The sequence below is a fragment of the Carassius gibelio genome, chromosome B12 (genome assembly GCF_023724105.1).
Source record: "Carassius gibelio isolate Cgi1373 ecotype wild population from Czech Republic chromosome B12, carGib1.2-hapl.c, whole genome shotgun sequence".
Classification (NCBI taxonomy): Eukaryota; Metazoa; Chordata; class Actinopteri; order Cypriniformes; family Cyprinidae; genus Carassius; species Carassius gibelio.
This window is the reverse complement of record NC_068407.1, coordinates 23,435,297-23,507,385: the sequence shown is the minus strand read 5'-3', so window position 1 is coordinate 23,507,385 and position 72,089 is coordinate 23,435,297. Positions and strand designations below refer to the sequence as shown.

The 72,089-nt window shown below is 34.8% G+C and overlaps 3 long non-coding RNA genes across 7 annotated transcripts; 2 read left to right on the top strand and 1 right to left on the bottom strand.

The window, feature by feature from the left end:
• Positions 1 to 18,982: 18,982 nt before the first annotated feature.
• On the top strand, positions 18,983 to 31,469 carry LOC127968962 (uncharacterized). The gene is made up of 3 exons (XR_008156189.1): positions 18,983 to 19,097; positions 26,684 to 26,857; positions 31,383 to 31,469. It is a non-coding gene; the product is annotated as an uncharacterized LOC127968962 (long non-coding RNA).
• An 11,818-nt stretch (positions 31,470 to 43,287) lies between these two features.
• LOC127968959 (uncharacterized) lies at positions 43,288 to 47,324 on the top strand. Of its 5 annotated transcripts, XR_008156185.1 has the most exons (9): positions 43,288 to 43,308; positions 43,403 to 43,455; positions 43,921 to 44,263; positions 44,448 to 44,560; positions 45,492 to 45,600; positions 45,746 to 45,835; positions 45,950 to 46,013; positions 46,311 to 46,548; positions 46,616 to 47,324. It is a non-coding gene; the product is annotated as an uncharacterized LOC127968959 (long non-coding RNA). The 5 variants fall into 5 exon arrangements; XR_008156184.1 differs by having other exon boundaries at positions 43,294 to 43,308; positions 43,403 to 44,263; XR_008156183.1 differs by lacking the exon at positions 43,288 to 43,308 and having other exon boundaries at positions 43,313 to 43,455.
• Positions 47,325 to 49,535: 2,211 nt separating this feature from the next.
• LOC127968960 (uncharacterized) lies at positions 49,536 to 52,339 on the bottom strand. The gene is made up of 4 exons (XR_008156187.1): positions 52,115 to 52,339; positions 51,469 to 51,807; positions 51,172 to 51,284; positions 49,536 to 50,215 (listed from the first exon to the last, which is right to left on the bottom strand). It is a non-coding gene; the product is annotated as an uncharacterized LOC127968960 (long non-coding RNA).
• Positions 52,340 to 72,089: the final 19,750 nt, after the last annotated feature.

Sequence of the window (72,089 nt, the reverse complement as noted above, 5' to 3'; positions counted from 1 at the left end):
TAATAAGATGCTGAATTCAAATCATTTTGAAAATGACACACTTCCTTCTGCCAGTTGGTGGCGCTATAACTTTGACTCCTAATAGTCACATATATGCGATCGACATCATACAACGAATAATCTGATGAAGTTTGATTAAAATCAGGAACTGTATGTGGATGGTATTAGACACTTCCTGTTTCTCATTTCTCGCCATAATTTCAACGCCTCGCCACGAGCAAACCGTTCGAGATATCAAAAATCCCCTGGCAATTTTTCATCCCCAGTGTCTTGAGATCATGTTGACCGAGTTTGGCGGCAATCGAGAAAAAAACCTATGACAAGTATTTCAAATTCCAGAGCATGCGCTTTTTACATAACTCTAAATAGCTGACTTCCTGTTGGGTGGAGCCTATGACATGCAATATGAAAGTTGTTCGGCACGATGAGATCTATATGTGTACTGAGTTTCATATGAATATGTGCAAGTATGTGTGAGCTATACATCAACATTTATGACTGTGTTCCAGGGGGCGCCGTAGAGCCCCTGTGCCACGCCCGGGTCCCAGCCTCTGCAGGCTCCTAAAGGCCACAGATTCCAAAGTGTGCGCAAATTTTCAAGAGTTTTTGAGTATGTTAAGGACCCCCAAAGCCCCCACAACTTTGACGAAAAATTTGAATACTAAACCCTAAATAGCCAACTTCCTGTTGGGCGGAGCCTATGATATGCAATACAAAAGTTGTTTGGATTGATGAGATTTATATGTGTACCGAGTTTCATACGTCTACGAGCAAGAATGTATGATATATGGCATATTCCAGGGGGCGCTGTAGAGCCCCTGTGCCACGCCCGTGTATCAGTCTCTGCCCGGCCCTAATGGCCGCAGGTTCCAATCTGTGTGCCAATTTTCAAGACTTTTTAAGCACGTTAAGGGCCCCAAAAGCCCCCGAGACGTTGGAAAAAAATAATAATAATAATAATAATAATAATAATAATAAATATTCCTAAGGAAAACAATAGGCCTCTCGCCCTTTGGGCTTGAGCCCTAAATATAGCTGCAAGCAGCGATGGCGGGCTCAAGCCGTCAGTGCAACGCCACCCCGGTGGCATCGGGAAAACTGTGCCCAGCGGGCATAAGCATTTACAGTAACCCTCTGGCAATCAAGTTTTAAGGGATACGGCAGTTAAAGGGTTAATCCGACCCATCTAGACTTTAAAATCACATACACAGAACAATATATATAACTTTAGTAACACTTTATTTTAATATATATATAAATGTGTAAGGTGTGCATTGTAGCTGACACCTAAATTAACACATTAAAATTGTTTTATGACTGCAAGTCTTTCTCCTCAAATGCTATTGAGTCCATGTGAAAAAGTAGCATAATTTATATATGACTTACAGTTTGTTTTAATAAATATCAAACATTCAATTTAATTGTGCATTATAGCTGTCACGTAGATGAACAATTACAGTTGTTTTTATGACTGTAAGTAATTCTCTTCAAATGCTACTGATGTTAGAAAAGTGTATAACAATATCACATGTAACTTTAGAGAAGGTCCCTAAATTTGAGACTCGTGAATGTCCAATGTCAAGCCAAATTTATGCCTGTTTTTGTTTTGTTTTTTACTTTATTTTTCTTTTCTCTGTGCCGGATTGCTGATGTCTTTTACCTGGGCATAGATGTCCATCCATCAATTACGAACATTCATCCGCAAATGTCCGAGCGGTCACGAGCGCGGATGGGAGAATGGCGCATGTTTTATTTTTTTTGAGCTACTGGGATGGTGCCCCCTCTGGGAGTTGGTGCCCTACGAAGATTGCGTATTCTGCATATAGGGAGCGGCGGTACTATCTGGAAGATATATTCCTCAAACCGTCGTACAAGAGGAGGTGATGCTAGTACTTCAAGAATCTCTCAAAACCTATCTGTTCATAAAGCCTATATATAAAGTCTTAATATAGTATTCCACAATATGTTGTGCTATTCTAATATTATTGCGTTTTTTTTATTGACATTGTTATTTGCTGTTATTTTTTGTTTTAATATTGTTACTGTTGTTACTTGTTGTACGGTGACCTTGAGTGGTTTGAAAGGCTCCTTAAATAAAATGCATTATTATTATTATTATTATAAGTATTATTATTATTATTATTATTATTATTAGCTGTACACTTGATAAAAAATTAATATAAACTTATGCAATTGTATATATATATATATATATATATATATATATATGTATATATATATATATATATATATATATATATATATATATATATATATATATATATATATATATATATATATATATAGATAGATATATATAGATATATAGATATATGTATTGTACAGTTTTCTTTTATTGCATCTTGAAATAAATGTTTCTGAGTTCTGTGTTTGTTTATTTTTTTTTGTATTATTATTATTTTTTTAGTTAGATTACAGCCTTTAATCTCCTCAAAATAAATGTGCATATAAACCATGAACAATTTAATTATAGCTGTATTTATAAAATGCTTACTAATGACTATTAATTTTGGGAGAAGGCTATATAAAGCAGCAACAGTTGATGTTGAGGCCTAAGATATTTCTTAAGCTGTAATGATGAAAAAACAACAACAACAACAACACAAAATTGCTTATTTTTTTTCTGCTGGTAAAGAGATGATTAAGTCTCCCTCCCTCTCTCTCTCTCTCTCTCTCTCTCTCTGACACCAAGCCCATCCCCTCTCCCACACATTCACACAAACTCAGCACACACACTTAACACACAAACACTTAACACACAAACACACACACACACACATTACCCACAGTGACAGAGGGACAGAGTGACATCAGATGTATGGTAGTTTTTTAATTTTCTCTCATCCATATAGTGTTGTATAGTCATGAAACTATGCATATTTCCTCAGCATGACTTGTCTTCTATGTGTACATTTTGTTGAAGTGTTTAGATGCTGCACTTAAAAAAATAAAAGACATTTACTGGTTCCTTTTTTACTGTTATTTCAAAAAGTCACCATCCAAAATTCATTCACACCTGTTCTGTAAGATAAATTCTTTAAACAGTGGTAAAAGAGGATGTGGTACTGATCCTTCAAGAGTCACTCCAAACTTATCTGTCCATAAAGCCTATAAAGAATTATTCTTAATACAAAGTATTTTTACAATACTTCAGCATATTATTCTAATTAAGTGAGGGTAATTTTATCAATTTTATCAAATACATATTTTTGTTTGAAAGATTTCTATAAATGATTTAAATCATATTCGTTTCTACAATAATTATTTAAAAGTAATCCTATAGCTCCATCTGGTGGCCATTATTGGTACTAAGAATTGCAAGCTTGATTTATATGTTATGATAGTTTTAATTTTATGCTGGCTCCTGGACATGATAAAGCTATGAAACTTACTGTGCTTCTTTCAAATGATGACTTCTACGTATATAAAAAATTATGAAGAGTTGGAATAAAGAATGTTAAAGATATAGTAAAATAACTATTGTATTTTTTTATGTTACTTTAATAAATCGGTATGGCCACACCATTTAAGGTATCTTAAACCCATTCGCAATTTAACATCTTCAGTATATTGGCATCATGTTGAAAAAGTTTGGTGTGAACTACTTGTGTCTTCTTGGAGGAGTATGATTCATTTACAGGCTGATTTGATCATAAATCCACAATAACATTTCTGAGTTCTGTATCAATCTGTGTTGTTGTTTGTTTATTTTCATTTTTTTATTTTTCATAGGAAGATAACTGACCCTTTACTCTCCTTTTTAATAAATGTGCTTATAAACCAAGATCAAGCTATTTATAGCTGTATTTATAAGCTGCTTATTAATGACCATTTAAGTTGGGACAAGACTTTATAAAGCATGAACTGACTATTTACTAATGAGTGCAGTTATTATAAAGTGTTACCAATGCATTTACTAATGTTAACAAATTAGACATTATTTTACAGTGTTATCAAATCCCTTAAATGATTTACAAGCATTTGTGAAAGTTCTGCTTGCATTACAGCTTAGTCTTCATCTGTGAGCTGAACAGTTTTACTGTTACATCCATGAGATTATGTAAATTAAGATAAATGTCATGTCACAGGATGGAATAGGTCAGTATCAAATGAGATTGAAATTATTATTTGCAGCACAAATAAGTATTTTTAGAATTTTGTTTTTAATTCCTGAAACTGTCAGAAAAGGATAAGGCCTAAGAGATTTCTTAAGCTGTAATGAAAACAGCAATGTTAGCAACAGCAACAAAAAATAATTTAAAATACTTTTTTTTTCTGGTGATTAAAGAGATGATTAAGTCTCTCTCTCTCTCTCTTTCTCTCTCTCATTGTGTCTGCCACTCAGCTCATGCCCATCCCCCATTCACAGACACACACACACACACACACACACACACACTCATTCAGCACACATACATTCCTCAAACAGAGGGACAGAGTGAGTTGAGATGTCTGACAGTTTTTTAATTTTCTTTTAATCATACAGTGTTGTAAAGTCATGAAACTATGCATATGTCCTCAGAATGATTTGATCTCTGTATGAAATATTTTTTTTAAGTGTTTGGAAGCTGCAATTTAAAAATACAAGACAATTAATGATTCCCTTTTTACTGGCATTTCAAAAAATCACCACGACAAAACCGTTCAAGCTAACCAAAATCCGTTCGCAATTTAAGTTCCTCAATGTTTTTCAACATGTAGACAAAGTTTGGTGAGTATAGTGAACATTTCCTGTGAGGAGTATGCATTAAATCAGAGCTCAATTTAAATATTCAAATTAAAATAGCCGACTTCCTGTTGGTCGTAGCTGATGACTGTGAATTAGAAAGTTGTCCGTCTTGAAAAGAACAATTTATGTACCAAGTTTGGCGTCTGTAGCTAAAACTAACCCCCCCACTTTTGACAAAAGGTGGCGCTATAGAGTGCCTCCTTCACGCCCTTTTAAAAGCTTTTGCCATTGTCTAGCTATCACTAATACTGATATGTGTTTTGAGTTTCATGTAAATCTGAGCTTGTTGTCTGCCTCAAACTCACCATAACAGAATATTCAAGTTTGACATGTTGCTATGGCAACACTATATTAGATATCAATATCCCCACAATAGATTTTCATCAGCCGTGTTTTGTCATTATTCTGATGAAGTTTGCAGCAAATCGAGTAAAAATAAGATGCTGAATTCAAAGCATTTGGAAAATGACACTTCCTGTTGCCAGTCGGTGGCGCTATAACGTTGACTCTTAATAGTCACATATATACGATCGGTATCATACAGCGAACAAACCGATGAAGTTTGATCAAACTCAGGCAATGTATGTGGATGTTATTAGGCATTTCCTGTTTCTCATTTATTGCTCTAATTTCAACGCCTCGCCACGAGCAAACCGTTCGAGATATCAAAAATCCCCTCGCAATTTTTCATCCCCAATGTCTTGAGATCATGTTGACCGAGTTTCGTGGCAATCAAGTAAAAAACCTATGACAAGTATATTAAATTCCAGAGCATGCTTTTTTTAAACAGCCCTGAATAGCTGACTTCCTGTTGGGCAGAGCCTATGACATAGAGCGCGAAAGTTGTTCGGCTCAATGAGATCTAGAAGTGTACTGAGTTTCATATAAATACATGCAAGTGTGTGTGAGCTATGGTTCAAGATTTCTGAAGGTGTTCCAGGGGGCGCTGTAGAGTCCCTGTGCCACGCCCGGGTCCCAGTCTCTGTGGCGTCCTGATGGCCGCAGATTCCAATGTGTGTGCCAATTTTCAAGAGTTTTTGAGCATGTTAAGGCCCCCAAAAATGCCCGGAAGGTTTTAAAAAAAAATTATATAATAAATATAGCTGCAAGCAGCGATGTCGGGCTCAAGCCTTCAGTGCAACGCCACCCCGGTGGCATCGGGAAAACTGTGCCCACCGGGCATAAGCATTTACAGTAACCCTCTGACAATCAAGTTTAAAGGGATGCGGCAGTTAAAGGGTTAATCCGACCAATCTAGACTTTGAAATCACATACACAGAACAATATATATAACTTTAGTAACACTTTATTTTTATATTTATTTATAGATGTATTACTGCTTAATAATGACTATTATTAAGGGTAAAGGCTTTATAATCATGATCTATTTACTAATGCTTAGCTAATGAGTGCAGTTATTATAAAGTGTTACCAATGCATTTACTAATGTTAACAAATTAGACATTATTTTACAGTGTTACCAAATCCTTAAATAATTTATTAGTGTTTTGTAATGATTTTAATGACCTATAAGCATTTGTGAAATAGTTTTGCTTGCATTGCAGCTTTATCTGTCAGTTGAAGAGTTTTACTGTTACATCCATGAGATTAATAAATGTCATGTCACTTCACAGGTTGTCATAGGTCAGTATCAAATGAGTTTGAAATTATTATTTGCAGCACAAATAAGGATTCTTAGGATGTTTTTAAATCCCTAAAACTGTCAGAAAAGGATAAGGCCTAAGAGATTTCTTAACCTGTAATGAAAGGAAAAAACACCACCATTAGCAACAACAAAAACAATAACAATTTAAAATACAGATTTTTTTTTTCCTGATTATTAAAGGGATGATTAGGTCTCTCTCTCTCTCTCTCTCTCTCTCTCTCTCTCTCTCTCTCTCTCTCTCTCTCTCTCTGCCAGACAGCCCCTGGCTACAATCCACACACACTGTCAGTCACCAAACATTCACAGTCACCAACCCCCTCACACTCCCCCTCCCTCTCCCCCTCCCTTTCCTCACACAGACAGAGTGGCCAGAGTGAGATCATGTCAGCTGAGAAGTCTGACAGTTTTTTAATTTTCTGTTATCCATACAGTGTTGTAAAGTCGTGAAACTATGCATATTTCCTCAGAATGATTTGATCTTTGTATGAAAAAATGCTTTGAAGTGTTTGGAAGCTGCAATTTAAACATACAAGACAATTAATGTTTCCCTTTTTACTGTCATTTCAAAAAATCACCACAACAAAACCGTTCAAGCTAACCAAAATCCGTTCGCAATTTAAGTTCCTCAATGTTTTTTCTTCATGTAGACAAAGTTTGGTGTGTATGGTGTACTTCCCCTGTGAGGAGTATGTATTAATTCACAACTGTAAAATGTCAAAAATACACATTCAAATCAAAATAGCTGACTTCCTGTTGATCGTAGCTTATGACTGTGAATTTGAAAGTTGTCCGACTTGATTAGAACAATTTATGTACCAAGTTTGGTGTCTGTAGCTAAAACTAACCCCCCCACTTTTGACAAAAGGTGGCGCTATAGAGTGCCTCCTTCACGCCCTTTTAAAAGCTTTTGCCAATGTCTAGCTATCAATAATACCAATATGTGTTTTGACTTTCATGTAAATCTGAGCTTGTTATCTGCCTCAAACTCACCATAACAGAATATTCAAGTTTGACATGTTGCCATGGCAACACTATATTAGATATCAATATCCCCACAACAGATTTTCATCGGCCGTGTTTTGTCATTATTCTGATGAAGTTTGCAGCAAATCGAGTAAAAATAAGATGCTGAATTCAAAGCATTTTGAAAATGACACACTTCCTGCTGCCAGTTGGTGGCGCTATAACGTTGACTCGTAATAGTCACATATATACGATCGGTATCATACAGCGAACAAACCAATGAAGTTTGATCAAACTCAGGCAATGTATGTGGATGTTATTAGGCATTTCCTGTTTCTCATTTATTGCTCTAATTTCAACGCCTCGCCACGAGCAAACCGTTCGAGATATCAAAAATCCCCTGGCAATTTTTCATCCCCAATGTCTTGAGATCATGTTGACCGAGTTTCGTGGCAATCAAGTAAAAAACCTATGACAAGTATATTAAATTCCAGAGCATGCTTTTTTTAAACAGCCCTGAATAGCTGACTTCCTGTTGGGCGGAGCCTATGACATAGAGCGCGAAAGTTGTTCAGCTCAATGAGATCTATAAGTGTACTGAGTTTCATATAAATACATGCAAGCGTGTGTGAGCTATGGTTCAAGAATTCTGACGGTGTTCCAGGGGGCGCTGTAGAGCCCCTGTGCCACGCCCGGGTCCCAGTCTCTGTGGCGTCCTGATGGCCGCAGATTCCAATGTGTGTGCCAATTTTCAAGAGTTTTTGAGCATGTTAAGGCCCCCAAAAATGCCCGGAAGGTTTAAAAAAAAAAAAAAAAAAAAATAATAATAAATATAGCTGCAAGCAGCGATGGCGGGCTCAAGCCGTCAGTGCAACACCACCCCGGTGGCATCGGGAAAACTGTGCCCAGCGGGCATAAGCATTTACAGTAACCCTCTGGCAATCAAATTTTAAAGGATATGGCAGTTAAAGGGTTAATCCGACCCGTCTAGACTTTGAAATCACATACACAGAACAATATATGTATAACTTTAGTAACACTTTATTTTAATATATATAAAAAATGTATAAGCTGTGCATCGTAGCTGACACCTAAATGAACACATTACAATTGGTTTATGACTGCAAGTCTTTCTCCTCAAATGCTATTGAGCTTCAAATTTGCTTTTGAGCCCATGTGAAAAAGTAGCATAATTTACATATGACTTACAGTTTGTTTTAATAAATATCAAACATTCAATTTAATGGTGCATTATAGCTGTCACCTAGATGAACAATTACAGTTGTTTTTATGACTGTAAGTCATTCTCTTCAAATGCTACTGACGTTAGAAAGGTGTATAACAATATTACATGTAACTTTAGAGACGGTCCCTAAATTTGAGACTCTCGAATGTCCAATGTCAAGCCAACTTTATGCCTGTTTTTGTTTTGTTTTTTACTTTATTTTTCTTTTCTCTGTGCCGGATTCCTGATGTCTTTTACCCGGGCATAGATGTCCATCCATCAATTACGAACATTCATCCGCAAATGTCCGAGCGGTCGCGAGCGTGGATGGGAGAATGGCGCATGTTTTATTTTTTTTGAGCTACTGGGATGGTGCCCCCTCTGGGAGTTGGTGCCCTACGAAGACTGCGTATTCTGCATATAGGGAGCGGCGGTACTATCTGGAAAATATATTCCTCAAACCGTCGTACAAGAGGAGGTGATGCTAGTACTTCAAGAATCTCTCCAAACCTATCTGTTCATAAAGCCTATATATAAAGTCTTAATATAGTATTCCACAATATGTTGTGCTATTCTAATATTATTGTGTTTTTTTACTGACATTGTTATTTGCTGTTATTTTTTGTTTTAATATTGTTACTGTTGTTACTTGTTGTACGGTGACCTTGAGTGGTTTGAAAGGCGCCTTAAATAAAATGCATTATTATTATTTTTATTATTATTATTATTATTATTAGCTGTACACTTGATAAAAAAAAATAAATATAAACTTATGCAATTGTGTATATATATATATATATATATATATATATATATATATATATATATATATATATATATATATATAGTGTACAGTTTTCCTTTATTGCATCTTGAAATAAATGTTTCTGAGTTCTGTGTTTGTTTATTTGTTTTATTTATTTATTTTATTTATTTTTTTTAGGAAGATTACAGCCTTTAATCTCCTCAAAATAAATGTGCATATAAACCATGAACAATTTAATTATAGCTGTATTTATAAAATGCTTACTAATGACTATTAATTTTGGGAGTAGGCTAGCAACAGTTGATGTTGAGGCCTAAGATATTTCTTAAGCTGTAATGATGAAAAAACAACAACAACACAAAATTGTTTTTTTTTTCTGCTGGTGATTAAAGAGATGATTAAGTCTCCCTCCCTCCCTCTCTCTCTCTCTCTCTCTCTCTGACACCAAGCCCATCCCCTCTCCCACACATTCACACAAACTCAGCACACACACTTAACACACACACACTTAACACACACACACTTAACACACACACACACACACACACACACACACACACACACACACACACACACACACATTACCCAGAGGGACAGAGTGACATCAGATGTATGGTAGTTTTTTAATTTTCTATCATCCATATAGTGTTGTATAGTCATGAAACTATGCATATTTCCTCAGCATGACTTGTCTTCTATGTGTACATTTTGTTGAAGTGTTTAGAAGCTGCACTTAAAAAAATAAAAGACATTTACTGGTTCCTTTTTTACTGTTATTTCAAAAAATCACCATGACCAAACCATTCAAGCTATCCAAAACTAATTCGCACCTGTTCTGTAAGATAAATTCTTTAAACAGTGGTAAAAGAGGATGTGGTGCTGATCCTTCAAGAGTCACTCCAAACTTATCTGTCCATAAAGCCTATAAAGAATTATTCTTAATACACAGTATTTCACAATACTTCAGCATATTATTCTAGTTAAGTGAGGGTCATTTTATCAGTAAAATACATATTATTTTTCTTTGAAAGATTTCTATAAATGATTTAAATCATACTTGTTTCTACAATAATTATTTAAAAGTAATCATATAGCGCCATCTGGTGGCCATTATTGGTACTAAGAATTGCAAGCTTGATTTATAAGTTATGATAGTTTTAATTTTAAGCTGGCTCTTGAAAATGATAAAGCTATGAAACTTACTGTGCTTCTTTCAAATGATGACTTCTACGTATATAAAAAATTATGAAGAGTTGGAATGAAGAATGTTAAAGATATAGTAAAATAACTATTGTATTTTTTTTATGTTACTTTAATAAATCGGTATGGCCACACCATTTAAGGTATCCTAAACCCATTCGCAATTTAACATCTTCAGTATATTGGCATCATGTTGAAAAAGTTTGGTGTGAACTACTTGTGTCTTCTTGGAGGAGTATGATTCATTTACAGGCTGATTTGATCATAAATCCACAATAACATTTCTGAGTTCTGTATCAATCTGTGTTGTTGTTTGTTTATTTTCATTTTTTTATTTTTCATAGGAAGATAACTGACCCTTTACTCTCCTTTTTAATAAATGTGCTTATAAACCAAGATCAAGCTATTTATAGCTGTATTTATAAGCTGCTTATTAATGACTATTTAAGTTGGGACAAGACTTTATAAAGCATGAACTGACTATTTACTAATGAGTGCAGTTATTATAAAGTGTTATCAATGCGTTTACTAATGTTAACAAATTAGACATTATTTTACAGTGTTATAAAATCCTTTAATGACTTATAAGCATTTGTGAAAGTTCTGCTTTCATTACAGCTTATTCTTCATCTGTGAGCTGAACAGTTTTACTGTTACATCCATGAGATTATGTAAATTAAGATAAATGTCATGTCACAGGATGGAATAGGTCAGTATCAAATGAGATTGAAATTATTATTTGCAGCACAAATAAGTATTTTTAGAATTTTGTTTTTAATTCCTGAAAATGTCAGAAAAGGATAAGGCCTAAGAGATTTCTTAAGCTGTAATGAAAACAGCAATGTTAGCAAAAGCAACAAAAAATAACAATTTAAAATAAAAAAAAATTCTGGTGATTAAAGAGATTATTAAGTCTCTCTCTCTCTCTCATTGTGTCTGCCACTCAGCTCATGCCCATCCCCCACTCACAGACACACACACACACACTCAGTCAGCACACATACATTCCTCAAACAGAGGGACAGAGTGAGTTGAGATGTCTGACAGTTTTTTAATTTTCTTTTAATCATACAGTGTTGTAAAGTCATGAAACTATGCATATGTCCTCAGAATGATTTGATCTCTGTATGATTTTTTTTTAAGTGTTTGGAAGCTGCAATTTAAAAATACAAGACAATTAATGATTCCCTTTTTACTGTCATTTCAAAAAATCACCACGACAAAACCGTTCAAGCTAAACAAAATCTGTTCGCAATTTAAGTTCCTCAATTTTTTTTCAACATGTAGACAAAGTTTGGTGAGTATAGTGAACATTTCCTCTGAGGAGTATGCATTAAATCAGAGCTCAATTTAAATATTCAAATCAAAATAGCCGACTTCCTGTTGGTCGTAGGTGATGACTGTGAATTAGAAAGTTGTCCGCCTTGAAAAGAACAATTTATGTACCAAGTTTGGTGTCTGTAGCTAAAACTAACCCCCCCACTTTTGACAAAAGGTGGCGCTATAGAGTGCCTCCTTCACGCCCTTTTAAAAGCTTTTGCCATTGTCTAGCTATCACTAATACTGATATGTGTTTTGAGTTTCATGTAAATCTGAGCTTGTTGTCTGCCTCAAACTCACCATAACAGAACATTCAAGTTTGACACGTTGCCATGGCAACACTATATCAGATATCAATATCCCCACAACAGATTTACATCGGCCGTGTTTTGTCATTATTCTGATGAAGTTTTAAGTAAATAGAGTAAAAATAAGATGCTGAATTCAAAGCATTTGGAAAATGACACACTTCCTGCTGCCAGTTGGTGGCGCTATAATGTTGACTCTTAATAGTCACATATACACGATCAGTATCATACAACGAACAAACCAATGAAGTTTGATCAAATTCAGGAAATGTATGTGGATGTTATTAGACATTTCCTGTTTCTCATTTCTCGCCATAAATTCAACGCCTCGCCACAAGCAAACCGTTCGAGATATCAAAAATCCCCTCGCAATTTTTCATCCCCAATGTCTTGAGATCATGTTGACCGAGTTTCGTGGCAATCAAGTAAAAAACCTATGACAAGTATATCAAATTCCAGAGCATGCTTTTTTTAAACAGCCCTGAATAGCTGACTTCCTGTTGGGCGGAGCCTATGACATAGAGCGTGAAAGTTGTTCGCCTCAATGAGATCTATAAGTGTAGTGAGTTTCATATAAATACATGCAAGCGTGTGTGAGCTATGGTTCAAGATTTCTGACGGTGTTCCAGGGGGCGCTGTAGAGCCCCTGTGCCACGCCCGGGTCCCAGTCTCTGTGGGGTCCTGATGGCCGCAGATTCCAATGAGTGTGCCAATTTTCAAGAGTTTTTGAGCATGTTAAGGCCCCCAAAACACCCCGGAAGGTTTAATAAAAAATAAAAAAAATAATAATAAGAAGAATAATCCTTAGAAGAACAATAGGGCTCTTCGCCCCTTCGGGCTTGAGCCCTAATAATAAGAATAATCCTTAGGGGAACAATAGGGCTCTTCGCCCCTTCGGGCTTGAGCCCTAATAATAAGAAATATAGCTGCAATCAGCGATGTCGGGCTCAAGCCATCAGTGCAACGCCACCCCGGTGGCATCAGGATAACTGTGCCCAGCGGGCACATGCATTCACAATATCCCTCTGGCAGTGAGGTTTTAAAGGATAAGGCAGTTAAAGGGTTAATCAGAATAATCAAGACTTTAAAATCACATTCACAGAACAATATATATATATATATATATATATATATATATATATATATATATATATATATATATAACTTTAATGACACTTTACAATAAGATTTCATTTATAAACATTATGTTAACATGAACAATATTTATATAGCATTCAGTCATGTCAGTTAATATTCCAAACTTAAACATTAAAACATTGTTTTATTGTGATTTTTTTCCAAGCACATTTTACCAATTCCAAACCATATCAATCTTAATAACTACCATTATTTTTTATTTAATCATTTATGAGTGCTATACAATAGTCCAGGAAAGCTGGAAGAGAAAAACTCCTTATATTTATGTGTGCAGAATTATTGGGCATGTTTTCTTTTACAGATGAAATGCGCTAAAAAAGAGTTTTAACTCAAACTGTAAAGCCCATGAGAAATATCAAACACAAATGCAATACAGAAATTGATAAGTTAAGACTTGGCCATTGTATAAAAATGCTGACTGGGTCATGAGGTCAGAAAAGAAGAAGAAAAAAACAGGTCAAGAAGAACTGACAAAAAGAATAGCAAAATAATTAGGAATTAATGTGAAGATTAATTTTTAGTCAATTCTGCAAGACAGACTTTCAGGAAAGGAGGTGGAATAAAAAAGAGCTCCTAAATCTTAATCCCGGATTCTGGAAGATATATTCCTCAAACCATCGGACAAGAGGAGGTGGTACTGGTCCTTCACGAGTCACTCTAATCTGTTCATAAAGCCTATATATAAAGTCTTAATATATAGTATTTCACAATACTTCATGGTATTCTAATTAAATAATTTTTTGGAATCTTTGATTTCTCAGAACCTGACACATTGTAATTCTGAGACTCCAGGAAAGTGGCAGTTCTGTAAAATGTTGGCGCTGGAGACTAAATGCTCCCTGATAGTTTCACACCTAATTCACTTAACACACACACACACATTACCCACAGTGACAGAGGGACAGAGTGACATCAGATGTATGATAGTTTTTTAATTTTCAATCATCCATATAGTGTTGTATAGTCATGAAACTATGCATATTTCCTCAGAATGACTTGTCTTCTATGTGTACATTTTTTTGAAGTGTTTAGAAGCTGCACTTAAAAAAATAAAAGACATTTACTGGTTCCTTTTTTACTGTTATTTAAAAAAATCACCACGACAAAACCATTCAAGCTATTCAAAATTCATCCACACCTGTTCTGTAAGATACATTCTTTAAACAGTGGTAAAAGAGGATGTGGTGCTAAACCTTCAAGAGTCACTCAAAACGTATCTGTCCGTAAAGCCTATAAAGAATTATTCTTAATATACAGTTCACAATACTTCAGCTTGTTATTCTAATTAAGTGAGGGTCATTTTATCAGTTAAATACATAAAATTCATATTATTTTGCTTTGAAAGATTTCTATAAATGATTTAAATCATACTTGTTTCTACAAACATTATTTAAAAGTAATCCTATAGCTCCATCTGGTGGCCATTATTGGTACTAAGAATTGCAAGCTTGATTTATATGTTATGATAGTTTTAATTTTATGCTGGCTCTTGAAAATGATAAAGCTATGAAACGTACTGTACTTCCTTCAAATGATGACTTCTACGTATATAAAAAATTAACTAAACCCATTCGAAATTTAACATCTTCAGTATATTGGCTTCATGTTAAAAAATTTGGTGTGAACTACTTGTGTCTTCTTGGAGGAGAATTAATTCATTTACAGGCTGAGTTTATCATAAATCCACAATAAAATTTCTGAGTTCTGTATCAATCTGTGTTGTTGTTTGTTTATTTTTATTTTTTTATTTTTCATAGGAAGATAACTGACCCTTTACCTTCCTTTTTAATAAATGTGCTTATAAACCAAGAACAAGCTATTTATAGCTGTATTTATAAACTGCTTACTACTGACTATTAATATTGGGACAAGGCTTTATGAAGCATGAACTGACTATTTACTAATGAGTGCAGTTATTATAAAGTGTTATCAATGCATTTGCTAATGTTAACAAATTAGACATTATTTTACAGTGTTATCAAATCCCTTAAATGATTTGTAAGTGTTTTGTAATGATTTTATTGACCTACAAGCATTTGTGAAAGTTCTGCTTGCATTAGAACTTAGTCTTGATCTGTGAGCTGAACAGTTTTACTGTTACATCCATGAGATTATGTAAATTCAAATAAATATCATGTCACAGGATGTCAGAGGTCAGTATCAAATTAATTTGAAATTATTATTTGCAGCACAAATAAGGTTTTTTAGGATTTTTAAAAATCCCTAAAACTGTCAGAAAAGGATAAGGCCTAAGATTTCTAAATTTATTTGTTTTTATAACTATAATGCATAAACTATGAAATTATACAAAATGTAAAATTTTTTTTTTTTTGGATTTACATTTAAAAAAATTAGCCTACGGCAATCATTCTAAACAGCTTGAATAAAACCTGTCAATATTTATTATAGACCACTGTAACTGTGTATAATCTAACAAACAAGTTTATTATAAAAATAAAAGTGTGTACACCAGATAAATTGGACGATAAAGAAATTGCTAACAATAGTATAATAGAGCATGTTTTAGGTTTTTAGGCGTTTAGATGCAGAAATGGACAAATCAAATGTAAAATAAAATGTAATTGATTTAATTAAATATAGATTAAGTCTTGTTAGAGCAAAATAATAAATAAATACGTACACACATTAAAAAAGCAGCCAAGATGAATGAGTTTAATTTTTTATATAGATTAAAATTGAAGACCGAAGCAGCTGATATATGCGGTTACTTAATATTAAAATCCAGTAGATCCACGTCAGATTTATTTCTCAACAGTTTATGTTCACGTGGCTGTTTTCGTTTATATTCGCCAAGCTATTATGTATTTTGAAATAATCTTGTCCGTGATGTGTTCGTTCTTACGACGAAAGGCAGAATCCTGCAGCTCGAGAGATATATGTTATTCTGCCAGTCGCGCTTTCAAATAGTCTTGCGCACACAAACGGGTCACAAACACCTGCATTTAGCTCGTGTTATAATGGATGTATTGTGTGCATTTATGGCAATAATTAATTTTAAAAAGCTCTTAAACAAGAATAAATTCGTTAGTTTTGAACTTGTGACACTGTGCGCGCTGATCAGAGGCAGTGATTTCAGATATAGGCAGCCGCGAATATTTCATTTTCACACAAACAGTTCAAAAACATCTTAATTTAGCTCTTTGTGTGCTCTAATTGGTGAATTTTGTGATATCGCTGAAATACTTTATTTTTAATAGCTATAAAACAAGAATAAACTCGTTTTTTCTGAGCTCATCATTCCACAGGCTCCTGCTCAGAGCGGTGATTCATCTCTCGTGTTTCTCACGTATCACTGACCACACATCGATTATTAATGAGCCCTGACCTGATAATAATCATATATGTTGGTTTAGCTTGTCAGTGTGAATTAAATCCAAGTATTTATTTGTATTTTAACCGATTTAAAAGTGAAACCAAAAGACAGTCTCCTCCCTTTTTTAGTCCGGTAACTGCACCTGTAGGGGCGCATTTTCTCTCAGACAATGGAAGTCTAAGCACACACACTCAAACAGATGGACAGAGTGAGATGAGATGTCTGACGGTTTTTTAATTTTCTGTTATCCATACAGTGTTGTAAAGTCATGAAACTATGCATATTTACTCAGAATAACTTTTTTTTTCTGTATGAAAAAAGGTTTTGAAGTGTTTGGAATTTAAAAATGCAGGAAAATTAATAATTCCATCTTTACTGTCATTTAAAAAAAATCACCACGACAAAACCATCCAAGCTATCCAAAACCTATTCACAATTTAAGTTCCTCAATGTTTTTTCAACATGTAGACAAAGTTTGGTGTGTATAGTGTTACTCTCCTCTGAGCAGTATGCATTAATTCACAGCTAAATGTAAAAAACAATTCACATTCAAATCAAAATAGCCGACTTCCTGTTGGTCGTAGCTGATGACTGTGAATTAGAAAGTTGTCCGTCTTGATAAGAACAATTTTTGTACTGAGTTTGGTGTCTGTAGCTAAAACTAACCCCCCCACTTTTTACAAAAGGTGGCGCTATAGAGTGCCTCTTCCACGCCCTCTTATGAACTTTTGCCAGTGTCTAGCTGTCACTAATACTGATATGTGTTCTGAGTTTGATGAAATTCTAAGCCTGTTATATGCCTCAAAATCACCTGAGAAATATTCCAGTTTGACATGTTGCCACGGCAACAATATTTTTAGATATCAATATCCCCCCAGCAGATTTATATCGGCTGTGTTTTAACATTATTCTGATGAAGTTTGAAGCAAATCGAGTAAAAATAAGATGCTGAATTCAAAGCATTTTGAAAATGACACACTTCCTGCTGCCAGTTGGTGGCGCTATAACTTTGACTCCTAATAGTCACATATATGCGATCGACATCATACAATGAATAATCTGATGAAGTTTGATTAAAATCAGGAAATGTATGTGGATGGTATTAGACACTTCCTGTTTCTCAATTCTCGCCATAAATTCAACGCCTCGCTACGAGCAAACCGTTCGAGATATCAAAAATCCCCTGGCAATTTTTCATCCCCAATGTCTTGAGATCATGTTGACCGAGTTTGGTGGCAATCGAGTAAAAAACCTATGACAAGTATATCAAATTCCAGAGCATGCGCTTTTTACATAACTCTAAATAGCTGACTTCCTGTTGGGCGGAGCCTATGACATGCAATACGCAAGTTGTTCGGCACGATGAGATCTATATGTGTACTGATTTTCATATTAATACGTGCAAGTATGTGTGAGCTATACATCAACATTTATGACTGTGTTCCAGGGGGCGCCGTAGAGCCCCTGTGCCACGCCTGGGTCCCAGCCTCTGCAGGCTCCTAAAGGCCACAGATTCCAAAGTGTGTGCAAATTTTCAAGAGTTTTTGAGTATGTTAAGGACTCCAAAAGCCCCCACAACTTTGACGACAAATATGAATAATAAACCCTAAATAGCCAAATTCCTGTTGGGCGGACCCTATGATATGCAATACGAAAGTTGTTTGTATTGATGAGTTCTATATGTGTACCGAGTTTCGTGTGTCTACGTACAAGTATGTATGATATATGGCCCTCCATATTCCAGGGGGCGCTGTAGAGCCCCTGTGCCACGCCCGTGTATCAGTCTCTGCCCGGCCCTAATGGCCGCAGGTTCCAATGTGTGTGCCAATTTTCAAGACTTTTTAAGCATGTTAAGGGCCCCAAAAGCCCCCGTAACGTTAGAAGAAAAAAAAAATAAATAAATATAGCTGCAAGCAGCGATGGCGGGCTCAAGCCACCAGTGCCATCGCCACCCCGGTGGCATCAGGTAAACTGTGCCCAGCGGGCACATGCATTCACAATATCCCTCTGGCAGTGAGGTTTTAAAGGATATGGCAGTTAAAGGGTTAATCCGAATCATCTAGACTTTAAAATCACATTCACAGAACAATATATATATATATATATATATATATATATATATATATATATATATATATATATATATATATATATATAACTTTAGTAACACTTTACAATAAGATTCCATTCATAAACATTATGTTAACATGAACAATATTTATATAGCATTCATTCATGTCAGTTAATATTCCAAACTTAAACATTAAAACATTGTTTTATTGTGATTTTTTTCCAAGCACATTTTACCAATTCCAAACCATATCAATCTTAATAACTACCATTATTTTTTATTTAATCATTTATGAGTGCTATACAATAGTCCAGGAAAGCTGGAAGAGAAAAACAGGTCAAGAAGAACTGACAAAAAGAATTGCAAAATAATTAGGAAATAATGTGAAGATTAATTTTTAGTCAATTCTGCAAGACAGACTTTCAGGAAAGGAGGTGGAATAAAAATGAGCTCCTAAATCTTAATCCCAGATTCTGGAAGATATACTCCTCAAACCATCGAACAAGAGGAGGTGGTGCTGGTCCTTCACGAGTCACTCTAATCAGTTCATAAAGCCTATATATAAAGCCTTAATATATAGTATTTCACAATACTTCATGGTATTCTAATTAAATCATTTTTTGGAATCTTAGATCTCTCAGAGCCTGACACCGAGTAATTCTGAGACTCCAGGAAAGTGGCAGTTCTGTAAAATGTTGGCGCTGGAGACTAAATGCTCTCTGATAGTTTCACACCTAATTCACTTAACACACACACACACACACACACACACACACACACACACACACACACTACCCACAGTGACAGTGGGACTGAGTGACATCAGATGTATGATAGTTTTTTAATTTTCTATCATCCATATAGTGTTGTATAGTCATGAAACTATTGTCATGAGACCAGTCATTCTGAGGAAATATGCGTACATTTTTTTTTTTTTTTAAGTGTTTAGAAGCTGCACTTTAAAAAAATAAAAAGACTGGTTCCTTTTTTACTATTATTTCAAAAAATCACCACGACAAAACCATTCAAGCTATCCAAAATTCATTCACACCTGTTCTGTAAGATTAATTCTTTAAACAGTGGTAAAAGATGATGTGGTGCTGAACCTTCAAGAGTCACTTAAAACGTATCTGTCCATAAAGCCTATTAAGAATTATTCTTAATATACAGTTCACAATACTTCAGCTTGTTATTCTAATTAAGTGAGGGTCATTTTATCAGTAAAATTCCTAAAATACATATTATTTTATTTGAAAGATTTCTATAAATTATTTAAATCATACTCGTTTCTCCAATAATTATTTAAAAGTAATCCTATAGCTCCCTCTGGTGGCCATTATAGGTACTAAGAATTGCAAGCTTGATTTATAAGTTATGATAGTTTTAATTTTATGCTGGCTCTTGAAAATGATAAAGCTATGAAACTTACTGTGCTTCCTTCAAATGAGGACTTCTACTTATATAAAAAATTATGAAGCGTTAGCATGAAAAATTTTAAAGATATAGTAAAATAACTATTGTATTTTTTATGTTACTTTAATAAATCTCTATGGCAACACCATTTAAGCTATCCTAAACCCATTCACAATTTAACATCTCAGTATATAGGCATAATGTTGAAAAAGGAGTATGGAGTAGTATGAGTAGGAGTATGAATTCATTTGCAGGCTTTATCATAAATCCACAATAAAATTTCTGAGTTCTGTATCAATCTGTGTTGTTGTTTGTTTATTTTTATCTTTTATTTTTCATAGGAAGATAACTTACTCTCATTTTTAATAAATGTGCTTATAAACCAAGGACAAGCTATTTATAGCTGTATTTATAAACTGCTTACTACTGACTATTAATATTGGGACAAGGCTTTATAAAGCATGAACTGACTATTTAATGATGAGTGCAGTTATTATAAAGTGTTATCAATGAATTTGCTAATGTTAACACATTAGACATTATTTTACAGTGTTATCAAATCCTTAAATGACTCATAAGCATTTGTGAAAGTTCTGCTTGCATTACAGCTTAGTATTGATCTGTGAGCTGAACAGATTTACTGTTACATCCATGAGATTATGTAAATTAAAATAAATATAATGTCACAGGATGTCATAGGTCAGTATCAAATGAGTTTGAAATTATTATTTGCAGCACAAATAAGGTTTTTTTTAGGATTTTTAAAAATCCCTAAAACTGTCAGAAAAAGGTTAAGGCCTAAGCTATTTCTATGTGAGTGGCTAATTTTATTTTTGTTTTTATAATTGTAATACACAAACTATGAAATTATACAAAATGTATAAAAAGATAAATAAATAAATACGCACACATTAAAAAAGCAGCCAAGTCGAATGAGTTTCCTTTTTTATATAGATTAAAATTGAAGACAGAAGCAAGTGGTAAATGTGGTCACTTTAATATTCAAATCCAGTAGATCCAGTTTATGTTCACGTGGCTGTTTTCGTTTATAGTCGCCAAGCTATTATGTGTTTTGAAATAATCTTGTCCGTGATGTGTTCGTTCGTACGACGAAAGGCAGAATCCTGCAGCTCGAGAGATATGTTATTCTGCCAGTCGCGCTTTCAAATAGTCTTGCACACTTAAACAGGTCACAAACACCTGCATTTAGCTCTTGTTGTGTTACAATGGGTTTATTGTGTGCATTTGTGGTAATATTTTATTTAAAAAATCTCTTAAACAAGAATAAATTCGTTTGTTTTGAGCTGGACACGCGCTGATCGGAGGCGGTGATTTCAGATAGGCAGCCACAAATATTTCATTTTCACACAAACAGTTCAAAAACATCTTAATTTAGCTCTTGGTGTGTTCTAATTGGTTGATTGTGTGATATCGCTGTAATAATTTATTTTTAAAAGCTTTAAAACAGGAATAAATTCGTTTTCTCTGAGCTCTTTACTCCAGACGCTCGTGATCACAGCGGTGATTCATCTCTCCTATTTCTCACGTATCTCTGGCCAGAAATAATTTATCCATGAGCCCTGAACCGGTAATAATCAGATATGTTGGTTTAGCTTGTCAGTGTGAATTAAATCTAAGTATTTGTTTGTATTTTTAACCGATTTAAAAGTGAAAGTAAAAGTTCGGGAATTGAACCTGTAGGGGCGCTATTTCTCTCAGACAATGGAAGTCTGAAGCACATATACTCAAACAGAGGGACAGAGTGAGATGAGATGTCTGACAGTTTTTTAATTTTCTGTTATCCATACAGTGTTGTAAAGTCGTGAAACTATGCATATTTCCTCAGAATGACTTTTTCATCTGTATGAAAAAATTATTTGACGTGTTTGGAAGCTGCAATTTAAAAATACAATAATGATTCCCTTTGTAAGGTCATTTAAAAAAATCACCACGGCAAAACCATTCAAGCTATCCAAAATCCATTCACAATTTAAGTTCCTATCAGAAATACTGATGTGTGTTCAGAGTTTTGTGAAATTCTAAGTATGTTATTTGCCTCAAAATCACCTGAGAAGTATTCCAGTTTGACATGTTGCCACGCCAACAATTTTTTAGATATCAATATCCCCCTTGCAGATTTATATCGGCTGTGTTTTAACATTATTCTGATGAAGTTTGAAGCAAATCGAGTAATAATAAGATGCTGAATTCAAATCATTTTGAAAATGACACACTTCCTTCTGCCAGTTGGTGGCGCTATAACTTTGACTCCTAATAGTCACATATATGCGATCGACATCATACAACGAATAATCTGATGAAGTTTGATTAAAATCAGGAAATGTATGTGGACGATATTAGACACTTCCTGTTTCTCATTTCTCGCCATAATTTCAACGCCTCGCCACGAGCAAACCGTTTGAGATATCAAAAATCCCCTGGCAATTTTTCATCCCCAGTGTCTTGAGATCATGTTGACCGAGTTTGGCGGCAATCGAGAAAAAAACCTATGACAAGTATTTCAAATTCCAGAGCATGCGCTTTTTACATAACTCTAAATAGCTGACTTCCTGTTGGGTGGAGCCTATGACATGCAATACGCAAGTTTTTCGGCACGATGAGATCTATATGTGTACTGAGTTTCTTATGAATATGTGCAAGTATGTGTGAGCTATACATCAACATTTCTGAAAGTTGTTTGGATTGATGAGATTTATATGTGTACCGAGTTTCATACGTCTACGAGCAAGAGTGTATGAAATATGGCCCTCCATATTCCAGGGGGCGCTGTAGAGCCCCTGTGCCACGCCCGTGTATCAGTCTCTGCCCAGCCCTAATGGCCGCAGGTTCCAATCTGTGTGCCAATTTTCAAGACTTTTTAAGCACGTTAAGGGCCCCAAAAGCCCCCGAGATGTTGGAAAAAAATAATAATAATAATAATAATAATAAAAAATAATCCTAAGGAAAACAATAGGCCTCTCGCCCTTTGGGCTTGAGCCCTAATAATAAATATAGCTGCAAGCAGCGATGTCGGGCTCAAGCCATCAGTGCAACGCCACCCCGGTGGCATCAGGATAACTGTGCCCAGCAGGCATAAGCATTTACAGTAACCCTCTGACAATCAGTTTTAAGGGATGCGGCAGTTAAAGGGTTAATCCGACCAATCTAGACTTTGAAATCACATACACAGAACAATATATATAACTTTAGTAACACTTTATATTTATAAAAAATGTATAAGGTGTGCATTGTAGCTGACACCTATATGAACACATTACAATTGCTTTGTGACTGCAAGTCTTTCTTCTCAAATGCTATTGAGCTTCAAATTTGCATTTGAGCCCATGTGAAAAAGTTGCATAATTTACATATGACTTACAGTTTGTTGTAATAAATATCAAACATTCAATTTAATTGTGCATTATAGCTGTCACCTAGATGAACAATTACAGTTGTTTTTATGACTGTAAGTCATTCTCTTCAAATGCTACTGACGTTAGAAAAGTGTATAACAATATCACATGTAACTTTAGAGACCGGCCCTAAATTTGAGACTCTAGAAAGTCCAATGTCAAGACAACTTTATGCCTGTTTTATTTTCTTTAGTTTTCTTTTCTCTGTGCCGGATTGCTGATGTCCTATACCCAGGCATAGATGTCCATCCATCAATTACGAACATTCAGCCGCAAACATGAGGTGTGAGCGGTCGTGAGCGCGAATGGGAGAATGGCGCATGTTTTTTTTTTTTTTTGAGCAACTGGGATCGTGCCCCCTCTGGGAGTTGGTGCCCTACGAAGACTGCATACTATGTTATACTGCATAATGTTAACAAATTAGACATTATTTTACAGTGTTACCAAATCCTTAAATAATTTATTAGTGTTTTGTAATGATTTTAATGACCTATAAGCATTTGTGAAATAGTTTTGCTTGCATTTGAAGCTTTATCTGTCAGTTGAAGAGTTTTACTGTTACATCCATGAGATTAATACATGTCATGTCACGTCACAGGTTGTCATAGGTCAGTATCAAATGAGTTTGAAATTATTATTTGCAGCACAAATTAGGGTTCTTAGGATGTTTTTAACTCCCTAAAACTGTCAGAAAAGGATAAGGCCTAAGAGATTTCTTAACCTGTAATGAAAGGAAAAAACACCACCATTAGCAACAACAAAAACAATAACAATAATAAAAATAAAAATTTTTTCCCTGATTATTAAAGGGATGATTAGGTCTCTCTCTCTCTCTCTCTGCCAGACAGCCCCTCCCTACAGTCCACACACACTGTCACAGTCACCAACCCCCTCACACTCCCCCTCCCTCTCCCCCTCCCTTCCCTCACACAGACAGGGTGGCCAGAGTGAGATCATGTCAGTTGAGAAGTCTGACAGTTTTTTAATTTTCTTTTATCCATACAGTGTTGTAAAGTTGTGAAACTATGCATATTTCCTCAGAATGATTTGATCTTTGTATAAAAAAATGCTTTGAAGTGTTTGGAAGCTGCAATTTAAACATACAAGACAATTAATGTTTCCCTTTTTACTGTCATTTCAAAAATTCACCACGACAAAACCGTTCAAGCTAACCAAAATCCGTTCGCAATTTAAGTTCCTCAATGGTTTTTCTTCATGTAGACAAAGTTTGGTGTGTATAGTGTACTTCCCCTGTGAGGAGTATGCATTAATTCACAACTGTAAAATCTCAAAAATACACATTCAAATCAAAATAGCCGACTTCCTGTTGATCGTAGCTTATGACTGTGAATTAGAAAGTTGTCCGTGTTGAAAAGAACAATTTATGTACCAAGTTTTGTGTCTGTAGCTAAAACTAACCCCCCCACTTTTGACAAAAGGTGGCGCTATAGCGTGCCTCCTTCACGCCCTTTTAAAAGCTTTTGCCATTGTCTAGCTATCAATAATACCGATATGTATTTTGAGTTTCATGTAAGTCTGAGCTTGTTGTCTGCCTCAAACTCACCATAACAGAACATTCAAGTTTGACACGTTGCCATGGCAACGCCATATTAGATATCAATATCCCCACAACAGATTTACATCGGCCGTGTTTTGTCATTATTCTGATGAAGTTTTAAGGAAATCGAGTAAAAATAAGATGCTAAATTCAAAACATTTTGAAAATGACTCGCTTCCTGCTGCCAGTTGGTGGCGCTATAACGTTGACTCTTAATAGTCACATATATACGATCTGTATCATACAACGAACAAACCAATGAAGTTTGATCAAATTCAGGAAATGTATGTGGACGTTATTAGACATTTCCTTTTTCTCATTTCTCGCCATAATTTCAACGCCTCACCACGGGCAAACCGTTCGAGATATCAAAAATCCCCTCGCAATTTTTCATCCCCAATGTCTTGAGATCATGTTCACCGAGTTTCGTGACGAACGGGTTGAAAACCTCAGAGGAGTATTTCAAATTCCAGAGCATGCTTTTTTTAAACAGCCCTGAATAGTTGACTTCCTGTTGGGCGGAGCCTAAGACATAAAGTGTGAAAGTTGTTCGGCTTAATGAGATCTATAAGTGTACCGAGTTTCATATAAATACATGCAAGTGTGTGTGAGCTATGGTTCAAGATTTCTGAAGGTGTTCCAGGGGGCGCTGTAGAGTCCCTGTGCCACGCCCGGGTCCCAGCCTCTGCAGCGTCCTGATGGCCGCAGATTCCAATGTGTGTGCCAATTTTCAAGAGTTTTTGAGCATGTTAAGGCTCCTAAAAACCCCCGGAAGGTTTAATAAAAAATAAAAAAAAAAATAATAAGAAGAAATATAGCTGCAAGCAGCGATGGCGGGCTCAAGCCACCAATGCCATCACCACCCCGGTGGCATCAGGTAAACTGTGCCCAGCGTGCACATGCATTCACAATATCCCTCTGGCAGTGAGGTTTTAAAGGATAGAGGGGAGTGTAGAGGGGAGCGTGCATTTGCAGTGGCTGGGCCCTTCCTTGTCTATTTTTAAATCTTTGCTAAAAACTTTTTTATTTTCCTTAGTGTACTGACTACTGTGTTATGCTACATTTTGAAATGGGTGGTTTTAAATTTTTTGTCTGGTCTATTTTTATGTATGTGTAATATTCTTGCTCTTATGTTAAAGCACTTTGGTCAGCCAGGAGGCTGTTGTAAATGCGCTATACAAATAAATTGAACTTGAACTTGAACTTGAACTTGATATGGCAGTTAAAGGGTTAATCCGAATCATCTAGACTTTAAAATCACATTCACAGAACAATATATATATATATATATATATATATATAACTTTAGTAACACTTTACAATAAGATTTCATTTATAAACATTATGTTAACATGAACAATATTTATATAGCATTCATTCATGTCAGTTAATATTCCAAACTTAAACATTAAAACATTGTTTTATTGTGATTTTTTTTCCAAGCACATTTTACCAATTCCAAACCATATCAATCTTAATAACTACCATTATTTTTGTGTGCTATACAATAGTCCAGGAAAGCTGGAAGAGAAAAACAGGTCAAGAAGAACTGACAAAAGAATTGCAAAAGAATTAGGAATTAATGTGAAGATTAATTTTTAGTCAATTCTGCAAGACAGACTTTCAGGAAAGGAGGTGGAATAAAAATGAGCTCCTAAATCTTAATCCCGGATTCTGGAAGATATATTCCTCAAACCATCGGACAAGAGGAGGTGGTGCTGGTCCTTCACGAGTCACTCTAATCTGTTCATTAATCCAAACTTAAACATTAAAACATTGTTTTATTGTGATTTTTTTCCAAGCACATTTTACCAATTCCAAACCATATCAATCTTAATAACTACCATTATTTTTTATTTAATCATTTATGAGTGCTATACAATAGTCCAGGAAAGCTGGAAGAGAAAAACTCCTTATATTCATGTGTGAAGAATTATTGGGCATGTTTTCTTTTACAGATGAAATGCGCTAAAAAAAGAGTTTTAACTCGGTAAAGCCTGTGAGAAATATCAAACACAAATGCAATACAGAAATTGATAAGTTAAGACTTGGCCATTGTACAAAAAATGCTGACTGGGTCATGAGGTCAGAAAAGAAGAAGAAAAAAACAGGTCAAGAAGAACTGACAAAAAGAATTGCAAAATAATTAGGAATTAATGTGAAGATTAATTTTTAGTCAATTCTGCAAGACAGACTTTCAGGAAAGGAGGTGGAATAAAAAAGAGCTCCTAAATCTTAATCCCGGATTCTGGAAGATATATTCCTCAAACCATCGGACAAGAGGAGGTGGTGCTGGTCCTTCACGAGTCACTCTAATCAGTTCATAAAGCCTATATATAAAGTCTTAATATATAGTATTTCACAATACTTCATGGTATTCTAATTAAATCATTTTTTGGAATCTTAAGTCTCTCAGAGCCTGACACCGAGTAATTCTGGAGACTCCAGGAAAGTGGCAGTTCTGTAAAATGTTGGCGCTGGAGACTAAATGCTCCCTGATAGTTTCACACCTAATTCACTTACACACACACACACACACATTACCCACAGTGACAGAGGGACAGAGTTACATCAGATGTTTGATAGTTTTTTAATTTTCTATCATCCATATAGTGTTGTATAGTCATGAAACTATGCATATTTCCTCAGAATGACTTGTCTTCTATGTGTACATTTTTTTGAAGTGTTTAGAAGCTGCACTTAAAAAAATAAAAGACATTTACTGGTTACTTTTTTACTGTTATTTCAATAAATCACCACGACAAAACCATTCAAGCTATCCAAAATTCATTCGCACCTGTTCTGTAAGATAAATTCTTTAAACAGTGGTAAAAGAGGATGTGGGGCTGAACCTTCAAGAGTCACTCAAAACTTATCTGTCCATAAAGCCCATAAAGAATTATTTCTTAATATACAGTTCACAATACTTCAGCTTGTTATTCTAATTAAGTGAGGGTCATTTTATCAGTAAAATACATAAAATTCATATTATTTTTCTTTGAAAGATTTCTATAAATGATTTAAATCATACTCGTTTCTACAATAATTATTTAAAAGTAATCCTATATTATTGGTATATAGTAATCCCATTATTGGTACTAAGAATTGCAAGCTAGATTTATAAGTTATGATAGTTTTAATTTTATGCTGGCTCTTGAAAATGATAAAGCTATGAAACTTACTGTGCTTCCTTCAAATGATGACTTCTACATATAAAAAAAATTATGAAGAGTTGAAATGAAAAATTTTAAAGATATCGTAAAATAACTATAGTATTTTTTTATGTTACTTTAATAAATCGCTATGGCCACACCATTTAAGGTATCCTAAACCCATTCGCAATTTAACATCTTCAGTATATTAGCATCATGTTGAAAAAGTTTGGTGTGAACTACTTATGTCTTCTCGGAGGAGTATGAATTCATTTTTACATGCTGATTTTATCATAAATCCACAATAAAATTTCTGAGTTCTGTATCAATCTGTGTTGTTGTTTGTTTATTTTTATTTTTTTTTATTTTTCATAGGAAGATAACTGAAAAGATTACTCTCCTTTTTAATAAATGTGCTTATAAACCAAGAACAAGCTATTTATAGCTGTATTTATAAACTGCTTACTACTGACTATTAATATTGGGACAAGGCTTTATAAAGCATAAACTGACTATTTACTAATGAGTGCAGTTATTATAAAGTGTCACCAATGCATTTACTAATGTTAACAAATTAGACATTATTTTACAGTGTTATTAAATCCTTTAATGACTTATAAGCATTTGTGAAAGAAGCTTAGTCTTGATCTGTGAACTGAACAGTTTTACTGTTACATCCATGAGATTTTAAAAATGTAGATACATGTCATGTCACAGGATGGAATAGGTCAGTATCAAATGAGTTGAAATTATTATTTGCAGCACAAATACGTATTTTTAGAATTTTGTTTTTAATTCCTGAAACTGTCAGAAAAGGATAAGGCCTAAGAGATTTCTTAAGCTGTAATGAAAACAGCAATGTTAGCAACAGCAACAAAAAATAACAATTTAAAATACATTTTTTTTCTGGTGATTAAAGAGATGATTAAGTCTCTCTCTCTCTCTCTCTCATTGTGTCTGCCACTCAGCTCATGCCCATCCCCCACTCACACACACACACTCACACACACACATGCACTCAGTCAGCACACATACATTGCTCAAACAGAGGGACAGAGTGAGTTGAGATGTCTGACAGTTTTTTTTTATTTTCTTTTAATCATACAGTGTTGTAAGGTCATGAAACTATGCATATGTCCTCAGAATGATTTGATCTCTGTATGATTTTTTTTTAAGTGTTTGGAAGCTGCAATTTAAAAATACAAGACAATTAATGATTCCCTTTTTACTGTCATTTCAAAAAATCACCACGACAAAACGGTTCAAGCTAACCAAAATCCGTTCGCAATTTAAGTTCCTCAATGTTTTTTCAACATGTAGACAAAGTTTGGTGAGTATAGTGAACATTTCCTCTGAGGAGAATGCATTAAATCAGAGCTCAATTTAAATATTCAAATCAAAATAGCCGACTTCCTGTTGGTCGTAGCTGATGACTGTGAATTAGAAAGTTGTCCGTCTTGATAAGAACAATTTATGTACCAAGTTTGGTGTCTGTAGCTAAAACTAAACCCCCCACTTTTGACAAAAGGTGGCGCTATAGCATGCCTCCTTCACGCCCTTTTAAAAGCTTTTCCCATTGTCTAGCTATCACTAATACTGATATGTGTTTTTAGTTTCATGTAAATCTGAGGTTGGTGTCTGCCTCAAACTCATCATAACAGAACATTCAAGTTTGACACGTTGCCATGGCAACGCCATATCAGATATCAATATCCCCACAACAGATTTACATCGGCCGTGTTTTGTCATTATTGTGATGAAGTTTTAAATAAATCGAGTAAAAATAAGATGCTGAATTCAAAACATTTTGAAAATGACCCACTTCCTGCTGCCAGTTGGTGGCGCTATAACGTTGACTCTTAATAGTCACATATATACGATCGGTATCATACAACGAACAAACCAATGAAGTTTGATAAAATTCAGGAAATGTATGTGGATGTTATTAGACATTTCCTGTTTCTCATTTCTCGCCATAATTTCCACGCCTCGCTACGGGCAAACCGTTCAAGATATCAAAAATCCCCTCGCAATTTTTCGTCCCCAATGTCTTGAGATCATGTTCACCGAGTTTCGTGGCGAACGGGTTGAAAACCTCAGAGGAGTATTTCAAATTCCAGAGCATGCTTTTTTTAAACAGCCCTGAATAGCTGACTTCCTGTTGGGCGGAGCCTATGACATAAAGTGTGAAAGTTGTTCGGCTCAATGAGATCTATAAGTGTACCGAGTTTCATATAAATACATGCAAGTCTGTGTGAGCTATGGTTCAAGATATCTGAAGGTGTTCCAGGGGGCGCTGTAGAGTCCCTGTGCCACGCCCGGGTCCCAGCCTCTGCGGCGTCCTGATGGCCGCAGATTCCAATGTGTGTGCCAATTTTCAAGAGTTTTTGAGCATGTTAAGGCCCCTAAAAACCCCCGGAAGGTTAAATAAAAAATAAAAAAAATAATAAGAAATATAGCTGCAAGCAGCGATGGCGGGCTCAAGCCACCAATGCCATCGCCACCCCGGTGGCATCAGGTAAACTGTGCCCAGCGGGCACATGCATTCACAATATCCCTCTGGCAGTGAGGTTTTAAAGGATATGGCAGTTAAAGGGCTAATCCGAATCATCTAGACTTTAAAAACACATTCACAGAACAATATATATATATATATATATAACTTTAGTAACACTTTACAATAAGATTCCATTTATAAACATTGTGTTAACATGAACAATATTTATATAGCATTCATTCATGTCAGTTAATATTCCAAACTTAAACATTAAAACATTGTTTTATTGTGATTTTTTTCCAAGCACATTTTACCAATTCCAAACCATATCAATCTTAATAACTACCATTATTTTTTATTTAATCATTTATGAGTGCTATACAATAGTCCAGGAAAGCTGGAGGAGAAAAACAGGTCAAGAAGAACTGACCAAAGAATTGTAAAATAATTAGGAATTAATGTGAAGATTAATTTTTAGTCAATTCTGCAAGACAGACTTTCAGGAAAGGAGGTGGAATAAAAATGAGCTCCTAAATCTTAATCCCGGATTCTGGAAGATATATTCCTCAAACCATCGAACAAGAGGAGGTGGTGCTGGTCCTTCACGAGTCACTCTAATCTGTTCATTAAGCCTATATATAAAGTCTTAATATATAGTATTTCACAATACTTCATGGTATTCTACTTAAATAATTTTTTGGAATCTTAGATCTCTCAGAACCTGACACCGAGTAATTCTGGAGACTCCAGGAAAGTGGCAGTTCTGTAAAATGTTGGCGCTGGAGACTAAATGCTCCCTGATAGTTTCACACCTAATTCACTTAACACACACACAAACACACACACACACACACACACACACATTAACCACAGTGACAGAGGGACAGAGTGACATCAGATGTATGATAGTTTTTTAATTTTCTATCATCCATATAATGTTGTATAATCATGAAACTATGCATATTTCCTCAGAATGACTTGTATTCTATGTGTACATTTTTTTGAAGTGTTTAGAAGCTGCACTTTAAAAAAATAAAAGACATTTACTGGTTACTTTTTTACTGTTATTTCAAAAAATCACCACGACAAAACCATTCAAGCTATCCAAAATTCATTCACACCTGTTCTGTAAGATAAATTCTTTAAACAGTGGTAAAAGAGGATGTGGTGCTGAATCTTCAAGAGACTAAAAACGTATCTGTCCATAAAGCCTATAAAGAATTATTCTTAATATACAGTTCACAATACTTCAGCTTGTTATTCTAATTAAGTGAGGGTCATTTTATCAGTAAAATACATACAATTCATATAATTTTTTTTTTAAAGATTTCTATAAATTATTTAAATCATACTTGTTTTACAATAATTATTTAAAAGTAATCCTATAGCTCCATCTGGTGGCCACTATTGGTACTAAGAATTGCAAGCTTGATTTATAAGTTATGATAGTTTTAATTTTATGCTGGCTCTTGAAAATGATAAAGCTATGAAACTTACTGTGCTTCCTTCAAATGATGACTTCTACTTATATAAAAAATTATGAAGAGTTAGAATGAAAAATTTTAAAGATATAGTAAAATAACTATTGTATTTTTTTTATTTTACTTTAATAAATCGCTATGGCCACACCATTTAAGGTATCCTAAACCCATTCGCAATTTAACATCTTCAGTATATTAGCTTCATGTTAAAAAAGTTTGGTGTGAACTACTTGTGTCTTCTTGGAGGAGTATGAATTCATTTACAGGCTGATTTGATCATAAATCCACAATAAAATTTCTGAGTTCTGTATCAATCTGTGTTGTTGTTTGTTTATTTATTTATTTATTTTTTCATAGGAAGATAACTGACCCTTTACTCTCCTTTTTAATAAATGTGCTTATAAACCAAGAACAAGCTTTTTATAGCTGTATTTATAAACTGCTTACTACTGACTATTAATATTGGGACAAGGCTTTATAAAGCATGAACTGAATATTTACTTTTTGAGTTTGAAATTATGATTTGCAGCACAAATAAGGTTTTTTAGGATTTTTAAAAATCCCTAAAACTGTCAGAAAAGGATAAGGCCTATAAGATTTCTATGTGAGTGGCTAAATTTATTTGTTTTTATAACTATAATGCATAAACTATGAAATTATACAAAATGTATAAAAATGTACAACAGTTATTGTTTTCCCATGTTTTTTATTTTTTATTTTTTATTTTTTTATTATTTACATTTCAAGAAATTTGCCTACTGCAATCATTCTAAACAGCTTGAATAAAACCTGTCAATATTTATTATAGACCACTGTAACTGTGTATAATCTAACAAACAAGTTTATTATGAAAATAAAAGTGTGTACACCAGATAAATTGGACGATAAAGAAATTGCTAACAATAGTATAATAGAGCATGTTTTATGTTTTTAGGCGTTTAGATGCAGAAATGGACAAATCAAATGTAAAATAAAATGTAATTGATTTAATTAAATATAGATTAAGTCTTGTTAGAGCAAAATAATAAATAAATACGTACACACATTAAAAAAAGAAGCCAAGATGAATGAGTTTAATTTTTTATATAGATTAAAATTGAAGACATAAGCAGCTGGTATATGCGGTCACTTAATATTAAAATCCAGTAGATCCACTTCAGATTTATTTCTAAACAGTTTATGTTCACGTGGCTGTTTTCGTTTATATTAGCCAAGCTATTATGTGTTTTGAAATAATCTTGTCCGTTATGTGTTCGTTCGTACGACGAAAGGCAGAAACCTGCAGCTCCAGAGATATGTTATTCTGCCAGTCGCGCTTTCAAATAGTCTTTCACACTTAAACGGGTCACAAACACCTGCATTTAGCTCTTGTTGTGTTATAATGGGTTTATTGTGTGCATTTGTGGTAATATTTTATTTAAAAAAGCTCTTAAACAAGAATAAATTCGTTTGTTTTGAGCTGGACACTGTACGCGCTGATCGGAGGCGGTGATTTCAGATAGGCAGCCACAAATATTTCATTTTCACACAAACAGTTCAAAAACATCTGAATTTAGCTCTTGGTGTGTTCTAATTGGTTGATTGTGTGATATCGCTGTAATAATTTATTTTTAAAAGCTTTAAAACAGGAATAAATTCGTTTTTTCTGAGCTCTTTACTCCAGACGCTCGTGATCACAGCGGTGATTAATCTCTCCTATTTCTCACGTATCTCTGGCCAGAAATAATTTATCCATGAGCCCTGAACCGGTAATAATCAGATATGTTGGTTTAGCTTGTCAGTGTGAATTAAATCCAAGTATTTGTTTGTATTTTAACCGATTTGTGAAGTGAAAGTAAAAGTCCGGTAATTGCACCTGTAGGGGCGCTATTTCTCTCAGACAATGGAAGTCTGAAGCACATATACTCAAACAGAGGGACAGAGTGAGATGAGATGTCTGACAGTTTTTTAATTTTCTGTTATCCATACAGTGTTGTAAAGTCGTGAAACTATCCATATTTACTCAGAATGACTTTTTTTCTGTATGAAAAAAGGTTTTGAAGTGTTTGGAATTTAAAAATGCAGGACAATTAATAATTCCATTTTTACTGTCATTTAAAAAAATCACCACGACAAAACCGTTCAAGCTATCCAAAATCCATTGGCAATTTAAGTTGTTTAAAATGTTTTGGCATCATGTAGACAAAGTTTGGTGAGTATAGTGTTACTCTCCTCTGAGCAGTATGCATTAATTCACAGCTAAATGTAAAAAAAAAATCCACATTCAAATCAAAATAGCTGACTTCCTGTTGATCGTAGCTGATGACTGTGAATTAGAAAGTTGTCCGTCTTGAAAAGAACAATTTATGTACCAAGTTTGGTGTCTGTAGCTAAAACTAACCCCCCCACTTTTGACAAAAGGTGGCGCTATAGAGTGCCTCCTTCACGCCCTTTTAAAAGCTTTTGCCATTGTCTAGCTATCACTAATACTGATATGTGTTTTGAGTTTCATGTAAATCTGAGCTTGTTGTCTGCCTCAAACTCACCATAACAGAACATTCAAGTTTGACACATTGCCATGGCAACACTATATCAGATATCAATATCCCCACAACAGATTTACATCGGCCGTGTTTTGTCATTATTCTGATGAAGTTTTAAGTAAATCGAGTAAAAATAAGATGCTGAATTCAAAGCATTTGGAAAATGACACACTTCCTGCTGCCAGTTGGTGGCGCTATAATGTTGACTCTTAATAGTCACATATATACAATCGGTATCATACAACGAACAAACCCATGAAGTTTGATCAAATTCAGGAAATGTATGTGGATGTTATTAGACATTTCCTGTTTCTCATTTCTCGCCATAAGTTCCACGCCTCGCCACGGGCAAACCGTTCGAGATATCAAAAATCCCCTCGCAATTTTTCATCCCCAATGTCTTGAGATCATGTTCACCGAGTTTCGTGGCGAACGGGTTGAAAACCTCAGAGGAGTATTTCAAATTCCAGAGCATGCTTTTTTTAAACAGCCCTGAATAGCTGACTTCCTGTTGGGCGGAGCCTTTGACATAGAGCGCGAAAGTTGTTCAGCTCAATGAGATCTACAAGTGTACTGAGTTTCATATAAATACATGCAAGTGTGTGTGAGCTATGGTTCAAGATTTCTGACTGTGTTCCAGGGGGCGCTGTAGAGCCCCTGTGCCACGCCCGGGTCCCAGTCTCTGTGGCGTCCTGATGGCCGCAGATTCCAATGTGTGTGCCAATTTTCAAGAGTTTTTGAGCATGTTAAGGCCCCCAAAAACCCCCGGAAGGTTTAATAAAAAATAAAAAAAAATATAGCTGCAAGCAGCGATGGCGGGCTCAAGCCACCAATGCCATCGCCACCCCGGTGGCATCAGGTAAACTGTGCCCAGCGGGCACATGCATTCACAATATCCCTCTGGCAGTGAGGTTTTAAAGGAAATGGCGGTTAAAGGGTTAATCCGAATCATCTAGACTTTAAAATCGCATTCACAGAACAATATATATATATATACATATATATATATATATATATATATATATATATATATATATATATATATATATATATATATACATATATAAATATATATACATATATAAATATATATTTCATTTATAAACATTATGTTAACATGAACAATATTTATATAGCATTCATTCATGTCAGTTAATATTCCAAACTTAAACATTAAAACATTGTTTTATTGTGATTTTTTTCCAAGCACATTTTACCAATTCCAAACCATATCAATCTTAATAACTACCATTATTTTTTATTTAATCATTTATGAGTGCTATACAATAGTCCAGGAAAGCTGGAAGAGAAAAACTCCTTATATTCATGTGCAGAATTATTAGGCATGTTTTCTTTTACAGATGAAATGCGCTAAAAAAGAGTTTTAACTCAAACTGTTTTAACTCAAAGTCGAAAATTATGAAATACCCATGAGAAATATCAAACACAAATGCAATACAGAAATGGATAAGTTAAGACTTGACCATTGTACAAAAATGCTGACTGGGTCATGAGTTCAGAAAAGAAGAAGAAAAAAAAAACAGGTCAAGAAGAACTGACAAAAATAATTGCAAAATAATTAGGAATTAATGTGAAGATTAATTTTTAGTCAATTCTGCAAGACAAACTTTCAGGAAAGGAGGTGGAATAAAAATGAGCTCCTAAATCTTAATCCCGGATTCTGGAAGATATATTCCTCAAACCATCGAACAAGAGTAGGTGGTGCTGGTCCTTCACGAGTCACTCTAATCTGTTCATAAAGCCTATATATAAAGTCTTAATATATAGTATTTCACAATACTTCATGGTATTCTAATTAAATCATTTTTTTGAATCTTAGATCTCTCAGAACCTGACACATTGTAATTCTGAGACTCCAGGAAAGTGGCAGTTTTGTAAAATGTTGGCACTGGAGACTAAATGCTCCCTGATAAGCCCCTTTCACACTGCCATTCCGGCAAATACAGGGGTAAAGTGTTCCTGTAATTGTTCCCTGGTCGCTAGATTTGGCACTTTCACACAGCCAGTGATGACCCGGTATATGTGCGTGCTTTCACACACAACCCCTGAAGATCCCGTAACGACACGTGACATCAGCGCGTGACGTGTAATGTACGAGTCGACAACGCTTGGCACGTTATACTTTCACTGAAGCAAGCAAACGATCTCTGCGTCAGCGCGGAAAGTGAGGAACTAACTGATCTCTGCTTCATTACAGTTTACACATGTGTTTTCGTCGCGAATGTTGATCTTCCTTCAAAACAGCCGGTAAAAGAGTCGCGCGATAACGCGCGTCATCACTTCGATACCGAATTAGATCTGGCTTTTGTTCACACAGCGCTCGTTCCGGATCGATTACCGCAATGTTACTATGTCCCCGACCCGGGTTCGATTCGGTAATCAATTGTGGGACGTGGTTACTTTCACACAGAAGGCGACCAGGCAATGTTACGGGAATATTGCGGGTCCGACGTGCAGTGTGAAAGGGGCTTTAGTTTCACACCTAATTCACTTAACACACACACACACACACACACACACACACATTACCCACAGTGACAGAGGGACAGAGTGACATCAGATGTATGATAGTTTTTTAATTTTCTATCATCCATATAGTGTTGTATAGTCATGAAACTATGCATATTTGCTCAGAATGACTTGTCTTCTATGTGTACATTTTTTTGAAGTGTTTAGAAGCTGCACTTAAAAAAATAAAAGACATTTACTGGTTACTTTTTTACTGTTATTTCAAAAAATCACCACGACAAAACCATTCAAGCCATTCAAAATTCATCCGCACCTGTACTGTAAGATACATTCTTTAAACAGTGGTAAAAGAGGATGTGGGGCTGATCCTTCAAGAGTCACTCAAAATGTATCTGTCCATAAAGCCTATAAAGAATTATTCTTAATATACAGTTCAAAATACTTCAGCTTGTTATTCTAATTAAGTGAGGGTCATTTTATCAGTAAAATATATACAATTCATTTTTTTTTTTGAAAGATTTCTATAAATGATTTAAATCATACTCGTTTCTACAATAATTATTTAAAAGTAATCCTATAGCTCCCTCTGGTGGCCATTATAGGTACTAAGAATTGCAAGCTTGATTTATAAGTTATGATAGTTTAAATTTTATGCTGGCTCTTGAAAGTGATAAAGCTATGAAACTTACTGTGCTTCCTTCAAATGAGGACTTCTACTTATATAAAAAATTATGAAGATTTAGAATGAAAAATTGTAAAGATATAGTAAAATAACTATTGTATTTTTTTATGTTACTTTAATAAATCTCTGTGGCAACACCATTTAAGCTATCCTAAACCCATTCACAATTTAACATCTCAGTATATTGGCATCATGTTGAAAAAGGAGTATGGAGTAGTATGAGTAGGAGTATGAATTCATTTGCAGGCTTTATCATAAATCCACAATAAAATTTCTGAGTTCTGTATCAATCTGTGTTGTTGTTTGTTTATTTTTATCTTTTATTTTTCATAGGAAGATAACTTACTCTCATTTTTAATAAATGTGCTTATAAACCAAGGACAAGCTATTTATAGCTGTATTTATAAACTGCTTACTACTGACTATTAATATTGGGACAAGGCTTTATAAAGCATGAACTGACTATTTAATAATGAGTGCAGTTATTATAAAGTGTTATCAATGAATTTGCTAATGTTAACAAATTAGACATTATTTTACAGTGTTATCAAATCCTTAAATGACTCATAAGCATTTGTGAAAGTTCTGCTTGCATTACAGCTTAGTATTGATCTGTGAGCTGAACAGATTTACTGTTACATCCATGAGATTATGTAAATTAAAATAAATATAATGTCACAGGATGTCATAGGTCAGTATCAAATGAGTTTGAAATTATTATTTGCAGCACAAATAAGGTTTTTCTAGGATTTTTAAAAATCCCTAAAACTGTCAGAAAAAGGTTAAGGCCTAAGCTATTTCTATGTGAGTGGCTAATTTTATTTTTGTTTTTATAATTGTAATACACAAACTATGAAATTATACAAAATGTATAAAAAGATAAATAAATAAATACGCACACATTAAAAAAGCAGCCAAGTCGAATGAGTTTCCTTTTTTATATAGATTAAAATTGAAGACAGAAGCAAGTGGTAAATGTGGTCACTTTAATATTCAAATCCAGTAGATCCAGTTTATGTTCACGTGGCTATTTTCGTTTATATTCGCCAAGCTATTATGTATTTTGAAATAATCTTGTCCGTTATGTGGTCGTTCGTACATCGAAAGGCAGAATCCTGCAGCTCGAGAGATACATGTTATTCTGCCAGTCGCGCTTTCAAATAGTCTTGCACACTTAAACAGGTCACAAACACCTGCATTTAGCTCTTGTTGTGTTACAATGGGTTTATTGTGTGCATTTGTGGTAATATTTTATTTAAAAAAGCTCTTAAACAAGAATAAATTCGTTTGTTTTGAGCTGGACACTGTACGTGCTGATCGGAGGCGGTGATTTCAGATAGGCAGCTGCAAATATTTCATTTTCACACAAACAGTTCAAAAACATCTTAATTTAGCTCTTGGTGTGTTCTAATTGGTTGATTGTGTGATATCGCTGTAATAATTTATTTTTAAAAGCTTTAAAACAGGAATAAATTCGTTTTCTCTGAGCTCTTTACTCCAGACGCTCGTGATCACAGCGGTGATTCATCTCTCCTATTTCTCACGTATCTCTGGCCAGAAATAATTTATCCATGAGCCTTGAACCGGTAATAATCAGATATGTTGGTTTAGCTTGTCAGTGTGAATTAAATCTAAGTATTTGTTTGTATTTTTAACCGATTTAAAAGTGAAAGTAAAAGTCCGGGAATTGAACCTGTAGGGGCGCTATTTCTCTCAGACAATGGAAGTCTGAAGCACATATACTCAAACAGAGGGACAGAGTGAGATGAGATGTCTTGACAGTTTTTTTAATTTTCTGTTATCCATACAGTGTTTTAAAGTCGTTAAACTATGCATATTTCCTCAGAATGACTTTTTCATCTGTATGAAAAAATTCTTTGACGTGTTTGGAAGCTGCAATTTAAAAATACAATAATGATTCCCTTTGTAAGGTCATTTAAAAAAATCACCACGGCAAAACCATTCAAGCTATCCAAAATCCATTCACAATTTAAGTTCCTATCAGAAATACTGATGTGTGTTCAGAGTTTTGTGAAATTCTAAGTATGTTATTTGCCTCAAAATCACCTGAGAAGTATTCCAGTTTGACATGTTGCCACGCCAACAATTTTTTAGATATCAATATCCCCCTTGCAGATTTATATCGGCTGTGTTTTAACATTATTCTGATGAAGTTTGAAGCAAATCGAGTAATAATAAGATGCTGAATTCAAATCATTTTGAAAATGACACACTTCCTTCTGCCAGTTGGTGGCGCTATAACTTTGACTCCTAATAGTCACATATATGCGATCGACATCATACAACGAATAATCTGATGAAGTTTGATTAAAATCAGGAAATGTATGTGGACGGTATTAGACACTTCCTGTTTCTCATTTCTCGCCATAATTTCAACGCCTCGCCACGAGCAAACCTTTCGAGATATCAAAAATCCCCTGGCAATTTTTCATCCCCAATGTCTTGAGATCATGTTGACCGAGTTTGGTGGTAAACGAGTAAAAAACCTATGACAAGTATATCAAATTCCAGAGCATGCGCTTTTTACATAACTCTAAATAGCTGACTTCCTGTTGGGCGGAGCCCAGTGACATGCAATACGGAAGTTGTTCGGCACGATGAGATCTATATGTGTACTGAGTTTCATATGAATATGTGCAAGTATGTGTGAGCTATACATCAACATTTATGACTGTGTTCCAGGGGGCGCCGTAGAGTCCCTGTGCCACGCCCGGGTCCCAGCCTCTGCAGGCTCCTAAAGGGCACAGATTCCAAAGTGTGCGCAAATTTTCAAGAGTTTTTGAGTATGTTAGGGACCCCAAAAGCCCCCACAACTTTGACCAAAAATATGAATAATAAACCCTAAATAGCCAACTTCCTGTTGGGCGGAGCCTATGACATGCAGTACGAAAGTTGTTTGGTTTAATGAGATCTACATGTGTACCGAGTTTCATGTGTCTACGTGCAAGTATGTATGATATATGGCCCTCAGTATTCCAGGGGGCGCTGTAGAGCCCCTGTGCCACGCCCGTGTATCAGTCTCTGCCCGACCCTAATGGCCGCAGGTTCCAATCTGTGTGCCAATTTTCAAGAGTTTTCGAGCATGTTAAGGACCCCAAAAACCCCCGTAACGTTAGAAAAAAATAATAATAATAATAATAATAATAAAAAATAATCCTAAGGAAAACAATAGGGCTCTCGCCCTCCAGGCTTGAGCCCTAATAATAATAAGAATAATCCTTAGAAGAACAATAGGGCTCTTCGCCCCTTCGGGCTTGAGCCCTAATAATCCTTAGAAGAACAATAGGGCTCTTCGCCCCTTCGGGCTTGAGCCCTAATAATCCTTAGAAGAACAATAGGGCTCTTCGCCCCTTCGGGCTTGAGCCCTAATAATAAAATATAGCTGCAAGCAGCGATGGCGGGCTCAAGCCACCAATGCCATCACCACCCCAGTGGCATCAGGTAAACTGTGCCCAGCGGGCACATGCATTCACAATATCCCTCTGGCAGTGAGGTTTTAAAGGATAGAGGGGAGCGTAGAGGGGAGCGTGCATTTGCAGTGGCTGGGCCACGACTCTGGAATACCCTGCCTTTAGAGATCAGACTGGCTCCTTCCTTGTCTATTTTTAAATCTTTGCTAAAAACTTTTTTATTTCACTATTATTTCAAAAAATCACCACGACAAAACCATTCAAGCTATCCAAAATTCATTCACACCTGTTCTGTAAGATTAATTATTTAAACAGTGGTAAAAGAGGATGTGGTGCTGATCCTTCAAGAGTCACTCAAAACGTATCTGTCCATAAAGCCTATAAAGAATTATTCTTAATATACAGTTCACAATACTTCAGCTTGTTATTCTAATTAAGTGAGGGTCATTTTATCAGTAAAATTCCTAAAATACATATTATTTTATTTGAAAGATTTCTATAAATGATTTAAATCATACTCGTTTCTACAATAATTATTTAAAAGTAATCCTATAGCTCCCTCTGGTGGCCATTATAGGTACTAAGAATTGCAAGCTTGATTTATAAGTTATGATAGTTTAAATTTTATGCTGGCTCTTGAAAATGATAAAGCTATGAAACTTACTGTGCTTCCTTCAAATGAGGACTTCTACTTATATAAAAAAATATGAAAAGTTAGAATGAAAAATTGTAAAGATATAGTAAAATAACTATTGTATTTTTTTATGTTACTTTAATAAATCTCTATGGCAACACCATTTAAGCTATCCTAAACCCATTCACAATTTAACATCTCAGTATATTGGCATAATGTTGAAACAGGAGTATGGAGTAGTATGAGGAGGAGTATGAATTCATTTACAGGCTGATTTTATCATAAATCCACAATAAAATTTCTGAGTTCTGTATCAATCTGTGTTGTTGTTTGTTTATTTTTATCTTTTATTTTTCATAGGAAGATAACTTACTCTCCTTTTTAATAAATGTGCTTATAAACCAAGGACAAGCTATTTATAGCTGTATTTATAAACTGCTTACTACTGACTATTAATATTGGGACAAGGCTTTATAAAGCATGAACTGACTATTTAATAATGAGTGCAGTTATTATAAAGTGTTATCAATGCATTTGCTAATGTTAACAAATTAGACATTATTTTACAGTGTTATCAAATCCTTAAAAAAACTCATAAGCATTTGTGAAAGTTCTGCTTGCATTACAGCTTAGTATTGATCTGTGAGCTGAACAGATTTACTGTTACATCCATGAGATTATGTAAGTTAAAATAAATATAATGTCACAGGATGTCATAGGTCAGTATCAAATGAGTTTGAAATTATTATTTGCAGCACAAATAAGTTTTTTTTAGGATTTTTAAAAATCCCTAAAACTGTCAGAAAAAGGTTAAGGCCTAAGCTATTTCTATGTGAGTGGCTAAATTTATTTTTGTTTTTATAATTGTAATACACATACTATGAAATTATACAAAATGTATAAAAAGGTAAATAAATAAGTACGCACACATTAAAAAAGCAGCCAAGTCGAATGAGTTTCCTTTTTTATATAGATTAAAATTGAAGACAGAAGCAAGTGGTAAATGTGGTCACTTTAATATTCAAATCCAGTAGATCCAGTTTATGTTCACGTGGCTGTTTTCGTTTATATTCGCCAAGCTATTATGTGTTTTGAAATAATCTTGTCCGTGATGTGTTCGTTCGTACGACGAAAGCCAGAAACCTGCAGCTCGAGAGATATGTTATTCTCAACAAGTCCTCCAACTCATACGACCGTATGGGTCGTTTGTCACTATCCATAAATACGACCCACACGAGCGTTCTCTAAATTATCGCCCCTATTGGCAACAGGAGGTATGATAAATGAACTTTCGCCTAAATGCATTGTGGGTTTATTTTAACATGTTCGCTATTTGCGTTTTGAATTGTTTGATTTAAACTCTCCCAGATGTTCGTGGATTTTGATGATATGGATTTTAGATGACTTCGAGACATGTACAGGTAAGGTTTTCTCCCGTCTCATAAAGTAGTCGATCGTTTATGAATAATATGAGTTTTTATTTTCAAATCGATACTGGACACTGTATGTCCTATTAAACCAGTTTGACGTTCAAATCATTTAATCGAAATCTGCAGCTTTATAAAGTTAGTTTTCATTGTGATATTCGTTTGAAATTCGCCTGTGGTGGAAAGAGGTCATGTAAAAGTCGCGCATTTACCATGTTTTTACCATAGTAACATGTCGCTGAACCATGTCACGTGTTATAAAACCTCAGTAACCACAACTCAATGTATCTCCCGTCATAACTGTAGTTTTACTTTGGTATTTGTAGTATAAACACGTTACCATGCTTTTCACCACAGTAACTGTGCTTATTGTGTACTCTTTAGTTAAGTAACACATTTGCCATGCCTTTAATACCTTTTTGTAATGTAATTGTGATTCAGTGTTTTTTTTCTTTTCAGTTTTGCAGTTTCTTCATATCACATACATCTCCAGCTCCTACAACAACATTCAGTGTCCAGCAGCTCTTTATGATGCTCTCTCTCTCTCTCTCTCTCTCTTTCTCTCTCTCTCTCTCTCTCTCTCTCTCTCTCTCTCTCTCTCATTTTCCTTTCCTATTTTTCTGAACTGTAATTCATAAATAAGTCACACATATTTTTCTTTCTTTCTCTTGTTCATCATGGCATATTTTCACAGCTCAGAATCAGATTTTGATCAGTTCTTGTATTAACAGGGAACTTGTACTCGAAGCTCAACTTGAAGAAGTTTCCAGTGAAGATGAAGTCCTTCAAAGGTTCGACACAGGTAATGTTGAAGATATGTAGTTATAACTGATTTACTTTAATTAATTTATCCTTACTTTATGTTAATAACCTTCCTTATAGTCCTTCCTTTCAAATATTTTGTTCACAGATCATTTCTAACACACTGTCTAAACATGTATGTATTAAAACAACAACAACAACTTGTTACTTTTTCTTTATTCCAGCTGAAAAGGAAGACCATGGGCCGGTCAAACCTTGTTTGTGGAGAGGGATGAATTTGACCATCTTGTGTGTTTACGGAGAAGACCAAAAGCTGCTAAGGCAGATATTTCCAGAGGTACGTCTGTGTTGATCTGAGCACCTCGACAGAACTTTACTGCAGTTACATTTTGCACCGAATTTTATGTTTTTTACTTTTTTAAATACCTCACGACCCCATCAGTACAAACCCTGTGCTATGTCAAAGTATTAATAATTCAAACAATTTCAGCAAATTCATATGATATTGTACAAGCGTACTCTCCAGCTTTTCCTCCTGCTGTCATTGACCATCGCCTCAGCTCTCATGCAGACTGTGTCCATTTTAAGTAGTCAGAGCGTTATATCCTAAAGTTTATATTGAGTCCACTGTATTCTTTATTAGCACCGTCTTAACCCGTTCTAACAGTACATGATATCTGTCCGCACCTCACAGTCTGCCTTTATTTCCATGTTGATTTTAATTGAACACGTCTGTTTAAAAGCAAGTCAGGAAATGCTGTGTAACTTGTCATGTGACACATCAGATCTTCAGTTAATTTGGCCAAATTAGATCATTTAAGGCTGTTCACACCAAGAATAGTAACTACAATAACTATTTTAGCATCCACACCAACATCAACCAATGATAAAGTTATGTTTATTAATATACACACTGCAGCGACGTTGATGTCTGCCACTTTAAATGATCAAGCTTTTGAAATGTGCATTTTGATTGGCTGTTTAATGTTCATCAGCTGGAAAATATATTCCACTGATGTTGTTCCTCTGTGTCATTAAGTATGGACTCATCCTTGGTATGAAGAGGTCTTTAAACTGCTTACAACAATCCTGCTGCATGTTATAGTGTAGAAAATAATTGAGAATAATATAGCTTGAAGATACAGCTTTCTTCCCTCTCATTTTATTAAACTCAAACGCAAGATTTTGCCTTTCTTTGCTTGTTTGTCTTCATCTTAGTCCTTTACTCTCTCCACTCACTCACACATTCTCTCTTGCTCTGTTGTAAGGTACAAACAGAGCGGATGGTTGCATGATGGCCTCTTTCAGGTTTGTCAACTGAATGTCTACTAGTGTGGCTCAGCAAGTTCCTGTCATGATCAGCCCTCTCCAAGAAAGGTTTGTAGAAAATTGTAATCAATATTCATTTAATCCTCTAACCTGAATCTTTTGGTGAATTTACTTAATTATATCTGTCTTAATTCATATGTAATAAGCAATAGTAATTAAACATGGGGTTAATAGACATATTTTTGTTTTACAGCTGAAGAGCAAAAACACAAAGAACATCAGTCCTGTTGGGGATGAGGAATGAACATGGCTCTATTGTGCCCAAACAGAAAAGAGTGAAAAGGTGCTCATCCCCATTGATGTGTCTGTATTCAAGCAATGCATTAGTACAGCATATGATGTTGATCTCTATTCAAGTCAGCAATTATCATTTTTCACATATACATCTTTTTATAAGTCCTAGAATGAACAAATCATCAGGGCATCATTTCTGGAATTTGGGCAGAAAATGACTGAATATGGTGAGTACTGACACCTGCACCTGTATTCACCAAAACTATTTTTCTTATGGACTTACAGTTTTTGAAGGAGGATGAAGTCAGTTGATGGAGAAATGAAGAACGAGATGTGTTGTATATGAAGACTTCAGATGCAAAAGCCTTTAAGTTCTGTATGAAATGTTCTTCTAAGAAGAATTTTAGAAGAAAACTTCAGGTGGAACTTAGATGCCTTTGCATCTGAAGTCTTCATATGTACTATGAGTTTTCAATACATAACTGATTTGTTATGACTGTTTTTATTATTTTCTACTTGTACAGAAAGACTGCAGTAGAAGGAAAGCTGGTACTGAGAACATTTGTCTTCACTCCAGACTAAAGAGAAGCGGGTCTGAGGCCAGAGATGGAGGAGTCAATGGTCACCAAATGCAGCGCTGCAGCCTGAAACTGTGAAGACTGAATTCCCAAACAGCTGTGTGACTGCACAGATGTTACGGCCATAAAAGAAACTTCACAACTGAGAGCCCATACCTCCAACAACCTTCAACAGGAATCAATGGTATGTCCATTACAACAATTCTAAATAATAATAATATATAATTGACACAATGATTTTGTCTCTCCAGGACATCTACGCAAGGTTTTTCTTTTGTTGAGGACCGTCAGAGACTCCAGCCACACGAGCCATGGATTGCTCTCAACATCACCATCAGACAGACATTATCACAGAACCAGCACCAGCAGACTGCAAAACAAGTTCCTTCAACAGGCAATCAGACTGAACTGAACTCGTACCAGTAACACCACACACACACACACACACACACACATACACACACCAGCAGCCTCATACTGTGTGCACTGCACTCTATCAGCTACACTGACTGGACTCTGACTCACTATTATTCTGCAACCTGATATTCTGTTTGCACTAATTCATACTGTACTGAAAGTGAAAGTGACGTGACATACAGTCAAGTATGGTGACCCATACTCAGAATTTGTGCTCTGCATTTAACCCATCCGAAGTGCACACACACAGAGCAGTGAACACACACACACTGTGAACACACACCCGGAGCAGTGGGCAGAGGTATATCTACAGTATACAGTGATTGTTGTTAATTGTTTTCATTTTGTTCTCTCTGTATAGTATAGTATTGCACTATATTTTCTACCTGTATTGAGCTCTTATGTATACGGTTTATATTTTTGATACTGTATATGTGTTGCAAATATATTCAGTACTTGTCATGCTGCAGTTTGCAGAAAAGCATTTTACCACCTGTATACTTGCATTCATGGTATTGTGATAATAAAATGATTTGATTTGAATTGGTCACATGACTTGTTCATCAGTTGTATTGTTGTGCTGGATAACAATTGCAAATTGTTTATGACATTGAAGAAGATCATGATAGAGACATGGATTTGAAGAAAACCAGGAGAGCTCTGATGATGAGAAGGAAACTGGATGTGATTCTTTGGTGCTCAAGACATTTCACCATGCCTTCATCTGGGTTTCTTCATCTGATTAAAATAAAATGGTTTTAATGTAACCCATTTTTATTTCACTTGAATATAATTTGTCTTAATATGCTTATTTATCTGTCTTTATGCTGCATCCTAGTAAAATATTGCGTATGGTGTTGGATAATCAAGTATGGTGAATATTCTGTACTAGAGATGGTTTTTTGGTAGATACACCATTTAATTTTGTAAACAACACATATAATCACCATGGTTGTTTTGATGAAGACATGAACATTTAGTAATATTAATGAAATTTAGTTAGATGAAGAGCTGCATTAGAAGAGACTGCATGGACTTCATGCACAACTGAAGGTGATGAATCAAGGAAAGATCAACATGAATCCTGTTCTGTATTATAATGAAGATGTTCATGCACATTACTGATGTCTAGCTCCTGAGCAGGACAAAGATGAGACATTCTTTACAGAGATTTATGAATTAGGTATTTTATATTATGATTCTTTAAATTGCATGAATTGTATGGAACCATAAACTGCACACTGTCACACATTGTCTTACTGAATGACACATTGGCCTTGTCTGATGAAATGTCAGAATATGTATTTGTTGTCTTTGTTTACTATTAGCACTGTATTATTGCTCTTGATCTTATGAAATAAATTGAGCTCTTTCCAAATGGGCACTTATGTTGATTTTCTGGTGTCTTAATTCTAAGATAACTATGACTTCCAACTTACATAATGGTATGCTTTTGAAAAGACAACCTACAAAATGTGTCTCAACAGTTTGTTGCCAATGATGAGAATAGAGCTGTGCATTTTTTTCCTGCCCTTCCATCCCCAGGGGCCCAGTAGAGTCCCCTTGAAGAGCAAAACAATTAACATTCCAAATGGCTGTAAATCAAAATCTGATTATAGTTTCAAAAAGAAAATTGGTAGGACAACTCATTATGCTATGTTTACTAAATAATGTTTGGCACAGCTTTCAAACATTCATAGAAAAGTGCTATACATGTGTTTATAAAAGTACTCTTAGTAAAATAAAAAATGTCAGCCTGCCTCTCACATATGTCATATAACTTTGCACAATAAACATGCTTAGATATCCCTTTGTTTAAAAAAAGAAGTATTTTTCACAATTTCATTATTAAACATTTTAAACTACATTGCCCATAAGCCTTAGCCATTCTATCGATGGAAAGTGAAAGTCATGGCGCTGTTTTTTGTAGTTCAATTAAGTTATGTTCAGGTTTAAGGTTAGGATCTCGGTAAAGAGGTAATTTCACAAAATATAGCAATGCACCATTGTTAACTGAAGGTACTATTGACGTAATAATTACAGCAAAATTTACTTTGCAACATTAAACGTTTTTTAATTTGGGCTAAAAGAAAGTCCAGTCACAGCGAGTCCTCGAGTGCCAAGTGGATTTCAAAGCCAATGAAAATCCAGTTGAGCAGAAGCGACACCCTTACTTGTCCATATACGGCCATTCATGACAGGCTTTTCCGGGTTCTTGTGGTGAATTTATTTTCACCCACTAAATATAAAACTAAAATGACGGATTTGCATTGTGGGGTAAACCTGATTCAGCAATAGATTTGTTGATTACAGTTATTTATTTTCAAACAAGGGCCTCATATTTGCGATTATACACATTCTTTACCCTAATATTAATGTACAATATTTAAGCTCAACATTTTTGCATATACTGTATGAAAAAATAATATTATATTTATATATTTATAGTGTATTAAATGTATACATTTAATCACTTGTGTGTTTTTTGGAGATGTATTTACAATCTTGCAATTTTTAGCTCTACCAGTTAAACTACAGAAAAAAAGGAAAATAATAATAAAAATAAATAAATAAATACAATTTAAAAAACACAGGGATAATTTTTTTTAGTAATTTCCATATCAGTGTTTATTGATATGTCAAACTTTTCAGACAAACAATGCAAATAACACCATTCTTTCTCTCTAGTTTGTCACTATGAAGAAATAAAAACAAAAAAATAATATATTATTGTGAAATATAACAACTTACTGATTGATAAAGTAACTAATAGGTACAGACAGAATTATGTAATAGAAAATCCCTTTAAAACTAAATTGGCTAATATAAAAATATATATATAAAATAAAAAAAATGAATAAATAAATAAAAATTGTCAATTTGTTTGCAGAGAAGTTTATAAAATGCCAAATAATATTTTTACAAACCAGGAGTTGCAAGGCACCAGCTGAAATCATATTCTTTTCTTTCATTTAAAAGTGATTAACTAATTAGAAAAATATTGTTAAGACTAATATTTCACATGATTACCTCTTAATCTCCTGTAATCACTGATCGCTTCTGTTGTGAACATATGCAAGACAAACTAAAACGGTTATTAATAATTATATTTTATAAATCATTTTCAGCTGGAAAATGCATTTCTATCATTAAATGAACTTAAAGGTCACACACACACACACACACACACATATATATATATATATATATATATATATATATATGGCATATAGAATACAGTAGGTGGGATGGTGATAGTGACAGGAGTGTTCACAGTAGAGATGGGAGTGTTGACTAGAGGAGAAATAATACAAGTAGACATGCTAACGACTGAGAGCAGATGTGCCACACAAGAGAGAGTGATGTGGATGCTTTTGGAAGGGCTGCTATTGTGGAGAGCTGATGGAGAAGGACTCAGTAATCTGTCAGAAATCCTGCAAGACAGGAAAAAATTGAATTTATAACATGATGAATAATTAAAACATTGACAACAAATGAAAGTGACGTGACATACAGCCAAGTATGGTGACCCATACTTAGAATTCTTGTTCTGCATTTAACCCATCCAAAGTGCACACACACAGCAGTGAACACACACACACGGAGCAGTGGGGATCATTTATGTTACGGTGCCCGGTGAGCAGTTGGGGGCAGCACAAAAAAAGTCGTATTGCCGGGCCGAGACTCAAACCCACAACTTTATGGTTAAGAGTCAAACTTTCTAAGCACTAAGCCACGACTTCCCCCTAGCAACGGGCTAGTGGTTAAAGACAACATAACTGCAGCGTGTATAATAATAAACAGAACTTTATAATTTGTTGGTAGCGATGCTAAAATAGTCATTATAGTTATTGTTCTTGTTGTAAACACCTTTAAATGATCTAATTTGGTCAAATAAATTAAAGACCTGGGGCCGGTTGCATAAACTGCTTAAACTAATCTTTAAAAAAGTTAGCCATATAATTTGATTTACTCTAGACTTGTCATAATTGTTTAAAGTCAGTTACAAAAACATAGATTGGTCCAATTTTACTAAGAAATATGATTATCTCTTGGTTAACTGCTAGTTGGTCACAGTCTTAACATAATAGCTATGTTTACGCAACCGGCCCCTTTTGTGTCACATGACAAGTTACACAGCATTTCCTGACACAGTCTGCATGAGAGCTGAGGCGATGGTCAATGACAGCAGGAGGAAAAGCTGGAGAGTACGCTTGTACAATATCATATGAATTTGCTGAAATTGTTTGAATTATTAATACTTTGACATAGCACAGGGTTTGTACTGATGGGGTCGTGAGGTATTTAAAAAAGTAAAAAACATAAAATTCGGTGCAAAATGTAACTGCAGTAAAGTTCTGTCGAGGTGCTCAGATCAACACAGACGTACCTCTGGAAATATCTGCCTTAGCAGCTTTTGGTCTTCTCCGTAAACACACAAGATGGTCAAATTCATCCCTCTCCACAAACAAGGTTTGACAGGCCCATGGTCTTCCTTTTCAGCTGGAATAAAGAAAAAGTAACAAGTTGTTGTTGTTGTTTTAATACATACATGTTTAGACAGTGTGTTAGAAATGATCTGTGAACAAAATATTTGAAAGGAAGGACTATAAGGAAGGTTATTAACATAAAGTAAGGATAAATTAATTAAAGTAAATCAGTTATAACTACATATCTTCAACATTACCTGTGTCGAACCTTTGAAAGACTTCATCTTCACTGGAAACTTCTTCAAGTTGAGCTTCGAGTACAAGTTCCCTGTTAATACAAGAACTGATCAAAATCTGATTCTGAGCTGTGAAAATATGCCATGATGAACAAGAGAAAGAAAGAAAAATATGTGTGACTTATTTATGAATTACAGTTCAGAAAAATAGGAAACGAAAATGAGAGAGAGAGAGAGAGAGAGAGAGAGTGAGAGAGAAAGAGAGAGAGAGAGAGAGAGAGAGAGCATCATAAAGAGCTGCTGGACACTGAATGTTGTTGTAGGAGCTGGAGATGTATGTGATATGAAGAAACTGCAAAACTGAAAAAAAAAAAAAACACTGAATCACAATTACATTACAAAAAGGTATTAAAGGCATGGCATTGTGGTTAATGATTTTTAACTACAAATACCACAGTAAAACAGTTATCATGGTAAAAAAAAAAAATATGGTAAGTGTTGTGGTCACTGGTCATTTCAGATTCGTTGCGATTGCCACACATTCGTTCACTGGCATTCACAACATATTTGTAAAGAAAACGTCAAACTGCACTTACTTTGACATTAATTGCAGACAATCAGAACAGTACCTTAAAAAATAAACCATAAAATAAAATTGTTTACAAACCTGGACAACAACGCATGGTAAGATGTTGGGTCACGCCTCCTTTTTTTGGGTGGTAACGATGGTAACGACAGTCAAAGGTCATTTGATGACGACACACCCGACAAACGAGACTGTCGTAATACGGCCGCTAGAGGGCGCTTGATTTTAAAACGTAATAATAGGTCGTAATATGCTGCTTGCACAAACGACCTATGTGGTCGTTTTTAAGAGGAGGACAGTCTCGTTATTCTGCCAGTCGCGCTTTCAAATAGTCTTGCACTCTTAAACTGGTCACAAACACCTGCATTTACCTCTTGTTGTGTTACAGTGGGTTTATTGTGTGCATTTGTGGTAATATTTTATTTTAAAAAGCTCTTAAACCAGAATAAATTCGTTTGTTTTGAGCTCGACACTGTACGCGCTGATCGGAGGCGGTGATTTCAGACAGGCAGCCACAAATATTTCATTTTCACACAAACAGTTCAAAAACATCTGAATTTAGCTCTTGGTGTGTTCTAATTGGTTGATTGTGTGATATCGCTGTAATAATTTATTTTTAAAAGCTTTAAAACAGGAATAAATTCGTTTTCTCTGAGCTCTTTACTCCAGACGCTCGTGGTCACAGCGGTGATTCATCTCTCCTATTTCTCACGTATCTCTGGCCAGAAATAATTTATCCATGAGCCCTGAACCGGTAATAATCAGATATGTTGGTTTAGCTTGTCAGTGTGAATTAAATCTAAGTATTTATTTGTATTTTTAACCGATTTAAAAGTGAAAGTAAAAGTCCGGTAATTGCACCTGTAGGGGCGCAATTTCTCTCAGACAATGGAAGTCTGAAGCACATATAATCAAACAGAGGGACAGAGTGAGATGAGATGTCTGACAGTTTTTTAGTTTTCTGTTATCCATACAGTGTTGTAAAGTCGTGAAACTATGCATATTTCCTCAGAATGACTTTTTCATCTGTATTAAAAAATTCTTTGACGTGTTTGGAAGCTGCAATTTAAAAATACAATAATGATTCCCTTTGTAAGGTAATTTAAAAAAATCACAACGGCAAAACCATTCAAGCTATCCAAAATCCATTCACAATTTAAGTTCCTATCAGAAATACTGATGTGTGTTCAAAGTTTTGTGAAATTCTAAGTATGTTATTTGCCTCAAAATCACCTGAGAAGTATTCCAGTTTGACATGTTGCCACGCCAACAATTTTTTAGATATCAATATCCCCCTTGCAGATTTATATCGGCTGTGTTTTAACATTATTCTGATGAAGTTTGAAGCAAATCGAGTAATAATAAGATGCTGAATTCAAATCATTTTGAAAATGACACACTTCCTTCTGCCAGTTGGTGGCGCTATAACTTTGACTTCTAATAGTCACATATATGCGATCGACATCATACAACGAATAATCTGATGAAGTTTGATTAAAATCAGGAAATGTATGTGGACGGTATTAGACACTTCCTGTTTCTCATTTCTCGCCATAATTTCAACGCCTCGCCACGAGCAAACCGTTTGAGATATCAAAAATCCCCTGGCAATTTTTCATCCCCAGTGTCTTGAGATCATGTTGACCGAGTTTGGCGGCAATCGAGAAAAAAACCTATGACAAGTATTTCAAATTCCAGAGCATGCGCATTTTACATAACTCTAAATAGCTGACTTCCTGTTGGGTGGAGCCTATGACATGCAATACGAAAGTTGTTCGGCACGATGAGATCTATATGTGTACTGAGTTTCATATGAATATGTGCAAGTATGTGTGAGCTATACATCAACATTTCTGACTGTGTTCCAGGGGGCGCCGTAGAGCCCCTGTACCACGCCCGGGTCCCAGCCTCTGCAGGCTCCTAAAGGCCACCAATTCCAAAGTGTGCGCAAATTTTCAAGAGTTTTTGAGTATGTTAAGGACCCTAAAAGCCCCCACAACTTTGACGAAAAATTTGAATACTAAACCCTAAATAGCCAACTTCCTGTTGGGCGGAGCCTATGAAATGCAATACAAAAGTTGTTTGGATTGATGAGATTTATATGTGTACCGAGTTTCATATGTCTACGAGCAAGAATGTATGATATATGGCCCTCCATATTCCAGGGGGCGCTGTAGAGCCCCTGTGCCACGCCCGTGTATCAGTCTCTGCCCGGCCCTAATGGCCGCAGGTTCCAATCTGTGTGCCAATTTTCAAGACTTTTTAAGCACGTTAAGGGCCCCAAAAGCCCCCGAGACGTTGAAAAAAAAAATAAATAATAATAATAATAATAATAAATATAGCTGCAAGCAGCGATGGCGGGCTCAAGCCACCAGTGCCATCGCCACCCCCGGTGGCATCAGGTAAACTGTGCCCAGCGGGCACATGCATTCACAATATCCCTCTGGCAGTGAGGTTTTAAACGATATGGCAGTTAAAGGGTTAATCCGAATCATCTAGACTTTAAAATCACATTCACAAAACAATATATATATATATAACTTTAGTAACACTTTACAATAAGATTCCATTCATAAACATTATGTTAACATGAACAATGTTTATATAGCATTCATTCACGTCAGTTAATATTCCAAACTTAAACATTAAAACATTGTTTTATTGTGATTTTTTTCCAAGCATTTTTTACCAATTCCAAACCATATCAATCTTAATAACTACCATTATTTTTTATTTAATCATTTATGAGTGCTATACAATAGTCCAGGAAAGCTGGAAGAGAAAAACAGGTCAAGAAGAACTGACAAAAAGAATTGCAAAATAATTAGGAAATAATGTGAAGATTAATTTTTAGTCAATTCTGCAAGACAGACTTTCAGGAAAGGAGGTGGAATAAAAATGAGCTCTTAAATCTTAATCCTGGATTCTGGAAGATATACTCCTCAAACCATCGAACAAGAGGAGGTGGTGCTGGTCCTTCACGAGTCACTCTAATCTGTTCATAAAGCCTATATATAAAGCCTTAATATATAGTATTTCACAATACTTCATGGTATTCTAATTAAATCATTTTTTGGGATCTTAAGTCTCTCAGAGCCGGACACCGAGTAATTCTGGAGACTCCAGGAAAGTGGCAGTTCTGTAAAATGTTGGCGCTGGAGACTAAATGCTCCCTGATAGTTTCACACCTAATTCACTTAACACACACACACACACACACACACACTACCCACAGTGACAGTGGGACTGAGTGACATTAGATGTATGATAGTTTTTTTATTTTCTATCATCCATATAGTGTTGTATAGTCATGAAACTATTGTCATGAGACCAGTCATTCTGAGGAAATATGCCTCAGAATGACTTGTCTTTTATGTGTACATTTTTTTTTAAAGTGTTTAGAAGCTGCACTTTAAAAAAAATAAAAAAGACATTTACTGGTTCCTTTTTTACTATTATTTCAAAAAATCACCACGACAAAACCATTCAAGCTATCCAAAATTCATTCACACCTGTTCTGTAAGATTAATTCTTTAAACAGTGGTAAAAGAGGATGTGGTGCTGATCCTTCAAGAGTCATTCAAAACGTATCTGTCCATAAAGCCTATAAAGAATTATTCTTAATATACAGTTCAAATTACTTCAGCTTGTTATTCTAATTAAGTGAGGGTCATTTTATCAGTAAAATATATACAATTCATTTTTTTTTTGAAAGATTTCTATAAAGGATTTAAATCATACTCGTTTCTACAATAATTATTTAAAAGTAATCCTATAGCTCCCTCTGGTGGCCATTATAGGTACTAAGAATTGCAAGCTTGATTTATAAGTTATGATAGTTTAAATTTTATGCTGGCTCTTGAAAGTGATAAAGCTATGAAACTTACTGTGCTTCCTTCAAATGAGGACTTCTACTTATATAAAAAATTATGAAGATTTAGAATGAAAAATTGTAAAGATATAGTAAAATAACTATTGTATTTTTTTATGTTACTTTAATAAATCTCTATGGCAACACCATTTAAGCTATCCTAAACCCATTCACAATTTAACATCTCAGTATATTGGCATCATGTTGAAAAAGGAGTATGGAGTAGTATGAGTAGGAGTATGAATTCATTTGCAGGCTTTATCATAAATCCACAATAACATTTCTGAGTTCTGTATCAATCTGTGTTGTTGTTTGTTTATTTTTATCTTTTATTTTTCATAGGAAGATAACTTACTCTCATGTTTAATAAATGTGCTTATAAACCAAGGACAAGCTATTTATAGCTGTATTTATAAACTGCTTACTACTGACTATTAATATTGGGACAAGGTTTATAAAGCATGAACTGACTATTTAATAATGAGTGCAGTTATTATAAAGTGTTATCAATGCATTTGCTAATGTTAACACATTAGACATTATTTTACAGTGTTATCAAATCCTTAAATGACTCATAAGCATTTGTGAAAGTTCTGCTTGCATTACAGCTTAGTATTGATCTGTGAGCTCAACAGATTTACTGTTACGTCCATGAGATTATGTAAATTAAAATAAATATAATGTCACAGGATGTCATAGGTCAGTATCAAATGAGTTTGAAATTATTATTTGCAGCACAAATAAGGTTTTTTTAGGATTTTTAAAAATCCCTAAAACTGTCAGAAAAAGGTTAAGGCCTAAGCTATTTCTATGTGAGTGGCTAATTTTATTTTTGTTTTTATAATTGTAATACACAAACTATGAAATTATACAAAATGTATAAAAAGATAAATAAATAAATACGCACACATTAAAAAAGCAGCCAAGTCGAATGAGTTTCCTTTTTTATATAGATTAAAATTGAAGACAGAAACAAGTGGTAAATGTGGTCACTTTAATATTCAAATCCAGTAGATCCAGTTTATGTTCACGTGGCTGTTTTCGTTTATAGTCGCCAAGCTATTATGTATTTTGAAATAATCTTGTCCGTTATGTGTTCGTTCGTACGACGAAAGGCAGAATCCTGCAGCTCCAGAGATACATGTTATTCTGCAAGTCGCGCTTTCAAATAGTCTTGCACACTTAAACAGGTCACAAACACCTGCATTTAGCTCTTGTTGTGTTACAATGGGTTTATTGTGTGCATTTGTGGTAATATTTTATTTAAAAAAGCTCTTAAACAAGAATAAATTCGTTTGTTTTGAGCTGGACACTGTACGCGCTGATCGGAGGCAGTGATTTCAGATAGGCAGCTGCAAATATTTCATTTTCACACAAACAGTTCAAAAACATCTTAATTTAGCTCTTGGTGTGTTCTAATTGGTTGATTGTGTGATATCGCTGTAATAATTTATTTTTAAAAGCTTTAAAACAGGAATAAATTCGTTTTCTCTGAGCTCTTTACTCCAGACGCTCGTGATCACAGCGGTGATTCATCTCTCCTATTTCTCACGTATCTCTGGCCAGAAATAATTTATCCATGAGCCCTGAACCGGTAATAATCAGATATGTTGGTTTAGCTTGTCAGTGTGAATTAAATCTAAGTATTTGTTTGTATTTTTAACCGATTTAAAAGTGAAAGTAAAAGTCCGGGAATTGAACCTGTAGGGGCGCAATTTCTCTCAGACAATGGAAGTCTGAAGCACATATACTCAAACAGAGGGAGAGAGTGAGATGAGATGTCTGACAGTTTTTTTAATTTTCTGTTATCCATACAGTGTTGTAAAGTCGTGAAACTATGCATATTTCCTCAGAATGACTTTTTCATCTGTATGAAAAAATTATTTGACGTGTTTGGAAGCTGCAATTTAAAAATACAATAATGATTCCCTTTGTAAGGTCATTTAAAAAAATCACCACGGCAAAACCATTCAAGCTATCCAAAATCCATTCACAATTTAAGTTCCTATCAGAAATACTGATGTGTGTTCAGAGTTTTGTGAAATTCTAAGTATGGTATTTGCCTCAAAATCACCTGAGAAGTATTCCAGTTTGACATGTTGCCACGGCAACAATTTTTTAGATATCAATATCCCCCTTGCAGATTTATATCAGCTGTGTTTTAACATTATTCTGATGAAGTTTGAAGCAAATCGAGTAATAATAAGATGCTGAATTCAAATCATTTTGAAAATGACACACTTCCTTCTGCCAGTTGGTGGCGCTATAACTTTGACTCCTAATAGTCACATATATGCGATCGACATCATACAACGAATAATCTGATGAAGTTTGATTAAAATCAGGAAATGTATGTGGATGGTATTAGACACTTCCTGTTTCTAATTTCTCGCCATAATTTCAACGCCTCGCCACGAGCCAACCGTTCGAGATATCAAAAATCCCCTGGCAATTTTTCATCCCCAGTGTCTTGAGATCATGTTGACCGAGTTTGGCGGCAATCGAGAAAAAAACCTATGACAAGTATTTCAAATTCCAGAGCATGTGCTTTTTACATAACTCTAAATAGCTGACTTCCTGTTGGGTGGAGCCTATGACATGCAATACGAAAGTTGTTCGGCACGATGAGATCTATATGTGTACTGAGTTTCATATGAATATGTGCAAGTATGTGTGAGCTATACATCAAAATTTTTGACTGTGTTCCAGGGGGCGCCGTAGAGCCCCTGTGCCACGCCCGGGTCCCAGCCTCTGCAGGCTCCTAAAGGCCACAGATTCCAAAGTGTGCGCAAATTTTCAAGAGTTTTTGAGTATGTTAAGGACCCCAAAAGCCCCCACAACTTTGACGAAAAATTTGAATACTAAACCCTAAATAGCCAACTTCCTGTTGGGCGGAGCCTATGATATGCAATACAAAAGTTGTTTGGATTGATGAGATTTATATGTGTACCGAGTTTCATTCGTCTACGAGCAAGAATGTATGATATATGGCCCTCCATATTCCAGGGGGCGCTGTAGAGCCCCTGTGCCACGCCCGTGTATCAGTCTCTGCCCGGCCCTAATGGCCGCAGGTTCCAATCTGTGTGCCAATTTTCAAGACTTTTTAAGCACGTTAAGGGCCCCAAAAGCCCCCGAGACGTTGGAAAAAAATAATAATAATAATAATAATAATAATAATAATAATAATAATAATAATAAAAAATAATCCTAAGGAAAACAATAGGCCTCTCGCCCTTTGGGCTTGAGCCCTAATAATAAAAAATAATCCTAAGGAAAACAATAGGCCTCTCGCCCTTTGGGCTTGAGCCCTAAATATAGCTGCAAGCAGCGATGTCGGGCTCAAGCCATCAGTGCAACGCCACCCTGGTGGCATCGGGAAAACTGTGCCCAGCGGGCATAAGCATTTACAGTAACCCTCTGACAATCAAGTTTTAAGGGATGTGGCAGTTAAAGGGTTAATCCGACCAATCTAGACTTTGAAATCACATACACAGAACAATATATATAACTTTAGTAACACTTTATTTTAAAATGTATAAAAAATGTATAAGGTGTGCATTGTAGCTGACACCTATATGAACACATTACAATTGTTTTGTGACTACAAGTCTTTCTTCTCAAATGCTATTGAGTGGTCGCGAACGCAGATGGGAGAATGGCGCATATTTGTTTTGTTTTTTTTGAGCAACTGGTGCCCCCTCTGGGAGTTGGTGCTCTACGAAGACTGCATACTCTGCATATAGGGAGCGGCGGTACTATCTGGAAGATATATTCCTCAAACCATCGTACAAGTGAAGGTGATGCTAGTCCTTCAAGAATCGCTCAAAACCTTTTCAAGTGTACAGTTTCCTTTTATTGCATCTTGAAATAAATATTTCTGAATTCTGAATCAAACTGGGTTGTGTTTATTGATTTATTTTATAAGACAACTGAAACTTTAATCTCCTTTGTAATATATGTGCTTTTAAACCAAGAACAATGTAATTAGAGATGTATTCCTGCTTAATAATGACTATTATTAAGGGAAAAGGCTTTATAATCATGAACTATTTACTAATGCTTAGCTAATGAGTGCAGTTATTATAAAGTGTTACCAATGCATTTACTAATGTTAACAAATTAGACATTATTATACAGTGTTACCAAACCCTTTAATAATTTATTAGTGTTTTGTAATGATTTTAATGACCTATAAGCATTTGTGAAATAGTTTTGCTTGCATTGCAGCTTAATCTGTCAGTTGAAGAGTTTTACTGTTACATCCATGAGATTAATAAATGTCATGTCACGTCACAGGTTGTCATAGGTCAGTATCAAATGAGTTTGAAATTATAATTTGCAGCACAAATAAGGCTTCTTAGGATGTTTTTAAATCCCAAAAACTGTCAGAAAAGGATAAGGCCTAAGAGATTTCTTAACCTGTAATGAAAGGAAAAAAACACCACCATTAGCAACAACAAAAACAATAACAATTTAAAATATAGATTTTTTTTCCTGATTATTAAAGGAATGATTAGGTCTCTCTCTCTCTCTCTCTCTCTCTCTCTCTCTCTGCCAGACAGCCCCTCCCTACAATCCACACACACTGTCAGTCACCAAAGATTCACAGTCACCAACCCCCTCACACTCACACTCCCCCTCCCTCTCCCCCTCCCTTTCCTCACACAGATGGAGTGGCCAGAGTGAGATCATGTCAGTTGAGAAGTCTGACAGTTTTTTCTTTTCTTTTATCCATACAGTGTTGTAAAGTCATGAAACTATGCATATTTCCTCATAATGATTTGATCTCTGTATGAAAACATGCCTTGAAGTGTTTGGAAGCTGCAATTTAGACATACAATACAATTAATGTTTCCCTTCTTACTGTCATTTCAAAAAATCACCACGTCAAAACCGTTCAAGCTAACCAAAATCCGTTCGCAATTTAAGTTCCTCGATGTTGTTTCTTCATGTAGTCAAAGTTTGGTGTGTATAGTGTACTTCCCATGTGAGGAGTATGCATTAATTCACAACTGTAAAATCTCAAAAATACACATTCAAATCAAAATAGCTGACTTCCTGTTGATCGTAGCTTATGACTGTGAATTAGAAAGTTGTCCGTCTTGATAAGAACAATTTAAGTACCGAGTTTGGTGTCTGTAGCTAAAACTAAATAAAATGCATTATTATTATTATTAGCTGTACACTTGCTAAACATTTTTAAATATAAACTTATGCAATTGTGTGTATATATATATATATATATATATATATATATATATATATATATATAAATTCAAGTGTACAGTTTTCTTTTATTGCATCTTGAAATAAATATTTATGAGTTCTGTGTTTGTTTATTTTATTTATTTTATTTTTTATTTTACATTTTTTTTAGGGAGATTACAGCCTTTAATCTCCTCAAAATAAATGTGCATATAAACCATGAACAATTTAATTATAGCTGTATTTATAAAATGCTTACTAAAATATTAATTTTGGGAGAAGGCTATATGAAGCATGAACTGACTATTTACTAATGCTTAGCTAAGAATTGCAGCTATTATGAAGTGTTACCAATGCATTTACTAATGTTAACAATTGAGACATTATTTTGAAGTGTTACCAAATCCTTAAATAATTTAAAAGTGTTTTGTTATGATTTCATTAACCTATAAGCATTTGTGAAATAGTTCTGCTTGCATTAAAGCTTAGTCTTCATCTGTGAGCTGAACAGTTTTACTGTTACATCCTTGAGATTATGTAAATTCAAATAAATGTCATGTCACAGGGTGACAGAGGTCAGTATCAAATGAGTTTGAAAATATTATTTGCAGCACAAATAAGGTTTTTTAGGATTTTTTTTAATCCCTGAAACTGTCAGAAAAGGATAAGGCCTAAGATATTTCTTAAGATGTAATGATAACAGCACAATTAGCAACAACAACAAAAAAATAACTATTTAAAATACAGTTTTTTTTCTGGTGATTAAAGAGATGTTTAAGTCTCTCTCTCTCTCTCTCTCTCTCTGTCTGTCTGCCACTCAGCTCACACCCCTCCCCCACTCACACTCACACACACACACAGAGTCAGCACACAGAGTGACAGAGTGAGATCAGATGTCTGACAGTTTTTTAATTTTCTTTTAATCATACAGTGCTGTAAATTCGTGAAACTATGCATATTTCCTCAGAATCACTGGTTTTCTAAATTAAAAATGTTTTTTTTAAAGGTTTGGAAGCTGCAATTTAAAAATACAAGACGATTAATGTTTCACTTTTTACTGTCATTTCAAAAAATCACCACGACAAAACCGTTCAAGCTAACCATGACATGTTTTTTCTTCATGTAGACAACGTTTGGTGTGTATAGTGTACTTCCCCTGTGAGGAGTATTCATTAATTCACAACTGTAAAATCTCAAAAATACACATTCAAATCAAAATAGCCGACTTCCTGTTGATCGTAGCTGATGACTGTGAATTAGAAAGTTGTCCGTCTTGAAAAGAACAATTTATGTACCAAGTTTGGTGTCTGTAGCTAAAACTAACCCCCCCACTTTTGACAAAAGGTGGCGCTATAGAGTGCCTCCTTCACGCCCTTTTAAAAGCTTTTGCCATTGTCTAGCTATCACTAATACTGATATGTGTTTTGAGTTTCATGTAAATCTGAGCTTGTTGTCTGCCTCAAACTCACCATAACAGAACATTCAAGTTTGACACGTTGCCATGGCAACACTATATCAGATATCAATATCCCCACAACAGATTTACATCGGCCGTGTTTTGTCATTATTCTGATGAAGTTTTAAGTAAATCGAGTAAAAATAAGATGCTGAATTCAAAGCATTTGGAAAATGACACACTTCCTGCTGCCAGTTGGTGGCGCTATAACGTTGACTCTTAATAGCCACATATATACAATCGGTATCATACAACGAACAAACCCATGAAGTTTGATCAAATTCAGGAAATGTATGTGGATGTTATTAGACATTTCCTGTTTCTCATTTCTCGCCATAAGTTCCATGCCTCGCCACGGGCAAACCGTTCGAGATATCAAAAATCCCCTCGCAATTTTTCATCCTCAATGTCTTGAGATCATGTTCACCGAGTTTCGTGGCGAACGGGTTGAAAACCTCAGAGGAGTATTTCAAATTCCAGAGCATGCTTTTTTCCTGTTGGGCGGAGCCTATGACATAGAGCGCGAAAGTTGTTCAGCTCAATGAGATCTATAAGTGTACCGAGTTTGATATAAATACATGCAAGTGTGTGTGAGCTATGGTTCAAGAATTCTGACTGTCTTCCAGGGGGCGCTGTAGAGCCCCTGTGCCACGCCCGGGTCCCAGCCTCTGCGGCGTCCTGATGGCCGCAGATTCCAATGTGTGTGCCAATTTTCAAGAGTTTTTGAGCATGTTAAGGCCCCCAAAACACCCCAGAAGGTTTAATAAAAAATAAAAATAATAATAAATATAGCTGCAAGCAGCGATGGCGGGCTCAAGCCACCAATGCAATCGCCACCCCGGTGGCATCAGGTAAACTGTGCCCAGCGGGCACATGCATTCACAATATCCCTCTGGCAGTGAAGTTTTAAGGGATATGGCAGTTAAAGGGTTAATCCGAATCATCTAGACTTTAAAATCACATTCACAGAACTATATATATATATATATATATATATATATATATATATATATATATATATATATATATAACTTTAGTAACACTTTACAATAAGATTTCATTTATAAACATTATGTTAACATGAATAATATTTATATAGCATTCATTCATGTCAGTTAATATTCCAAACTTAAACATTAAAACATTGTTTTATTGTGATTTTTTTCCAAGCACATTTTACCAATTCCAAACCATATCAATCTTAATAACTACCATTATTTTTTATTTAATCATTTATGAGTGCTATACAATAGTCCAGGAAAGCTGGAAGAGAAAAACTCCTTATATTCATGTGTGCAGAATTATTAGGCATGTTTTCTTTTACAGATGAAATGCGCTAAAAAATAGTTTTAACTCAAACTGTTTTAACTCAAAGTCGAAAATTATGAAATACCCATGAGAAATATCAAACACAAATGCAATACAGAAATGGATAAATTAAGACTTGACCATTGTACAAAAATGCTGACAGGGTCATGAGGTCAGAAAAGAAGAAGAAAAAAACAGGTTAAGAAGAACTGACAAAAAGAATTGCAAAATAATTAGGAATTAATGTGAAGATTAATTTTTAGTCAATTTTGCAAGACAGACTTTCAGGAAAGGAGGTGGAATAAAAATGAGCTCCTAAATCTTAATTCCGGATTCAGGAAAATATATTCCTCAAACCATCGGACAAGAGGAGGTGGTGCTGGTCCTTCACGAGTCACTCTAATCTGTTCATAAAGCCTATATATAAAGTCTTTATATATAGTATTTCACAATACTTCATGGTATTCTAATTAAATCATTTATTGGAATCTTAGATCTCTCAGAACCTGACACATTGTAATTCTGAGACTCCAGGAAAGTGGCAGTTCTGTAAAATGTTGGCACTGGAGACTAAATGCTCCCTGATAGTTTCACACCTAATTCACTTAACACACACACACACACACACACACACACACATCCACATACACACACACACACATTACCCACAGTGACAGAGGGACAGAGTGACATCAGATGTATGATAGTTTTTTTAATTTTCTATCATCCATATAGTGTTGTATAGTCATGAAACTATGCATATTTCCTCAGAATGACTTGTCTTCTATGTGTATATTTTTTGAAGTGTTTAGAAGCTGCACTTAAAAAAAATAAAAGACATTTACTGGTTACTTTTTCACTGTTATTTCAAAAAATCACCATGACAAAACCATTCAAGCTATTCAAAATTAATTCGCACCTGTTCTGTAAGATAAATTCTTTAAACAGTGGTAAAAGAGGATGTGGTGCTGATCCTTCAAGAGTCACTCAAAACGTATCTGTCCATAAAGCCTATAAAGAATTATTCTTAATATACAGTTCACAATACTTCAGCTTGTTATTCTAATTATGTGAGGGTTATTTTATCAGTAAAATACATAAAATACATATTATTTTTCTTTGAAAGATTTCTATAAATGATTTAAATCATACTTGTTTCTACAATAATTATTTAAAAGTAATCCTATAATACCATCTGGTGGCCGTTATTGGTACTAAGAATTGCAAGCTTGATTTATATGTTATGATAGTTTTAATTTTATGCTGGCTCTTGAAAATGATAAAGCTATGAAACTTACTGTGCTTCCTTCAAATGTTGACTTCTACGTATATAAAAAATTATGAAGAGTTGTAATTAAAAATTTTAAAGATATAGTAAAATAACTATTGTATTTTTTTATGTTACTTTAATAAATCGCTATGGCCACACCATTTAAGGTATCCTAAACCCATTCGCAATTTAACATCTTCAGTATATTGGCTTCATGTTAAAAAAAGTTTGGTGTGAACTACTTGTGTCTTCTTGGAGGAGAATGAATTCATTTACAGGCTAAATTTTTTCATAAATCCACAATAACATTTCTGAGTTCTGTATCAATCTGTGTTGTTGTTTGTTTATTTTAATTTTTTTATTTTTCATAGGAAGATAACTGACCCTTTACTCTCCTTTTTAATAAATGTGCTTATAAAACCAAGAACAAGCTATTTATAGCTGTATTTATAAACTGCTTACTAATGACTATTACTATTGGGACAAGGCTTTATAAAGCATGAACTGACTATTTACTAATGAGTGCAGTTATTATAAAGTGTTATTAATGCATTTGCTAATCTTAACAAATTAGACATTATTTTACAGTGTTATCAAATCCTTAAATGATTTGTAAGTGTTTTGTAATGATTTTATTGACCTGCAAGCATTTGTGAAAGTTCTGCTTGCATTACAGCTTAGTCTTGATCTGTGAGCTGAACAGATTTACTGTTACATCCATGAGATTATGTAAATTCAAATAAATATCATGTCACAGGATGTCAGAGGTCAGTATCAAATGAGTTTGAAATTATTATTTGCAGCACAAATAAGGTTTTTTAGGATTTTTTAAAAAAAACTAAAACTGTCAGAAAAGGATAAGGCCTAAGATTTCTATGTGAGTGGCTAAATTTATTTGTTTTTATAACTATAATGCATAAACTATGAAATTATACAAAATGTATAAAAAAGTACAACAGTTATTGTTTTCCAATGTTTTTTATTTATTTAATTTATTTTTTGGGATTTACATAAAAACAAATTAGCCTACTGCAATCATTCTAAACAGCTTGAATAAAACCTGTTAATATTTATTATAGACCACTGTAACTGTGTATAATCTAAGAAACAAGTTTATTATGAAAATAAAAGTGTGTACACCAGATAAATTGGACGATAAAGAAATTGCTAACAATAGTATAATAGAGCATGTTTTAGGTTTTTAGGCGTTTAGATGCAGAAATGGACAAATCAAATGTAAAATAAAATGTAATTGATTTAATTAAATATAGATTAATTCTTGTTAGAGCAAAATAATAAATAAATACGTACACACATTAAAAAAGCCGCCAAGATGAATGAGTTTCCTTTTTTATATGTAGATTAAAATTGAAGACAGAAGCAGCTGGTATATGCGGTCACTTAATATTCAAATCCAGTAGATCCACTTCAGATTTAATACTCAACAGTTTATGTCTACGTGGCTGTTTTCGTTTATATTCGCCAAGCTATTATGTATTTTGAAATAATCTTGTCCGTGATGTGTTCGTTCTTACGACGAAAGGCAGAATCCTGCAGCTCGAGAGATACATGTTATTCTGCCAGTCGCGCTTTCAAATAGTCTTGCACACTTAAACGGGTCACAAACACCTGCATTTAGCTCGTGTTGTGTTATAATGGGTGTATTGTGTGCATTTATGACAATATTTTATTTGAAAAAGCTCTTAAACAAGAATAACTTTGTTAGTTTTGAACTTGTGACACTGTGCGCGCTGATCGGAGGCAGTGATTTCAGATAGGCAGCCGCGAATATTTCATTTTCACACAAACAGTTCAAAAACATCTGAATTTAGCTCCTGGTGTGTTCTAATTGGTGAATTGTGTAATATCGCTTTAATATTTTAATTTTAAAAGCTATAAAACAAGAATAAACTCGTTTTTTCTGAGCTCATCATTCCACACGCTCCTGCTCAGAGCGGTGATTCATCTCTCGTGTTTCTCACGTATCACTGACCACACATCAATTATTAATGAGCCCTGACCTGGTAATAATCATATATGTTGGTTTAGCTTGTCATTGTGAATTAAATCTAAGTATTTATTTGTATTTTAACCGATTTAAAAATGAAACTAAAAGAGAGTCTCCTCCCTTTCAGTCGAATTTCCCTTTCAGGAATTGCACCTGTAGGGGCGCATTTTCTCTCAGACAATGTAAGTCTCAGCACATAATACTCAAACAGATGGACAGAGTGAGATGAGATGTCTGACAGTTTTTTAATTTTCTGTTATCCATACAGTGTTGTAAAGTCGTGAAACTATCCATATTTATTCAGAATGACTTTTTTTCTGTATGAAAAAAGGTTTTGAAGTGTTTGGAATTTAAAAATGCAGGACAATGAATAATTCCATTTTTACTGTCATTTAAAAAAATCACCATGACAAAACCGTTCAAGCTATCCAAAATCATTTGGCAATTTAAGTTGTTTAAAATATTTTGGCATCATGTAGACAAAGTTTGGTGTGTATAGTGTTACTCTCCTCTGAGCAGTATGCATTAATTCACAGCTAAATGTAAAAAAAAATCCACATTCAAATCAAAATAGCTGACTTCCTGTTGATCGTAGCTGATGACTGTGAATTAGAAAGTTGTCCGTCTTGATAAGAACAATTTTTGTACCGAGTTTGGTGTCTGTAGCTAAAACTAACCCCCCCCACTTTTGACAAAAGGTGGCGCTATAGAGTGCCTCTTCCACGCCCTCTTATGAACTTTTGCCAGTGTCTAGTTATCATAAATACTGATATGTGTTCTGAGTTTGATGAAATTCTAAGCATGTTATATGCCTTAAAATCACCTGAGAAGTATTCAAGTTTGACATGTTGCCACGGCAACAATATTTTTAGATATCAATATCCCCCTAGCAGATTAATATAGGCTGTGTTTTAACATTATTCTGATGAAGTTTGAAGCAAATCGAGTAAAAATAAGATGCTGAATACAAAGCATTTTGAAAATGACACACTTCCTGCTGCCAGTTGGTGGCACTATAACTTTGACTCCTAATAGTCACATATATGCGATCGACATCATACAAAGAATAATCTGATGAAGTTTGATTAAAATCAGGAAATGTATGTGGATGGTATTAGACACTTCCTGTTTCTCATTTCTCGCCATAATTTCAACGCCTCGCCACGAGCAAACCGTTTGAGATATCAAAAATCCCCTGGCAATTTTTCATCCCCAGTGTCTTGAGATCATGTTGACCGAGTTTGGCGGCAATCGAGTAAAAAACCTATGACAAGTATTTCAAATTCCAGAGCATGCGCTTTTTACATAACTCTAAATAGCTGACTTCCTGTTGGGCGGAGCCTATGACATGCAATACGCAAGTTGTTCGGCACGATGAGATCTATATGTGTACTGAGTTTCATATTAATACGTGCAAGTATGTGTGAGCTATACATCAACATTTATGACTGTGTTCCAGGGGGCGCTGTAGAGCCCCTGTGCCACGCCCGTGTCCCAGCCTCTGCAGGCTCCTAAAGGCCACAGATTCCAAATTGTGCGCAAACTTTCAAGAGTTTTTGAGTATGTTAAGGACCCCAAAAGCCCCCACAACTTTGACAACAAATATGAATAATAAACCCCAAATAGCCAACTTCCTGTTGGGCGGAGCCTATGATATGCAATACGAAAGTTGTTTGTATTGATGAGTTCTATATGTGTACCGAGTTTCGTACGTCTACGTGCAAGTATGTATGATATATGGCCCTCCATATTCCAGGGGGCGCTGTAGAGCCCCTGTGCCACGCCCGTGTATCAGTCTCTGCCCGGCCCTAATGGCCGCAGGTTCCAATGTGTGTGCCAATTTTCAAGACTTTTTAAGCATGTTAAGGGCCCCAAAAGCCCCCGAAACCTTGAAGAAAAATAATAATAAATATAGCTGCAAGCAGCGATGGCGGGCTCAAGCCACCAATGCCATAACCCCCCCGTGGCATCAGGTAAACTGTGCCCAGCGGGCACATGCATTCACAATATCCCTCTGGCAGTGAGGTTTTAAAGGATACGGCAGTTAAAGGGTTAATCCGAATCATCTAGACTTTAAAATCACATTCACAGAACAATATATATATATATATATATATATATATATATATGTATATGTATATGTATATGTAAATATATGTATATATATATATATATATATATAACTTTAGTAACACTGTACAATAAGATTTTATTTATAAACATTATGTTAACATGAACAATATTTATATAGCATTCATTCATGTCAGTTAATATTCCAAACTTAAACATGAAAACATTGTTTTATTGTGATTTTTTTCCAAGTACATTTTACCAATTCCAAACCATATCAATCTTAATAACTACCATTATTTTTTATTTAATCATTTATGAGTGCTATACAATAGTCCAGGAAAGCTGGAAGAGAAAAACTCCTTGGGCCCTATCTTGCACCCAGCGCAATTGACTTTGTACACCGACGCATGTGTCATTCCTATTTTGCACCTGCGCAAAGCGCGCTTTTCCCTCCACAGAAGAACGTCGCTAAACTAGTGAATGAACTTGCGCTCCCTGGGCGGTTCAGCGCAAAAAAGGAGGCTTGTTCCGGCGCAAACAATCCCTGGTGCTATTTTGCTGTTCCATTAAACAATTGCGCCACTGACCAGAAAAAACCTAGTCTAAAGTCAAACGCGTTGTTCATTATGCTGTTTTAAGGGCGCATGCTTGACCATAATGTATAGCGTGCACAACGCGCATACACTTTGCTCATGTAATCTACACAGATGCAACAGTTATTTTTGCAAATCATAAATTGTTACACTAAAAAAATATTAACACATGAGATGACGGAAATCATGACGCTATTTTGGGTGGGTTTCTCCCATCCTCATACAACACAACTTCTCTGTCTTTCACTGCTCTTACAAGAACATCAGTCTCCTCAGCTGTGAACCGCTCCTGGCGAGCACCTGGTAAATACGCCATAATAGCAATCCATAATGGAACTTGCGCACCTGCTTTTAAAGGGAATGTTGGATGACGCTCTGATTGGTTTATTTCACGTTACGCCCAAACCACACCTATGAATAATGAAGCTACTTCAGACCAACCCATTTTAGATTTGCGCCGGGCGCAAGAGCCATTTATCCCGCCGGGAAAATAGCAACAGCGCCGAGACCCGCCCACAAAGTTACTTGCGCTTCGCGCTTTGACACTTGCGTTTCAGATCGTTTAAATAGGGCCCTTATATTCATGTGTGCAGAATTATTGGGCATGTTTTCTTTTACAGATGAAATGCGCTAAAATAGAGTTTTAACTCAAACTGTAAGGTCGAAAATTATGAAATACCCATGAGAAATATCAAACACAAATGCAATACAGAAATTGATAAGTTAAGACTTGACCATTGTACAAAAAATGCTGACTGGGTCATGAGGTCAGAAAAGAAGAAGAAAAAAGCAGGTCAAGAAGAACTGACAACACACACACACACACACACACACACATTACCCACAGTGACAGTGGGACTGAGTGACATCAGATGTATGATAGTTTTTTAATTTTCTATCATCCATATAGTGTTGTATAGTCATGAAACTATGCATATTTCCTCAGAATAACTTGTCTTCTATGTGTACATTTTTTTTGAAGTGTTTAGAAGCTGCACTTTAAAAAAATAAAAAGACATTTACTGGTTCCTTTTTTACTATTATTTCAAAAAATCACCACGTCAAAACCATTCAAGCTATCCAAAATTCATTCACACCTGTTGTGTAAGATTAATTCTTTAAACAGTGGTAAAAGAGGATGTGGTGCTGAACCTTCAAGAGTCACTCAAAACTTATCTGTCCATAAAGCCTATAAAGAATTATTCTTAATATACAGTTCACAATACTTCAGCTTGTTATTCTAATTAAGTGAGGGTCACTTTATCAGTAAAATACATACAATTCATATTATTTTTTTGAAAGCTTTCTATAAATGATTTAAATTATACTCGTTTCTACAATAATTATTTAAAAGTAATCCTATATCTCCCTCTGGTGGCCATTATTGGTACTAAGAATTGCAAGCTTGATTTATAAGTTATGATAGTTTTAATTTTATGCTGGCTCTTGAAAATGATAAAGCTATGAAACTTACTGTGCTTCCTTCAAATGATGACTTCTACTTATATAAAAAATTATGAAGAGTTAGAATGAAACATTTTAAAGATATAGTAAAATAACTATTGTATTTTTTATGTTACTTTAATAAATCTCTATGGCAACACCATTTAAGCTATCCTAAACCCATTCACAATTTCAGTATATTGGCATCATGTTGAAAAAGGAGTATGGAGTAGTATGAGGAGGAGTATGAATTCATTTACAGGCTGATTTTTTCATAAATCCACAATAAAATTTCTGATTTCTGTATCAATCTGTGTTGTTGTTTGTTTATTTTTATCTTTTATTTTTCATAGGAAGATAACTGACCCTTTACTCTCCTTTTTAATAAATGTGCTTATAAACCAAGGACAAGCTATTTATAGCTGTATTTATAAACTGCTTACTACTGACTATTAATATTGGGACAAGGCTTTATAAAGCATGAACTGACTATTTACTAATGAGTGCAGTTATTATAAAATGTTATCAATGCATTTGCTAATGTTAACAAATTAGACATTATTTTACAGTTATCAAATCCTTAAATGACTCATAAGCATTTGTGAAAGTTCTGCTTGCATTACAGCTTAGTATTGATCTGTGAGCTGAACAGATTTACTGTTACATCCATGAGATTTTGTAAATTCAAATAAATATAATGTTACAGGATGTCATAGGTCAGTATCAAATGAGTTTGAAATTATTATTTGCAGCACAAATAAGGTTTTTTTTAGGATTTTTAAAAATCCCTAAAACTGTCAGAAAAAGGATAAGGCCTAAGCTATTTATA